General features: G+C 30.2%; 1 protein-coding gene and 2 long non-coding RNA genes across 8 annotated transcripts; 2 read left to right on the top strand and 1 right to left on the bottom strand.

Annotated features, from left to right (window-relative positions):
* The first annotated feature begins 24691 nt into the window (after positions 1-24691).
* Positions 24692-27429, top strand: LOC111705449 (uncharacterized). The gene is made up of 3 exons (XR_002766016.1): positions 24692-24734; positions 25412-25467; positions 27181-27429. It is a non-coding gene; the product is annotated as an uncharacterized LOC111705449 (long non-coding RNA).
* Positions 27430-27764: 335 nt separating this feature from the next.
* Positions 27765-29144, top strand: LOC111705435 (uncharacterized). 3 transcript variants are annotated; one of them, XR_002766015.1, is made up of 4 exons: positions 27878-27975; positions 28072-28104; positions 28361-28492; positions 29052-29144. It is a non-coding gene; the product is annotated as an uncharacterized LOC111705435 (long non-coding RNA). The 3 variants fall into 3 exon arrangements; XR_002766013.1 differs by having other exon boundaries at positions 27765-27975; positions 28072-28492; XR_002766010.1 differs by lacking the exon at positions 27878-27975 and having other exon boundaries at positions 27982-28492.
* A 15561-nt stretch (positions 29145-44705) lies between these two features.
* On the bottom strand, positions 44706-70967 carry LOC111705595 (neuronal acetylcholine receptor subunit alpha-7). 4 transcript variants are annotated; one of them, XM_023478198.1, is made up of 17 exons: positions 70848-70967; positions 69953-70092; positions 69180-69224; positions 65560-65669; positions 63869-64049; positions 61322-61394; positions 57598-57792; positions 57215-57298; positions 55767-55850; positions 52314-52392; positions 51830-51860; positions 49811-49927; positions 49293-49467; positions 47500-47561; positions 46757-46818; positions 46134-46218; positions 44706-45780 (listed from the first exon to the last, which is right to left on the bottom strand). In XM_023478198.1, exons 1-16 carry the CDS (start codon positions 70897-70899, stop codon positions 46134-46136), a joined length of 1575 nt encoding a protein of 524 aa, XP_023333966.1. In that variant the 5' UTR covers positions 70900-70967; the 3' UTR covers positions 44706-45780. The 4 variants fall into 4 exon arrangements, with proteins under 4 accessions (XP_023333966.1, XP_023333957.1, XP_023333973.1 ...); XM_023478189.1 differs by lacking the exon at positions 61322-61394 and adding an exon at positions 60322-60394; XM_023478205.1 differs by lacking the exons at positions 55767-55850; positions 61322-61394 and adding an exon at positions 60322-60394.
* Between the last annotated feature and the right edge of the window lie 1122 nt (positions 70968-72089).

Below are 72089 nucleotides of genomic sequence, written 5' to 3'. Positions count from 1 at the left end.
CTCTTTTTCTTAACATTTAATGAACAAGACACGAGGGGCTTAATATCAATGAAAAATGAAAAATGAAAAATTGGAAAAGAAAAGTGAAATAAAGAATGAAACAAAGTGGAACGAAGACATAAAGAGACATAAGAAATATAATTTGTTTAACCTATATCATATTTCAAAATAAAATTTGCTTTTATGAAACTAATAAACTTCTGGAATAGTTTCAAGTTTTAATTTTAAATACTTAATAGTCAAATGATCACGAAACACAGCAATTGTGCAGTGTAAAAAGACCCATTTATTTTCAAGCCACTATTCCACAGTTTTATGGCTCGTATTTTATAGCATAAAGTAGAAATAAAGAGTCAAATTGAAATTAAAAATACAATGCAATATAAATAAATGTTAAGTTAAGCAAAGTTGTTCGTACTCATCCTCCAGCTTAATTGCAGAGTAAGTTTTTATACATATTTATGATGTAAAATTTAAAACGAATCTTCCCAAAATGTCTACATATTCTAACAGAATTGAGTCTTTGCCAAAAACTTTTTATAAAGTAGACTTTAGATATTCCAAACTATGAATTCTGTAAGATCAAATAATCACAGATTTACACCATCAAATTGCAAAGATATATGGATTAGAAAATTTTAGTTAGTGGCAATTTTAGTTTGCCTGCAACCAATAGGTTTAATTTGGTTTTGTGCCCTAAAACATTTTGTTGTTAATGGATAAACTGAACTAGAAAATATTACAGCTGCAGGGAATTATGAGAATATGAAAAAGATTGAATAGATTCCGTACAGTCGTCTCATGAAGCCTTTTCTTTTGGGGGGAACCCTGGATTATGTTCATTGTACAATAAGCATAAAATAAATTAGTACACTGAATTCAACCAAAATCGATCCAAAAAATTGAGTCTTTTTCATAATCTCCATATCTTTGAAACCTTAGATATTAAAAAGAATGAATTCTGTTGGATCAAATATTTTAAGTTTTAAATATCAAACGTTTACACCATCATGTTGAAAAGATATAGAAATTAGAAAATAGAGTTTGCGGCAAAGATATATATTGTTTCTTTATTCAAATACAAACATTCGTGAATTTGACTCTATAAAAGTCCCCTGTGAGTATTGACCCAATCTTAAATATTTAAACTAAATATTTTCTGCTTGAAATAGAAGGCTTTCATCTTCTTTGCACATTCAATACACTTTAGTGATGCATTAAGGGACCGGGTTTATTTAAAACTTAAATTCTACAGGGTTATTCACAAGGAATAAATCACCAAACAACAAAGGATATTACTTCTTGAATTAATGTTAAAAAGTTGAGGATTTAGCATTTATCCCACGATATTGGAAGTTTTCCTTCATTTTGTTAACAATACTTTACAAAGCCTTAGTTATGAAATATCGATGAATTCTCTGCTTGGATTTTTCGGCAAGAAGATTTAGGGCCGGGAGCGTAGACGTAATTTCCATGTTTACCATTCATTTAAAGAGGGACTGACCCGATTAAAAAATTATTCATTTTAATCTATCTCATCATTAATTTTATTTCTCTCAATTTTCTCCTCGAGTTACTTTTTTAGAGAAACCACATGAGAAAATATCTATAAAAGATAAATCATGGATATTATGTAGTTGATTAAAATCCCCGAAAGGGTATTATAAAATCCGCAACTAAGTAGTTTCGGATACGAGAAATCAATTCGAATCCGTCTCCTCATTTATGTTCTGAAATATATATAATGAAATGTTATTGACTATTTTAGATATATTTTAAATACTGACCAGCCGTTATGCGACGCTATGCATAAACAAATTTTGTTTCTTAAAGGATTTTAGTCTTTGCTACTAACTCTTCCAGGCTGTGAAATTTCTATTCTCTATGAGTTTTACCTGTTTTGTATGGAAGCTGCTTTAGAATTCAGTCTTTGCCACAACTCTTATTTTCTAATCCCTATATCTTTGCAACACAATGTCTTAGATCTTAGATTTATATATATATATATATGATTTATTGAGATTAAATAATAAAGATTTACACCATCTTTACGCATAGGGGCTAGAAGGTTTTAGTTTTGGCAATGAATACATTTCTTAGTTCAAAACTATGAAGTTAAAAAAGGGAAGTTAAGTTTGAGCGTTCTATTGTAAGCCCCCTGTATGCCGAGTCCATTAGCGCCTGATCCAATCAGGGTTCAGTCATGTGTTTGTTGTCTATTCTGAACCAATAGAAATAGTATGGCGGTAACATCTATCCTTCTTTCTATCTCATTATCCAATCAGAGTTATGAATCCTTCAATCGGCGCTATCAGTAAATGGAAATATTTACTTCTACTAAAACTATGGTGGGGGGATGGGGGAAGACAACGCTCTTCAATTCTGATAGTGTTAAGTACTATACTTGAATGATAATGATTAGTGTAAGTTAAATCTATTGGTAACTTTAGCAATTATGCAATTATCTAAACCATTATATCGTTAATTCAATTAATTTATCCTCTAATCTTCATTATTCTATAAACTACGTAGAAAACAGTTATAAAAATAATATAGAATAACAATTACTGTTTTTTTACACCCTTTATAAGGAAGAGAAGGGTAAAAATTACAATCAAACATAACAATAGTTTATAATAGTCAGGAATTCATTTTTATCAATCTGAATTATTTACGCATTTCAAGTCAGTTTAGCACGCGCAGAATTTGACACCCCTGATCTCCCTGATCCAACTGTTATTAAATATTAAGAAGAACTAGACCGCTGATTTAAGATTCTATGGACTTGTGTTTCTAACAATCCTGGTTCTATAAACTGTAAATGCTACAGATAAGTCAAAAAAAAATTGGCAGAACTGTTTTCAAAATATATTTTGCTATTTTACCAACATGTGAAAATGGAACATTAAATAGCAAAACTAGGGTCACCCTGTAAAATATGTAAATTATATGTATTATGTATATTATGCATATATAACATTTGTATTTCATATATTCCGACAACCATCTCTCCCATAGAATACTAAATTATATCCTTCTCAAATATTGGTTATTTTTTGGCTAAAAGTAAAAAAATAACACTTTGAATGCCAATATGTATTGTTCCAAACCGTAATTGCAAAATTTAAACTCATAATTGTTGGCACAGAACCATTGAGCGGAGCAAAACTTTTTTTTTATTTTCACTCTAAAATATCAACAAAATTTTGCACAAAAAGTGCAATTTTGTTCTGTTCTAACTCAACTAGAAATTTGGTCTATATCGGTCAACTTGATAGATAAACAACGTTCAAAGGTGACATATCAATTTTGGCTAATCTGTATTCGGGTAAAGTAAAGGTTTCAAAGTTAAAATCATTATCACGGTATACGAAGATACAAAATTACATAGATATTTATTACGTTTGTGTTACATGCAGTACAATTTTTTATTATAAATACATTATCCTTTCTTTCCGATGAAAAAAAGAACATCTACAAATTGATGTGGATATAAATTTCTATCATATTTATTTTTTACATTTTAAAGAGATGATGCGGACTGGTGTTCTTGGGGAAACCTAATTTAAACTTATGAAAGAAGAAATGGTGTCCAACACGAATTCAATTTAACTTTTCAACACGAAAATTCTGTTTTGGTTTTACAATATTGTAAGAAGGTATGGCTAGACCTACTACTTTTTAGTTAGAAGTAGTTGAACTATCCATGCCTAGTTTAGCTATACAACACCATTAATTAATTCCGACCTCAGGATAGATTATAAGGACACAGAATTATGATATCAAATATAGGAAAATTGTAAAGGAATGGAGCAACCTATTTGTGTAAGGATTTGATGATTGAAACTTAGATTATTTGATTTATTGCAGTATTTATGGTTTGAAATAGCTAATGTCTCAGCCATTGAGTTTAAGGATTAAAAATTCATAGTAATGTCAAGGTTTAAGGATTAAAAAATAATAGTTGTGGCAAAAATTGCTTTTCAATTCAAATACTACACAAAATTTAGACTCTATACAATTTAATGTACATGAATATATGTACATGGAATAATATGAGAGTATTATATAAAAAGTTTTCCTGACTTTTCCATTTTTGATAAATTATTATGTTATGTTTGATTGTAATTTAATTATCCATTCTACCAATATTACAATATCTATATTATGTTTAATATCAATCTTATAAAAACAAAAATACAAGTTTCACAAAATGGTTTTATCATGAAGACTCAGTTGAATGAAAAGACCAAAGTACAGGCGATATAGATTTATTTTGACTTAGCTAAATTAGACCCAAATCAGTTTTATCAGTCAAACACTTTGTCATATTTTTAAGTATTTATACGGACATGGGTAAATTAGTCCTACTTTACCCAATATATTGGTGAACTAGCTGCCAGATATTTATACGGACATGGGTAAATTAGTCCTACTTTACCCGTTCTATTGGTGAACTAGCTGCCAGATATTTATACGGACATGGGTAAATTATTCCTACTTTACCCGTTCTATTGGTGAACTAGCTGCCAGATATTTATATGGACATGGGTAAATTAGTCCTACTTTACCCGTTCTATTGGTGAACTAGCTGCCAGATATTTATACGGACATGGGTAAATTAGTCCTACTTTACCCATTCTATTGGTGAACTAGCTGCCAGATATTTATACGGACATGGGTAAATTATTCCTACTTTACCCATTATATTGGTGAACTAGCTGCCAGATCCCAAATTCAAACAATCAAGAAAGTAAAATTCCCAAAATTTAATACTACCGTCATCAAATAAAACTGTTAGAGCAGCTAAAAGAAGTAATTTTATTAAAGGGACTGTAAAGGAAAAATTAAAGGGGGGTATAGGCTGAAACCTAAGCACTTCAGGAGTTGAGACCAAAACTTATATATAAGATTTTGTATAAGATTGTAAATTTTAAACAGATCATATTCAACAAATACACAACCAAAATACTGACGGAGACACATGACAATGATACTGCATCGCCATTGGTGGGAGTTCCGGTCACGTAAGACAGACATATCAATTATATTATCAATTATATGTATTAAAAATGAAAAATTCTTAAAATCAAATAAAAATAGGAGTAAACCTGAGTTTTTCACGATCTTCTGGGATATCGTTGTTTTCAGATTGGTTGAGTATTTGCTGAATATGATTTTTTCGTGGTTTTTGAACAACTTCTACTCTTTATATAGAAAACTCAGCAGCAACATGATCGCAGATATTAACGGGTCGAAGGAACACATTTATTCTCCTCTGTTTATTTATATGCTAAAATATGACATATTATAATGGTATATAAATAAAACATATAACAGTCAGAAAAAAAACAAAAATAATATAAATTTCATACCAATACGCTCAGTGAAGCTCTGATAGTTCCTATGGTGATGGCTGTACTGACTTAATTGTCAAACCAATTGTAAATAAAAAACGAATCTGAGCCAACACTTGTTTGTCAACAAAAAACTGGTTTGTGTCTAGCTAGTCTTAACATGAAGGGGGGAGGGGAGTATCAGAGCACTTGAACTGCAGTACAGTAATAGAGATCAAAATACATGAGATGACACTTCTAATCCTTCATCTGGTTCTGAAACATCTCTAACTCCGCGAAACAATGATCTGTTTAAAACTAATTATAGTAAAACTAATACAAAATCTTATATATATATATATAAGTTTTAGTATAATTTATAATATATAATTATCAATTCCTGAAGATCTTAGGTTTTAGTCTTTATCCCCTTTTATTTTTCCTTTACAGTTCCTTTAAGGAATTATCTTTCGTAGCGTACAGAAAAAAATCTACACTGGAACGGGAAAAATTGAAATATTTTTAACAATGCAACTAACTGTCTTCTGATATATCTAAATATACATATATGTAATAAAGAAAATAAAGAGTTTTCAATAAGTAAAATATATCTTGCCAAGGTTGGAGAAGAAAAAGGAAATGGATTATGGTAAGATTTATTAATATTTAACTTAAAGATACAAAACATGCAGAATGGTGGTATTTTCCCCGAATATATTGTTAATTCAAATTTTCCTTGAATATTTTCAAAAAAACTTATAAATAATTTTTTACTCCTTATCTTTTATATGCATAACTAGCTGAAGCGCCGGCGCGTGTTGCCTGTGGAAAATTCTTTTTTGAATTTTGAAAAAATTTGTTTTGATTTTTGAAAAAACGTCGAAATTTTTTTAACCTATGTTCCTTTCAGGGCACCCATGGGTTTCCTCGAAAACTTCAGCCCATCCAGTCCAGTCGTTTGAAGCTAACACATAAATAAACATGTGTGAGTTAATTTTTACCCAAAATTAGATGAGTAGCAAAAAAAGTGTGGAATTGTATTATTTTTATCCCACCCTAAAATCTTAAACCTTAAATCTTCTTAGTCTTCTCAAATGAGTATTCCTATTTCAAGAGAAATTTAGCTCTTACAATTTAAAGAATAAATTTGCGGATTTTCTTAGTTTTATTTACGTGCATTTTCTCTGAAACTACTCATCTGATATGTTAAGGTGACGATGTGATAGAAAAAATATATTCCTGCACTTTTGTTTTAAGTAAAAAATTGTTTCGCAAATTTTGTAAAGGATCAATTAGATTGCCAATCAATCAAGTAAAAAAATAAAAAAATTGTCAAAAATGAGATTACCAAAAAAATTCTTTATTATATCCAAGATCTCGTTAATAACCTTTTTTTGTACTCTGTTTTTACTCTTCCCACATCACCCTAGGGGCTCTGTTCTCTTATATTTTCTCAGTATTCCCTCCTATTCTCAATTTCTCATTCCGGCAACAAAATAACTAATCTAAAATTTATGAATTCTAAGAATTATTTTCTTCTTCTGTATCCCAAGTGTATTGTGTATCTCTAAATATACATATACTTGGTTTGTCTGTTTCTTGTATTGTTTATATTTGAACAACTTCTTTTTATGTGAAACCTCACAATAAAAGTTTCAAGATTTTTAGAATTTTAAAATTTCCTATATTTTAAATAACAATAAAAAAAGGAAAAACTTCAGTGTCCAATTGCAAATATAAACTAAGGTTTCTTTAATCCTATCCTGATTGAGCTATTTTTGTCTTATACAGGTTGGGGTGAGTGTGTGTTTTCCACTGCCCCCCCCCCCTCTATGGGTTTGCCCTTAGAGTTGAGATTGGGGAGTGTGATGTATTTCCTCAGTCCAACTTTATAAGTCCTGCTCATTAACAAAAATTAGACCTCTTACTTTAATGGTTAAAATGTTCAACAACAATTATCTTTAATTTTGACAAATATTAACACGTAACACTTGTTATTACATTCATTTTTAAGGTCTATTTAAATGTAAAAATTTTAGCTCTGTAGTAATAAGGCTTATAAAATTAATGAATTTATAAAGCATTTCTGATTTTTTAAAAACACCTACCACCCGCCGCATGAAAAAAAAAATTTCAAAAATTGGTTCACAACAATGATGTTGAAAAAGAAAGAAGTTAAAGCGATCTAATGTAAGCCATCTTTAAGTTATTTAGAAAAACCACAAGGGGGATTTTTTCTAAAATAAAATCCCCCTTGTGATAGCTCTTCCTTTCCAGCTTGGTATTACACACTTCCAATAAGATTTTTCTTTTATGGTATAATTCTTAGTACTGGAAAAAATCTCTATATTTTTTCCGCGTTTTCCGAAGTCAAAACAGCAAGGTTAAGTCACCGAAAAACCCTATCCCAACATAAAATATGTTAGTTTCAGCAAGTTATCAGAGCTGTAAAATTAAGCATTTACCACAAAGATAAGAAGTTGAAACGTCTGGTTATCTTAATTTTGCTGTAGGATCCAACAGAGAAAGTCCTAAAGTCTCTTTGGTACTTCTGAAAAGCTAGATAGTAGGCAGAGGAGAGTGGAGATGAGGATAAGGGTTTGTTTGAGTGGCAAATCAGAAATCTTTCATTAAAGAACACTTCACATGTTATACTGTTTCCCAGTCTAGCGGAATTCCTTAGACAGTACCACATTAAGTGTGCATGGCCCTACCAGAAAGGGCTCCGATCACCAAGTGGAGTGGGTATACAATAGACTAGTATTAGACATAATAGCTCTTGATTATTCCTTTTTCTAGACTAAAACCCAGCCATGGGTTCTGTAGTTAAGAATCCTGCTAGCTAATTGAGCATGGGGTTCAGGGTTGCTTGGCCTTTACTCTCCCACCTATGTGTATTGTGTAGACACCTTTCTCAGCATCATAGCAAATCATGAGTACTGGAATAGGGTAAGGTAGTCATACGATTTGCAGACGCACAAGTAGGGGGGGGGGGAAATGAGGGCAAGTCCCCCCAGCCTGATTAAGGGGGGTATGCCCCTCCCTTAAAAAGACTTGCCCCCCTTGTAGGGGGTGGGGGACAAGAAGTCCATCCTGCTTTGCAATTCAGCGATTCATGAATTTCTGGGAAAGGAAAGGGTGTTTATTAAGTATTTTAAGATATTTTCACTGCCACTATTATGATAAAGCTTTAATACTGTAGTACAACTATTAAATTAATCTTTCATGTTCACTGCAAATATTGTGTAATGTGTCATGATAAAAAAATATTTTACATTAAAAATTATGATTTTTCTTGTCATTGTCTAAGTAAAATGTACATATTTGATTTATGGATGAATAATGAATATGTATATATGTAAATTATATTTGTGATACTTAATATCCAGTTGTCAACATTAGATTTTTATTGTTTGAGTATAATACACATTTTTAGGGAGGGGGGGGGGGGAAAAAAAATTTAAAGCTTTGCAAACCCAAACCGTATCAACATTTCATTAGTTGCGAGCTCGTTGTGATACCTTGACAATCTTGCTGCAAAGTAGTGCAGAGAGCTTTCTGAGTAAAGCTGTGCTCTCCTAGCCTGCAGGAAAGCATCTACATTAAATAGTTTTTGAATTTACTGAAAATGTATGCAAAAAATCTAAAAATAGTTCAACATTTTTTGCAAAAGGTTTATCAAAAATTTGGTTGATTGAAATGATTTATCAGAAATTAGGGAACCCCAAGATTGTAATGCAAGGAAAGTTATTTCAGAAGTGTACACATCTTTTGTACTGCAGTGTACTGTCTCTGGGCAGTAATGTCAAAGTCTGACATGGGATCCATCTTTTACATAAAAAAATCAATGAAATATTCTGCTCATAGGAAACTCTTATGTGAATTATCAAAATTATCAAAATTTAATGCTTTTAACCTCCTCGGATACTAAATAAACACTGATGCACCCACATGCACATACACGAAAAAGAGTATATACAACCGCAATTAACTTTCCTTGCATTACACCCTTGGGAAACCCCATCTAAAGTTTAAATGTTCCATGTAAAACTGTACTGTTGTACATTCCAAACAGTATTAAGATGTACTGTAGACTAGTTTGTTAGAGTGTTAAACTAACATCTTTATGTGTGAAGGAGGAAGTGCATAACAACATTACTCCTTGAATACAAATGTTAAAATTAGGGGTATATTCAACTTCAAGCCACATTTCAACTTTTTAGAATATCTCAATGAGTAAGTTTGTTTCATTTCAAATGTAGATGAAGAATTATAAGTGATTACTTTAAAAAAAGTAATAACCCTATATATTTGGAATTTTGTAAAATGTGACTTATGTTTTTTGGAATTTGTTACATTGTGGTTTGGTTTTTGGCCGGTGTATGGTAACATATATACTCCTCATATAATTCTCTTCAGCCCATTAATTTTCTATTAGAAAAAGATGATTCTATTGGTGTACTGTCTGTTTCCATCTATAGTCTGTATATATAATGTACTATTTGCTCAAATTGCCTAAGTAATTTTTTTTATATGAATCCAAGTTTACAGTGTTTTTAACTATGTTTGAGTTCTATTTATTGACACAACTCTGTTTCTTAACTTTGATGTTTATAAGGTTTTCAAACTTTCAATAAATAACTTCTCATCCTAAGTTAGGATTTCAGTGCTTGTTGCATTGTGCTTTGCTCCACTTCAAAACAATTTTTAACAAATTGTGGCAACTAAAACATGTCGCCTTAAAACAAGAAACTTTGAATTGGCAAGACTGGAAAATTATACTTTCATACAGTTGGACAATAGATTTTCATTGTACAAACTTCCAATGTAATCAGGGTTAAAATGGAAAGGAAATTACATCGTTTACTTTCTGTCATGGGGAGAACCTAGAAACCATCAATAAACTGCTTAGTATATTTATTGGAAGATAACTAATTATGAATTTCTTATACCTATTATTTTTCAATCTGATATTGTAAAGACTAGAAAAAGACTTTAGAGTTGGGATAGGGTTGCAATATAATGTCAGGCAAATATGAAAAAAAAAAATTTTTGGTTTTTGACATTAGTACAAATTACAAATTATTACAAACTAGCTTAAAGGCCCTGCATTGCCTGTGGAAAAAAGAGAAATGTAAAAAAAAAATTAACACAAGTACACGGCGTTGCCCATGGATAAGAATTTTTTTTAATGACATACAATTCTAATAAAAGAATAATATTTCTGGAAAGCCTTTAGTATAAGGAAATGTATTGAACAAGGTTTGGAAAGGAATTTTTGCAAATTAATTGCATACAACCCGTTAAAAGAAATTTGCAAATTATCTGTTTTTCTTTACTGCACATCAGATTATTTAAAATTTTGCTAAACTTTTTGCATATTTGAAATTGCATGGTCAAGGGCTTTTCAAAAATGTATACTTTATTGGAGTTTTTTGTAAACATTTTTAATATATAATTAGCTAAATTTAACAAAAAAATTTACAATTTTTTCAAAGGAATTGAGTTTTTGTCACAAACTCTACTTTTCTAATCTCTTGCTACACAATGTTGTAGACCTTCGATATTTCAAACTATGAATTTTGTTAAATCTAACAATCTAAGTTTGAAATAACAAAGGAGTATATCATCAGATTGTAAAGATATAGGGATTAGATAATTTAAGTTTGTGTCAAAAACTCAGTTTCTTTTCAAGTTTATTTTCAGATTCTGAAAGTAGAACATAAGAAAGTTCCAATAATATATAATTTTTCATATTTGGACATCAAACATGGGACTTTTTAGAGTAGGTCTCCTTGATTTTAAAATGTCAATAGCTAGAATTTATGAAAAGAATCCTGTTTTGAGTAAATATCTTTTGATAACTTATTATTAGCTAACTTAATTGTTTACATTAAGTAACATTTGATATAACTTCTAATTGATCATAATAGAGTTGCACAATACACATAACTTTATTTGTGAGAGCAAGGAAGTCTTTTGTTTAACTCAATAAAGACTTGGAAATCTAAATCTAGAAAAAGGCCGAAGAGAAAAAAAGATAGGGCTGTAATGCATGTTCACAGTCAAATTTTTCAAGGCCAGTTCATTTTTAAAAAATCAGACTTTATAACTTTAATAGTTAGGTTGCCAGGGAGGTTTTAAAAAAATGTAAAAATAATGTTTAAAAATTAAAGAAATTATTTATGGTTTTTGACAAATATAATGATGTAACACATTTTATTGCATCCATCTATTTTAAAGGGCTTTTGAAAATACAGTTTTTAGATCAAAATGAAAATTTCAAGGTTAAAGTGAACAAAATTAGAGCTCCCCCCCCCCCACCTGTTTAGGATTAATAAAAACATGAATACCCAAAATCCCTCAAAATGTTCTTTATTTTATATGCATAATTTGTGTTCTAAGTTCTATCTTCTCAACAATTTGAATTATGTACTTAGGAACTATAACACTAGTTAGAACTTCAATAGTTTATGAATAATTTTACCTTAATCATATTCATTTAGTTTTCAGTCTATACAAATGCAAATTAAAGGCACATGGCAGTCTAACAACATGTGTCTTATCTTAGTTCTTATAAAATATGTTTTAATAAATCTACTGCACGTGGATTTAACGAGTTTGTCAATATTCCAGAAAGTTGTGACTTTCGATCACAATTTGACCCAGAAAACATAAATTTTTTGCCTTTTTTTATTACTTTTTGGCGGAATACAAATTTTGAATGAAAATGTATTGTAGCAGGAAAATGATGTTTTGATCTTTCCTGCGACTGTAAATAGCATTTTGTTTGTCATTATTTTTACCCTTCGTTCGCACTCAACCCCATTTTGCCTCCCCCCCCACCTTTTACTGATGTTTAACGGGTTTTCTTGTTTATGTTTGGTTTCTATATTTAACCCAAGCCACGCGGAGAAATCCGTTATCCCCGAACCCGGGAGCTGGTGAGCTGGCCGGCCAGCTCACAGGGCGTGGGGTAGAATGCGAACTAAGGGTGGAGCGAAATAGAGGGAAAAAAGGCAGTTGTGATTCAGCTCCCTTGAATTAAGGTTCCCTTGAAGAATTCCCCTATTTGATGAAACTGATTGATTCATAATATTTAGTTTGTATAAGTATCGTTCGATTTAAAGTTTGCATCTTTTGTATATAAATATATTGTAAGAAAAACCGACTCGTTGAATATTTGAGAAACTCAGTGCATTGCTTTATTGATTTTTATTCATATACAATAGTATAAAATAAACAAATTGTTAAGTAAAAAGATTACTGAAGCATAGACCAAAACATGTTTGATTTCAAATAGAAGAAACCGAATACTGCTCACTCTGGTTAGTCCACCCCGGACTATAGTACAATTCATTTCTTTCTTTCCTTGGGATTACAGATTTAGATTCATTTTATCTCAGGTTTATTTTAATTAGTGGAATCTATCTATTTCATATAGATTGCAAAAGTTATTAAATTGGTTTTGTATTTTTATGATTTATTTTTCTCCGGGTTCAGTTTGACAGTTATTGCACAGTCCCACTCCCAACTGATTCTTAGATAGATAGATAGATAACGTTTATTGCTAAAATACATATATCTGTGTACAGAACGAGTTTACAATTACAAATTGATGATTATATTACCAGTAAAAGTATAAAACAATTAGGTGGAAAATAGCTCTTGGCTGTTTGATTATTTTTTCCACCTAATTTCAATAATGATAACAACACATTTCAATTAAATAGATTTAAGGAGAACAATTCTTTAACCTTTTAAAATGTATAAAATACTTCTTTAGCTATTTCTTCACTTTTCGGTTATGAAAATTCAAATATGGGTGTAGGAAAAATTAAATTTTGTGTGAAATATGTATGAAAAAAGTAGATAATGTAGATTAAGTAGATTAAGATGTAATTCATAAAAAAAAAACCATTAAAAGTTTGACATGAGAAAGTTAGAACTTAGAAGAAATTAATAAAAGCTTACTCATGTCAAAACTTTGAGAAGACTAATATTCTCTTACAATTAGGGTTTCAAATCGGAATTACATTACGCGTGGAATTGCACGTAATGATTTTTCCGCTTGCGCCACTACTTTTCATGGAATTGCACTATAATTACGAACACTGAACCAATTAAATATTTGGGGAATTGCGTAGATTTCAAATTTAATATTTTGTTACAGTGAGAACCAGAAAACTATGGTATAGGAAGACAAAATTCCAGTGTATTAGATGTTGTTACAAAGCAAAAACTTTTAATTAGTAACTTATTAAATCCCTTCTTCAGTTATAAAAGATGTCCTCATGCCAGAGTTTTCTGGTTATCATGCTGTATGTGAACATTATGAAAGTTTGGATTATTGTATGCCACTACCAAAGTTTAAATTGATTTTTTAAAACTCAACCTTGTTGAACGAAATTGCGCAATAATTAATTGCATTTATTGCGTTCCATTAGGTTTTAATTAAAATTTCTCAAAAAATTAAAACACAAACGCAAGAAAGTTGGACGGATTGCACGTTATAGTGCGCTATTGAACAATTTCACAATTGCACACAATTCCGTTGCAATTTAATTCACTCAGCAAGGGCTCGTAATTGCGGGCAAGTGCTCCCAATTGCACGCAAGTAAAATCCACTTGCTTTGGAACACACTACTTACAATACATTTCACTCTACATTCTCCCTCAAATATCTAACTAAACTAATTAGCTGACAACTTTTAAATGAATTTACTGAACAATCAACTAATCTGATTGCAATGGTGGAAACTACCAAACAATCAGCTAATCTGATTTCAAAGGATGGAAACTACTGAACAATCAGCTAATCTGATTGCAAAGGTGGAAACTACTGTACAATCAGCTAATCTTATGGCAAAGGTGAAAAGTGTAAAATTTACTTGGACAATAATAAGATTCTCATTAAAATGTGAAAATTGATAATCTATTAAAATAGGTCATCAATCTGTATCCAATAAACGTCAAAACGGAGAAACAAATCAGACCCAAATTTGCGTGGCAACCCATGTAACTCGAGGGAAGGTTTGTGTATGGTTTAAATTGAAATTAACTGTTACAAATTTAGCAAATTCTGAAATCCTTAAAAAAAATCAAAGATATTTTTTATTTTATTTTAATGAACAATTAAAATTTTGAAAAGCTAAAATGTACAGAGAGTGCCATAGTAATATAAGGATGTAATAATTTTACTTTAAGAATTTATGATTTAGATGGTGTTTTTATTCTGATCAAAGTACTTAAGGATTGGCTTAAAAACACACTTATTTTTTTATGTTTTAAAATATACTATTTTGTTTATTGAAAAATATGATTTACCCCAAAATATATGCTATAAAGTATATACTGTGATCTGTTAGAATGGAACCTAAGTATATATATATCATGGGTCTGGCAAGATCACCATATTTTCAAAAACCGGAAGTTTGTGTCAGGATTATCTGGAAATATGAATAGCGGGGTTTCAATTTCCTGTCCTTATGCCTTATGCTTTAATATTTGCAAATTTAGATTCTGTCAATATTCTGCATAAATATTCTTATTTCAGCAAGGGTGCAGAAAATGGAGGGGGAGGGGGTTAATTGGTCACATTTATTTTTTTCAATTTAATCCTAAAAATGGTCTGTTTTTAGAGGTCTTTAAATTTGTCCTCCCTAAAGGGAGTGTAAGCATGATTTCAACTAACTGTCCTAAGATAGCAATATTCAATACACAACAAACGATATCCAAAGCTTTGTCTGATCAGAGCTGAAAACTTTAGAATGGGATATCCTTAATACCGATCTGTTAATTAATCTGGAGATTAATAACAAAAGGATAACAAGCACTATTAAATCTGGATATTAAGAAAAAGAGGAGATCAAGCATTGATCTTGATATCCACCATTCTAAATTTGTCAGCTCAAGTAAAGTTAATTAACTTATAAAGTATGAATAATAATTTCTACTGCAGGAAAGATTATAATAATTATTGGAGTTAAACATTTTGAAACTTGGAAGAAAACTGAGAATATCTTTCACATTATTGATCAGATAAAGGTTTCAAGGCATTGCAATCTTTTCATTCAGATTACGCTTACAGTCCCTATAAACACTTTATTTTGCATTCTTACTTGTTATGCTTTTTATTGTAGGTAACATAAAAGTAAAACTGAAAGAATCGATTTTGATAAAACAACATTTTTCTCGTTAATAATATTTTGGCAGAAAAGGGAAGTTTTTATATTTTTTTTAAACTGTTTAATTTGAGCTAAAGAACTGCAAATTCCCCATATTTTACTTCAAAGGAAGTTTTATAAATGTTGAGTGGTTTGAGGGATATCATACATAATTCAAGATGGAGGGGGGGGGGTATCTGAACAATTTTAAAACTATAAATTGATGTTTTAGACAACCTACTATAAAAGGTATTGAGTCTTTGATACAAACTCAAATGTTAGAATCCCCATATCTTTGTGACCTGATGGCGTAGACCTTTGAAATTTAAAACGTTGATTATTTTATCTAACAGAATTTAAAGTTTTAAATATGATGAGGAATGGTTGAGGGCGACGGTTGAAGATGCAGAAGACGGGAAAGACAACATAAAAAATTGGGGTCTTTGAGCGTTGGAATTTGTCTTAAGCTCAGTTTGTCTGCCAAAAGGTGGGAAACGACATTGGGTTGCAAATATATAGGGATCAGAAAATCAGAGTTTGAGGGAAAAACTCAATTCCTTTAAGAAGGAATGTATAATTAAAATGAAAAATAGCTTTTTTAACTCTTTGCTTCTGAATTGATATAAAAATTGAAAATATTACATTTTTAAGAAAAAAAAAACTCTTTAAAAGAAATGAAAATTGTGTTCTCGCTTTTGTTAAAAATTCAATATCAACTTTGTTTTGTAAGATATATAATTTAACTGAAAGAAACATCTTCAAAGCAAAGAAAATATTTTACTTATTCTGAAAGTAATCCAGATATTTGAAACAAAACAATTTCTTTTATACTTTGTTTGTGCATAAGGCGCCATTATACCTTAAGAAACAGAAGAATTAATTAAACTCTAGTTTCAAGTAGGTCTCCATTAAACTCTAGTTTCAAGTAGGTCTCCATTAAACTCTAGTTTCAAGTAGGTCTCCATTAAACTCTAGTTTCAAGTAGGTCTCCATTTGCACCCTAAACCTTTGTATGCATAAAGGTTAATTGAGTTGTTTTTTACTTTTTAAATTGATTATTTTGTCATTTCTCAACAACTTTTACATTTCACTTCAGAAAAAATGGAGAAATTTTTAGAAATATATATATTTATATACCAACTAGTTAAACAGGGTCGGTAAATAATAAATTTCGGTCAGGATTTTTCATTTTTCGAGACTTTTTGAGACTTTTTAAAGTTTTTTTTCAACCCAAGCAAAAATATTTTATTCGAAATAGTTTTTATTTGAAAATATCAACCTCTAAAACTGATCGATTATTTTATGATGAAATAAATAAACCTATTTTCATTACCTAATGACGTAAAAATTGGGTCTATATCTCAAAAAGCAAAACAGTTATGGTAATTTGAAAGTGCAATTCCTGTTTGCAGAAGTCAAAACTTCATGACCTCAGTGCTCCGCAACGGAGGTCAACAGAATCTTAAATTACTGATTATGTAATGTCTCACATAGGTCTTTTAATATTTAAAGTTTGAAAAAAATCGAAAATGGTTCCAACTGACTTTTGGAAAAAGTGGCTGATTACAAATGGACCCAAAAGCATTTTTGAAATTTTTTTTTGGTTTCTAGTTAGATAGATCATACTTCATTATAAAATTAATAATCTTCCTGCGAGATATTTTCTGTTTTTTTAATTAACTTATTTCTTTCTCTGCTAATCTTAGAACTAAATTATTAATCTAAATAAAACTTTTTTTAATATTTTTTTTTTAGTTAATTATCCTCATTCATATTAATTAACACAATTTTTTGTTGTTATTAATTAACTTATTAATTAACTCCACTGCTAATCCTATAAAGCTAAAATATTAATCTAAAAAAAACATTGTTCTTTTTTATCATTTTATTTTGTTTGTAGTTAGATTATCCTCATAATTCATAACAATTTAGATCGTTTTAAAAGAAATCCCAACCCATACTCTCTACCACTAAAATCTTATCATTTTCTTCTCTACTTTAGTACAAAATTAATAATCTTCCTGCGAGGTATTTTCTTCTCTACTTTAGTATAAAATTAATAATCTTCCTGCGAGGTATTTTCTGTTTTTATTAATTAACTTATTTCCCTCTCTGCTAATCCTAGAGCTAAAATATTAATCTAAAAACACATTTCATAATTCATTTTACCTAAAAATATTATGCTTTTAAACATTTCCGAAGTTCCGGCTGAATAGTTTCCAATACTCTTAGATCATTCCCCCCTCCTCATAAATCTGACTGGAGAGGGGTAAATTCATTTGGTGTACCACAATTTCTTCCACCTTATTGATCAACTAAAGGATTAAGAATGTCCTTACAAATTAGACCTGTCCTTTTAAAAATGTAAGTTCACTTGAAATATCAAACTTCCTTTAATACAGTTTTTTCTTCAGAAAACACAGTTTTTACTGCGAGAATAAATCTAAATTTCTCCACAGCAATCCAGGCAGCTTGTATACAATTATTCACAAAGGAATTGAGTTTTTGTCTCACACTCCGATGTCTAATTCCTATATCTTTGCAACCTGATGTTGATCAAATAAGATGTAGGGATAAAAAAATTTGAGGGTGTGGCAAAGACTACATTATTTTTAAGATTGGCTCGAACTTGAAGTGTTGAAATGTCTTATGCAGTGTATTCTTTGAACTATTATAACTATTAATTTCTACTTAAACCTTGCGGTTTTATCAATTAGGAACTACTTCAATAAATTATGCAGAAACTATTATATAATATTTAGAATCTAATTCAGAAATTTCAAAAGCATTCTATGGTTAAACAACTTTATATCAACATTTTATACTGATCCAGATCTGTTATTTGAACTATTTTGTTTTCTAATATCAAATGTAAATCTTAACCAAAATAATTAGCCATAGAAGCCAAATTAGAGACTAGAAAAGTACATAATGCTGGATTTGAACTTATAATTGGAATAAAACTGGCATCAAAATTTAAAAAAAAATTTCTTGACAAATTTTAGAATGGTTGACAGAAAAAAGGAAAAAGAATTTCAAAAACAATACAGTGCTACTTTTTAAAGAAGATCTTTAATTTCTATAATATAATTTTATCCTTTCTCTGTTTTTGAGATCTTTAATCAAGCAGAATTATTAATAAAAATAATACACCGAAACCCTTAAAACTGTAGAAGAGGACATTTTAGCAATTTTAGTTTTCAACAGTTTTAGGCAAGTAAATTTATTTTTAAGTAAAGATATTTGTGGGACCCAAAACACTGTAGAAAGGGGAACATTTAAGCAATTTAAATTTTTTACATATTTCGACAGTTAAAGTTATCAACATTTTTGAATTTAACTATTGAAATAAAACAGAAAAACTTCTGTGTATATATATTTATACTAGAAATTCAAGGCGCTTCGCGCCCTTCTTTTCGCGCCCATCTTCTAAATTAGTTGTGAACATGTTCTCTTTGTGTACATCGTAAAACAAAACAAAAATAATTCGCGGTTTTTATAAAAAAAATTCGATCGTCATTAAATTTTTAAAAATTTAATGACGATCGAATTTTGATGGAGACAAATATTTGAAATTTTGATTTTTCATAAACCTTCCCTGGGGTCCCTAGATGTCCCACAAAAAATTTGGGCCCGATCGGTTCAGCCGTTTTGACGTTTATTGGATACAAACAAACAAACAAACACCCAAACAAACAGACAGACAAGCCAAATTTATATATAGATATACATATGTATATTGATTGGGTTAATCGCAATACATGATTTATGTATTACTAATGGGCACATTTTTAGCTATATGAACAATGTACAACATAATTTATGGTGGGCCTCAATATTGATACATAACTCAATACTCAGGATAGGAGAAAATTCAGAAAATTATTTATTATAAATAACGATCCTTTTTGCACCTTGATGTCGTAAACCTATAATTTTTTACGAACTACAAATTCTGTTAGATCAAAAAACCTAAGTTTGAAATGTAAAAGGTTAAATCCATCAGGTTACCTTAGAAGAAAATATAAGGCAAACATCTTTTTTCTCTTTCTTCTCTTTCTTCTCTTTTCTCTCTTTCCTCTCTTTCCTCTCTTTCCTCTTTTTCCTTTCTTCATTCTCTTTCTTCTATTTCTTCTCTTTATTCTATTTCTTCTCTTTCTTATTTTTTTCCTATCGTTTTTGGGTTTTTAAAACGACAGTTTTTGGAAAGTTTTTGCCTTATATTTTCACCTTGGATAACAAATTTGCATGTTTGATAAAAGCAAACTACTTCTACAGAATACAATTTTAAATCTAGATAAAATAGACATATTAATTGAAATTATGATTATAGTTCATTTTAATTCAGAAAAGTCCAATTATAAAATATGAAAGAACATTTTCTGCGCTGAACAAATATATTAATATATGTATTTCTAGTCATTATAACAATGAAGATGAAAAAGATGAAATAAAAATCTTTATTATTTCTAGACCTCAGCAGTTTTTAATTTTAATCCTTGTAAGTGTATAACTCAGATTAGACATTTTCAGGCTTAACCCTTCAACGGCTGGGGGGGGGGTTTGNAGGGAGCTTAGGGGGGGGGGTTGAAATGTATTTAGGTTTTTTTTACTAATTCAAGAAATATTTAAATACTAGCTTTGGAACCCTGCGTTGCCCAGGGTGCTCAAAGTTACTCCCGCCGTTTAACCGTACTTGGTCGATTTTTACCGGGAACCAAATTTTCAAAAATTAAAGTCGACAAACTCAAGTTAGAATCTCAAGAATGCAAGCTAAGAACATTTTCGTGGCTCTTCCGAGTTCCCCATCAAAATATGAGGAAAGTCGGTTCAGGGGTTCCTGAGTTATGATCGGACAAATTACAACATTATATATATAGTTATATAGAAGACACTACAAATGTGAACGTACTGCAAACAATAATTCAAAAAGTGTTTACATTTTTAAACAAAAAAATGAATCACAATCTTTTAACCAGAAAAAAATATTATTTGTAAAGTTTAAAGAACTGTTCGACCACCACCTTAGCGATTAAAGTGGCTTTTAATTTCGACAAATTCAAACAATGTAATTTTATATTTTAATAAATACAGGCTAAACTAGAAGTTCTAAAGCCAACTTTTTAATTATATTTTCACTTTCAGTTCTCTACTTTAACTTTAGTAGTTTAGTAGTTTAGGCCTCGAGGTATGTTTTCATTTTAGATTAATATATCTTTCTGTTCTCATTGTACTATCAAGTTTTATTCAAGCATTTATTTTAAAAATCCTTGGAACTTATACATGCTGATCAATTGTGTACTGTGCAATGGTTTGTTTATTTGTACTCAATACTGAACTCAACTGTTCGGGCTAAAATTAGATGAAGTTGAAATTAAAAATATTTTCTTCGAAAAATTTTGTTTTTAAAATTCTAGAAGTTGAACAGAGTAATCCGCAAAAATTGTTTTTAATGGAGTAGATACAATAAAAAAATGTTTTTAATGGAGTAGATACAATAAAAAATGTTTTTATTGGAGTAGATACAATAAAAAAAATGTTTTCAATAGAGTAGATACAATAAAAAAATGTTTTTAACGGAGTAGATACAATAAAAAAATGTTTTTAACTGAGTAGATACAATAAAAAATGTTTTTAATGGAGTAGATACAATAAAAAAATGGCTGCTTAAAAATCAACAGTTATAAGATAAACAGAATTACATAAAATGAGGTAGAAAGCCCCCTGAAAGCTTTTTGTTATGTTCACTATTTTCTTAAATCCCTCGTTTTGGTGGAGAATTCTGTTTTCCAATATATATTTTATATATATATCAATAGTTCTGACCTAAGGATGAAAGAGTTCAGATTTTACTTTACCATAAATGGATCCATATTTTCTAGACAAAGATATCTCAACCAATAGTTCTAACCTGAGGATGAAAGGGTTCAGATTTTAGTTTAACAATAATGGATCCATATTTTCTAGACACTTTAAATCTCAGTTGATCAATTTAATCTTTTGCAACGACTTTATTACTCCTCTAGTTTTGTTGCACAAGTATGAAAAATCTATCTGTTACATGTTAAAAAATTCAAAACATTTCTGTTCTTCTGAATAGCTCTTTATTAAGAGAAGTTATGATTGAAAACATAAACGATTTAATTCTCGTACGTGTCATTTACTTTACGTTATATAACAGTCAGTATCTTATTTCGTTTGAAGATAACTCAAACATTTATATATTTAGATTTGTTTATATTTCAAATACGAAATCTGGTTGCAAAGATATGGGGATTCGAAAATCTCAATGGCAAAAACTCAATTCCTTTGTTTCTTAAAAAAGCAATGTACTCTTGTTCTAAACTTAAAATATGGATGTTGACAAAATTACTTGAATTAAGAGAGAAAGGTAAAAGTTTAAGTTTTATTAACGGAGGGAGCTTACACCTGTCAAAAGTTTGCTTCGTCCTATTCCCCTAAGTCAGGATATTTTAGTTGAAATATATCTAATACTAGCTAAAGTGCTCGGCCCAGGTTACTCATAGTTACTCACGCCGTTTACCCGCACAGTGCTCCGCCCAGGTTACTCATAGTTACTCACGCCGTTTACCCACACAATGCTTTGCCCAGTTTACTCATAGTTACTCACGCCGTTTACCCGCACAGTGCTCGGCCCAGTTTACTCTATAGTTACTCACGCCGTTTACCCACACAGTGCTCGGCCCAAGTTACTCTAGAGTTACTCACGCCGTTTACCCACGCAGTGCTCGGCCCAGTTTACTCATAGTTACTCACGCCGTTTACCCGCACTTGGTCTAAAATTACGATCTAAGCTGAATTGCAAACTTTATTCACAGTCTAAAAAATGTAAAATTTTATCTTACAAAATTTGCTGTTCTTAATCCTGTGCATAAAATCAGAACTAGTGGAGCAACGGAGTCACAAAGTTGCAATGGTAAAGTCAATTGAATTGACCTAATTCTACTGCAGTTAGTTTGCAGTGCCTGAACCAAATTCAACTTAGTAGCATTATTCTTCAATTTTGTTTGATGAAATTTATTATTCATCAACATTTAAAGACTCGAGTTACCAAGTTGAATTTTTGCATTAAAAACTAATATTTTTTTATTTTTTTTATTCCAACTAAATGGCACAACGGAATGGCCAAAATAAATTTTTTTATAGTAACTTTAATCTGACTGTTTTAATACTTATGAACAGTTGATGGTGTGAATTAAATACTTATGAACAGTTCATGGTGTGAATTAAATACTTATGAACAGTTGATGGTGTGAATTAAATACTTATGAACAGTTGATGGTGTGAATTAAATACTTATGAACAGTTGATGGTGTGAATTAAATACTTATGAACAGTTCATGGTGTGAATTAAATACTTATGAACAGTTCATGGTGTGAATTAAATACTTATGAACAGTTGATGGTGTGAATTAAATACTTATGAACAGTTGATGGTGTGAATTAAATACTTATGAACAGTTCATGGTGTTAATTAAATACTTATGAACAGTTCATGGTGTGAATTAAATACTTATGAACAGTTCATGGTGTGAATTAAATACTTATGAACAGTTCATGGTGTGAATTAAATACTTATGAACAGTTCATGGTGTGATTTAAAGGTAAGTTATTTAAACTTAATAAAAGAACTCTCAGCAAAAAGGAAAAGAAAAGTTTTTTGTTGTTGAAAATTCAATTTAAACTTTTTTACAATTAAATAATAGAAATTGCTCAAGAGAATATTTTCCAAGAAACTTTATGTGAATTGTGCATTGTCCATACTTTCTTTTATACATTGTGATCTTTTCTAATAAAAAAGGGTTCTGCTGCATTTTTGATTTTCAGATTTAATTATTATATAAATCTAAATTTACAACCAAGCGCGTGTAAACGGCAGGAGTAGCAATGAACATCCATGGCAACGCTGAGTTTTTAAGCTCACAGTCTCATAAATTTTTATGACAGAGTAGATTTGGAAGTGTCACAACACCTTTGGCTTAGATTTACCGCTCTAATTCACTTATGCTTGTCTGTAGCCCTTGTACAGTACATACATGTACATTTTAGCCAAAGAGAATAGAATATAAATTAGAGAGGAATTTACTAGAAAAAAGTGTAAAACGGCCATTTTGTTGTACTGTTTCCATACTGCAGGTGTACTTCACGTATTTATGCTATATAACCTGTTGGGCCCTGGAATATCATTTTATAGAAAATCTAAAATTAATATTAAAGGAAAACCAAATTATGAAATAGTCTGGTTTCATAATTGACCAATGATCATTTCACATAGACTCTATGCCTTTCACTTTACAAACGATGATTTTCCGTTATAACTATGAATCAAATACTGTTTTTTATTCATCTAATTCATTATAAAGTTTATTTAAAAGCTTTAAAAAATTAGAAATTTAAATGGATAGGCTAGGGAACATACTGTATTAATGTACTCTACTGCATATAATATTCTATTCTCTTTGATTTTAGCACTATAAAACAATTGTTTAAATTTAATTTTAAATCACAGTGATATATATATAATATATGCATACCTATATATATATTTAAATATAAAAAGAGAGTGAGAGAGAGAGAGAGAGAGACGTTTAAAACTTAAGGATTTAAGTTTAGCACTCAGTAATCTTGTCCCCTTCCTGATGGTTCATCCATTTAGACGTTGAATACCTTATTTCTTCCATGAACAATGTTTATTTAACATTTTAGTTGTTAAACCCTTAATTTAATAGTTTCTCTAGTGGAAATTGGGATCAAGCAGTACAGCTACAAAAGTTTTCACATCAGGGTTCGGACTATTTTCACCGTTACATTTCATAGTATTATTAGGAGCATTATTTCACAGTTAAAGATAACTCTCTTTTACTGATTTTAATTAAAATTTCAAATACTACTCAAGTCTAGAACACTCGTTTTAGATGTGCGTATATCTTTGGATTATCAAGAAGAGTTTTCTTTTTAGTGTTATACATTTTCAGGAGATAATAATTTTTATAACTACTTTACAGGGAATTTAACTTTGGCAAGGGTTGCCAAGAGAAATTTTGCCTACAAAACATCCAGCGCGCAGCGAGGGATGTTTTGTGGGCAAAATTGGTCGAGGGCACCCGTGGTTAAGTAAACATTTTAATTTCCCAAAAAAGTAGTTATGAACAATTTTATTGTCTTTTCAGATGAAAATGCGCGAATCTTTCACGAAAACATCGCAGAGCGGGTAATTATTTTACTTAATTGTGCCAAGGGACGTAAAATAACTTACGTCTCCCTCTTGGGGGAATTATTGGTATGTTAATTAGAAGGCAGTAAATTATTCAAAAATGACAAACTAGGTGAAAGGTTTATAAAGATTACATCAAAAATCTAAATTTTTCTAAAAAGACTTAAAATGTTGTAAAACGTAGGATTAACATTTTTCTTGGTTTTTTTTTAATCTAAATTCATGCAAACTATTTTCATTTAAAGCAAAATATGCTAGAATAAAACCTTTATACAGCATTCAGGATACAGGCTACATAATACAGGATACAGAAAGAATACAGGATACAGGATACAGGGTATATGATAAAGAATAAAGGATACATGATATATGATAATATATGATATGATAGGATAATGTATACATGATGCATGATAAGATACAGGATATACAATATATGATACAGGAGACAGGATACATAATACATGATACATGATATAGATTATAAATACATGATACAGAATATAGGATACAATCATAATTCATGGATTCAGACCCCCCCCCTCCCGGCCTTTTTTGATGAAAAATTATATTTTTAAATATATATTATGGTTATTGTTATAACTTCTTGTCCATTAATACTGAATATATTTGATATATTTCCGTACAAATATAATAAGTAGAACATATGCTAGTTCTCATGGATAAAGGGGGAACACAGATTTTTCTGTACAAGAATAAAACCAGGCAGGTAACAACTATTTATATGCCTGACTAAATTAAGACTTGTAGCATTTATCCTGAAATTGTAAAAAAAAGCTTTGATTCCAAGCTTGCACAGTCCTAAAGTTTTCGTTAATCATAACCTTCCGATGAAGTTTTGGAAAAAAGTAGTATTTCAAATAATTTTTAACAATCGTTTTTATATTAGATAAATTCATTAATGCAAACGAGTTGCACAAATTATTTCTAATATATTCGAATACCAGTAAATTTGAAAATATTCGTTGTAATAGTTCAATGATTTACCCTTTGAGTGGTATGATGCATCTTTTAGAATTTACATTTTGGGAAACCATTTTCTCATTGACGCTACAGATAGATAGAAAAATCCAATTTTGATTTTGATTCAGGTCATATCCGCTTATATTTTTTTCCGAACACCCATTTAAACATGTTTTACTGAAATTGATAAACATATCTTTCTTTTTGTGAATTTAGCTTCTTTTGTGTTGAGTAAAAATTTTAAAATGATTAACCCCTTACAAGCCTTTAATTTCAAATCTGAAACCAATCATGTGTCTATACAACTCTTCTATTTTTTTAACCCATTATAGTGTACTGCCTAAATTTGTTTCGTCAACAATTGACGAAGGAGAGAAAAAAATGAATAATCCCAGAAATCTAAAACTTCCTACCTCAACACTCAACGGCGACACAGGTCTCGTAAGTTCGTAACTCCCGGGGAACTGCAGTTCAGATGAAGTCGATCGTCATTTTCGCTGCAAAATATTCTAAACTACAAAACTACGAAAAGTACGTTATAGTACTAAAATTATAACAGTTACTACTTAAAAACATATATACAAAAATGCAATCCATGTCCATCAGGAGACCCCATTCATGTTCAACAAAGATCATGAAAACCCTGTTCTCAATCTACAGCTTCTTACTGTAGTGAACCTCTGTCCTTTGAACAACTGGCAGAACTCAAGCATATATCATTTAATTCTGAAATGAACCAAGACTTGAATAACACGATCTAACTAACTTTGCGCGAGAAAATATGGTTCAACTTTCTTGAAACCATGAATCAACAGAATGACATATAATGTCAAAATAAAATAATACCAAACTAGAAAACCGCGCCAATCAGCTGCGGAAAGTTCCAACTCCATTCCTCTGTCTGGAAACGGTTTGGTTTGGCTCAGATACCTCTTCCGGTCCCTGGATTCTCCTGTAATCCACAAAACAAAATTGCCTGGCGCTGCCCAGGTTACTCATAGTTACTCCCGCCAAGCGCCACGCCGTTTACCTGCAATTGGTCAATTTTATCGGGAAACTAAATTTTTGATATAAAAGTCTATTCAAACAAACATTTTACTATTTTACATAAAAAGATACTGTATAGTGTGAAGAGAAAAATATATACAATTTGTTCACCCTAAGTCAAGCTTTAAAACTTGCATATAAAAGTTTATGCTGCGGACATCAAATTTAGTCGATGTTGATATGGTGCTCTCTCAACCAAAAGCTAAATGCCTCTGTGTAAATATTATACATAATGTTGTGAGCTAGCTGTAAATTCATATTTAGCAGAAATGTTTTTTTTTTCTGAAATTAAAATGATTGTTTAAAAACAATATATCAGAGCCATTTATCATATTTTTAATAGCTATTTTACAAAAAACTGTTTTCTGCCCGTTCGTCTGTTGTTCATAACAAGTTTTTATTTTAATTTTAGGGGAGCGCTTCCGCCCATTCCGCTAGTTCCGCCTAGGTTGAGATTGTTTCAATTTTTGTAGAACAAGCTATAAAGTTTCTATTATTCAGGTAGCTATTAGTAAAGTTCAAATTCTCAACAAAACTTTTAATTAAATCTCAGAAATATTTAATAAGGGGATTGCTTAAACAAATAAAACTGACATAGTTCTTCACTATCTATGTAAAGAGATGAACAATTATATTTTCTAACAGCTTAGAAATTAAATAAATCTGGCAACAAAGTTTACTCTTAAACTTTGTTAATAATTTTTCCAGTAAGAGGAAAGAATTTCTGAAAATATATATAATTAAGATTTACCTTAAAAGTTCTTGCTAAAAGTGTGAATTTAGTTTTTCCAATACTCAATGTAAGTTTATATATAATCAAGATATAAATGTATTTGAAATGAGATCATTTATCCAGTGTCCGGAAAAATATTAAAGAAACAACCGACGCAATTGCAATGAAATTGAGAGAATAGTTTAAAATAAGAATCATTGTTTAAATCCTGAGATCCGTGGTGTTGTGTAATTTATTTAATGGTTCTCAATAATTTGTTAAATGTTGTTGTAACGCGGTTTTGAAAATTGAGAACAGTCCCTTAGCGAATTTTGTAAGGTTAGAGCAATCCCATAATTAGCTTGATTAAATTCGTGATTTGGTTCTGAATAATAATATTCTCAATATTTTTTACATATTCTGTTTGTTTACAACTTTAAACCAGTTTGCACTAAATTCTGTGCAGTACTCTTGGCCATCTGGTCTCACTACCAGGTTAGAAAGATTGAGCAAATTTTTCCACCTAAAGTCAAATTGGTTAAAATTGTTAATATATTTTAATTAATAATTTGGAATTCTTTCATTTTTTAGTTGGATTTAGTTTGTGAAATCGGCGGATCTGAGGTAGAATTTTATATTAAAGGCTCTATTTACGGCTTTATTTACAAGTGAAATCTTTTTAAACAGTGAAATAGTTATTAACCCATTGATGCCAAAAGCGTCGTTTTTTGATCCGGTCTAAAACTTTTAAATTTGGAAGATTTTCTTGTTTCTTTAAACTTTTTTCAATATTCTTATTAAACTAAATTCTTATTTGAGCAGTGCATATTGGGTTATATTTTATCTTTTTGTTCTTGCACTTTATATACTTTTAATTTAGCAAGCGTGCATTGTGGTTTATATCGGTTCAGCAGTATCCTTAAGCAAACTTATTGCTATCCTTAAGCAAACTTATTGCTCAAGACCCTGCTGGATCTACCCTAGCTCTGTTCAACCCCGATCAGCGAAACAAGTAAGGATAAACTTTTTATTCTCTGCCAAGTAATGCATTTAATGCAACTGATTGCTGTAATAGAAGCAAAATAGAGTTAAATTGCTCAGTTCGGACTAGTTCCTTTTAACCGTTTTATTGGCAAGATTATTGCTCCAATAAAGTAAAAGCAAACTTATTGCCATAAACTAAGTTTAATTGCTGATTTAGTGTGTAATTGGATAACACACAATTATTGCTATTTAATAGCAATTAAGTCCATGACTGATAATTCATGGGATAATAGGGTGATTGTCATGAATTAGAATTCCCTAACATTTATCTAGACTGAATACAAATAGTCTACAGAGTCCTAAAGAGATACTTTTCACTTAAATTGCTGAGAAGCTAAGCAAAAAGCACATTTAGTGCTTTTATTGATAAACAATAACAGAAGTCTAATCTTAGGTTAGCCATCATTGCTAATACATGAGTCTAACCCTGTGTTGGGTTAAGCATGTATTGCTTAACTGCCAACATTGCTAATATAGCAACGTTATTGCTCAAATTTGCTACATACACTAACATTATGTTTATTTAGTTTTTGAAACCGCTGTGCTGTTATCAATCTGTGAACTGATCGGAACCCTTTCTAAGAAGATTGTATTTATTAATAAAGATTTACGTTACTTAACCTTGTCATTTATTTATTATCGGGAATAGATGGCAATTCTCTAAAACTGCGCAACACGTGGCTGGTATTGATATGTCTATATTTAAAAAAAAAATCTCATTATAGAATATGCTAGGTTGTTTCAGAGATATTTAAGACTATTTTTTATCAGAATCCCAAAATGTGCGGATTATAGTTCTATCTAGACGATCTGGAGGGATTAAGAATACAAAAAAATCTCCAATTGTATTTGTATTTGGCAGCAAAAACATAAGGTGAGGGGCGGGGTGCTTTTCAATTGAATGACATCAAACTTAAAGGGTTCTAGGGAGGTTTAGAAAAGTTTGCAAGAAAAACTAATTTGGACAAATGTTAAGTAACACATTTGTTAAAAATCTTGTTAGATATGTGAATTGTAGATCTAAGTATTTTTTTGTAAAAAAAGTAAAAAAATATTTATTTATTTAATATAACAAAACATTCAAAATTAAGTGTTTCAGGAGAAAATATTTAAAAACCTCTAAAAGTAGAGGTTGTGGGAAAATTTCCCCCCAATCCTAAAAAAAATACAAAAATATAAATAAAAGGAAAAGGAAAGGATAACGAAAGTTACATATTCATTGTTTACACTATATTTAATATAAATTGGTGGTGGATTGTTAGTATTTTTCGACGATGAACTAACAACTTTTACAAATAAAAATGATAGATTTACTTGTAATGTTAAAAAAAAGTAAAGCTTTACAGAGTGTAAAAGAGATATAGGTTCTATGAAAAATGGGAATTTTTAAGCATCTTTTTAATTCGCGCTAATTTTTGACATCCTTTTTGTTTGATTATATCTTTTATTCTTTTTAATCTTTTTATTCTCTTCTTTGTAAAGTCTTTGCTTTCTTCGATTCTTTTGCAAACATAGCATGTGTTGGAATTAAAACATTTGTTCTGCTGATAAAATCTTCTATTAAATTCTGATAAAAATTCGAAATAAGATTGATAGTTGAAAGCTTAGAAAAGTGTCGTTTATTTTCATACCATATTTTACTGAAATTGTGAGGGGGGAGCAGTCCAATTTTAATAGATTTTATTCTAGGAATAAAAATCATTTCTGTTTCTAAGATTTGCGTTTTTGATCTTTTTTAAATGTTGGGGGTAATTGATCTCCTTTCAATTGAAATAAAAATTTTATAACATTAAAAATTCCTAATTTTCTGAAGGGGAGTATGCTTAAAGCCCAAAAAGCTTCTGCTGTGTGACTTATTCTAAGTAACCCCATCAAAAGACGGATAGCTTTCTTTTGCAATGATCTTATCAATATTTTTGTTTGAAGTTATCATTCGAGTGTTGAACTAAATTCTAAATAATAGTGGAATATGGAGTAATAGAGCAATTTCATGGTTAATATTTTTTTTTTTCATATCATGAAGTGAAAAATTTAACCGCATGTATATCTTTTTAAAATAGTCATAAAAGTTCAATTTTGTATCCAGCCATATTCCCAAGAATCTAACTGAATCTGTTTCTTTTATTTTTCAATTTTTCGTGTAGATTCTCCTTATTCAAAGAAAGCATCAGGACAGTCGTTTTGTGCATTTAGAGAATTTGAAAATAAAATTGCATCAGTTTTCTCAATGTTAATAGTAAGTTTATTAAACATGTACTAACAAGTTATTTTTTCTAATTCTATTTATTGTGTCTGCAAGAGTATTCAAGAGTCATTTACATAGATAATAAACAGTAAACAGCTTAGACTTGATCATTAAACAAGACCCTTCTCTAATATTTAAAATAGGTCTGAGAAAGTACCATTTATATCGACTTTTTGCCCCCTGCCACGTAAGTAAGATTCAAACCATTGTAATGTGTTTTCCCTAATTCCTGCGTTTTCAAGCTTTTGTAGAAGTATCTTGTAATCAATCAATACAGTCGTAAGCTTTAGAAATATCTAGCATGACAAGTAAAACAGATTCATTATTATTTAGTGCGCTGAAAACATACTTTAAAAGTTTAGTAATGCAGTTATTATTTTAACATTTTGCAATGTTCAAACTATTGCATGTGTTTAGCAGTATAAAATAATATTGCAAAAATATAAGAAATGATGGAATCTTCAAACTATTGCATGTGTTTAGCAGTATAAAATAATATTGCAAAAATATAAGAAATGCTGGATGGAAAATATTATGAGAATCCTACAAATGTTAAACATCAAAGTTTGTCAGATCTGAGTAGACATGTATTTAATAAATTGTTAGAAATATTAATTTTAAAGTGAGTGTTCATGAAAAATGAAAGGGGGAATAAGATTACGGCGAAAAAATATAGATGGTTATCGCTACTAAAATTGATTTTTTAACGATCTGAGTAGAATGTTGCTTCTTCCTGAATTTTTATGAGCTGTTTTTAATAATTTTCTCCTTATATAGACGCAACAGATAGAAGTAAGATATGTAGCGATCACCATTGATAATTTTTCACTGTCAGCCTTTACCCCCTTTCATTTTTCGCGACAGGTTTCCTCTATTTCTATTCTTTGTAGAGTCATAAAAACAATGATTAATTTCACATATCACCTTCTTATATTGGCGGAATTTTAACAGTTAAAACAATTTCTAGTTTTTAAAACATTTTCATGTAACTTTTACACGGCTATATAACCTTCTCTGGGACCTTGTAGAGTTTTCCTCCCCAAAGTTGATGTTTATTTGATACAAACAAACAAACAAACAAAGAAGATGTCAGACAAGCTAAATTTAGATAAGGAATATGATATCTACTCGGTTTTTATACTTTTCTTTAACATGGTGGATAGTTTCCCCCCACTCAGATGCTGATTTTATTCACGAGCATTTACATTCTTAAACCTATAAAAAGATCTATACCAAACATTACGTTTATTATAGTGAGGAAATTAAAAATTATTGATATAGAACTGAGATTAGTCTCCTTCCTTTCTGCCTGCACGGTAAATCAAATTTCAAGAATTGTGTTGCTTGGGATCAAGCATTGATTACAATTGATTTCAATTGAGGGATCAAGCATTGATTACAATTGATTTCTTTTTTTTCAGATCTAGATATTTATTATCTCCGTATCGAGATTATATTAATTGTACAAAATTGTTCACATGTATTTAATACAACTATTTTACGATACTATCGTGTACATATATTCTTAAATTAATTAATAAAAAATCAAACGGATACATTTTATCGTTTTTTCCTGTTACAATTGATGTTACGTTTATATTCAAGTATTGATAAGACTGCATTTCAGGATAAGAAGGAAAAAAAACTACATTATTTATAAAAGGATAGCATTCCATTAGCAGTAGGTTTGAAAATCAATGAAGTAGTGGAACATTTAATGCATAAAATAAGTTGATGTTGACGAGACAGGTTTATGTGGGTTGAATAAAATTATTACTATGTAAAATTGATTTCAATTGAGGGATCAAGCATTGATTACAATTGATTTCAATTGAGGGATCAAGCATTGATTAAAATTGATTTCAATTGAGGGATCAAGCATTGATTACAATTGATTTCAATTGAAGGATCAAGCATTGATTCCAATTGATTTCAATTGAGGGATCAAGCATTGATTACAATTGATTTTAATTGAGGGATCAAGCATTGATTACAATGGAGTTCAATTGAGGGATCAAGCATTAATTCTGATTGATTTCAATTGAGGGATCAAGCATTAATTCCAATTGATTTCAATTAAGGGATCAAACGTTGATTCCCATTAATTTCAATTGAGGGATCAAGCATTAATTCCAATTGATTTCAATTGAGGGATCAAACATTGATTCCAATTGATTTCAATTGAGGGATCAAACATTGATTACAATTGATTTCAATCGAGGGATCAAGCATTGATTACAATTGATTTCAATTGAGGCATCAAGCATGAATTCCAATTGATTTCAATTGAGGGATCAAGCATCAATTCCAATTGATTTCAATTGAGGGATCAAACATTGATTACAATTGATTTCAATCGAGGGATCAAGCATTGATTCCCATTCATTTTAATTGAGGGATCAAGTATTTTCTTTGAATTAAAAAGTGTCTATTTTATATTTTTGAGATCAAGTATTCAAGATTAACGATACTAAACACTAAAGTTCCAACCACTATAGCTCTTTAATCGAAGAGCCTTCACTTTCAACCTATATTCAATCATCAGATGCAGATTTATTGTAACTTCTGTTTTTTTAACAAAGGAATTTTTACAATGTCATCACCTCTTGTAAGAATAGAATTAGATCTCAAATCAAGTTAAGTTCTCTATTACTATTTTCTCTATTTGTATAATAGCAAGTATGTGTTTCCTCACGCAAAAAATCTTTATAATTCTGAATCAAAATATATATGAACATAAACAATAAGACTTATATTTTCTTTTACTGTAGTGACCTGAAGACATAATAATCTTTTCTTAAAGACTAAAGTAATTCACAGCACTGGAACCTAGAATACTACAGACTCCTAGGAGCAATAAATCAACAAGTTGTGGACATTGTAAACAATGGACAGTTCTAAATTGTATCCTAGGGGACACAGTGAAGAACCATACATCAGAATACCAAATATGAAGGAAACAGGAAAAGCGGGTGGAAACCTTCAACGAATTGGAAGCCCTGAGCACCACAGTATTAAGAAGGAGTGTCGGATGAGCCCACTTAAGAAAATTACATAAATAATTTATTAACACTTCTAATATGGAAGTGTCTATATGATCGAATAGTTTACAAAGTTAAAAAAGTTATCAATATTTTTTTTAATGCTTTCGTACGCCCCTGTTATCTATTATATTTGTACCAGGCTTTCAGGGTGTATAATCAATTTATCTGTTAACCATTGCTATTCAAATTGCCATTTTTCTTTGGAAATCAGATTTATAGGTCGTGACCTAAAAACTAAAGTTGTAACCAAAAGGGTCCAAAAAAGGACCCTATCGGTTACTCTTAGGCTTTCAGGGCGCTTTGCGTCTTCTTTCCTTTAAATTTATGCCTAAACAATGCCATAATGCTCTGTTTGCCTTTATGTTCAAAATTGTTCAAAATTCAAAATTTTTTTTTAAGTATAAAAGAAAGAAAGAAAATTGTAGAAAGTTTAAGAGCTTGGAGCTTACTCATGTCAAAACTTTGGACTGACTTATTCTACTTTAAATACATTTCCTTCAACATCAAATATTTATAAAATTACTCCAGTTTATTACAAAACAAACTTATATTATTATTTTTACAATTATTTTAATGAATGTTCTAGTCGTTTACGTTCCAAGGTCTATCAACATATTTAGAAAAACACCCTTTTTACTAACTTAAATTTCAATCCTTGTTTTCAAAAAATTTTAAAAATTTCTTTCAATCTTTTAGAATTGTGTTAAATGTAAAATTGGTAAAAGTTCTGACAAAATTATAGATATATTTTGATAATTCTGCAAAATTGTAGAAATATTCTAATAATTCTGTAAAATTGTAGAAATATTCTGATAATTCTGTAAAAGTGTAGAAATATTCTGATAATTCTGTGAAATTTTAGAAATTCAGTAAAATTGTAGAAATATTCTGATAAATCTGTAAAATTGTAGAAATATTCTGATAAATCTGTAAAATTGTAGAAATATTCTGATAATTCTGTGAAATTGTTAAAATATTTTGATAATTCTGTGAAATTGTAGAAATGTTCTGATAAATCTGTAAAATTGTAGAAATATTTTAATAATTCTGTAAAATTGTAGAAATATTCAGATAATTCTGTAAAATTGTAGAAATATTCTGATTGTTGTAATCTAGAATGGATTAGGAATACTTTAGTATATATATAGATATATATATATATAACTATAAAGCAATAATCAGAACAGCTTCTCAGTTTTCATATTTATTAATACAAATTGTTTCAGATCTCTTGATCCTCATCAGTCAATAAACATGGGTTAACTGATGTTTTACGACAAATATTATGGATTTTCTAAATTTTTTTAACGGATTTTCAAGAAATTAATTGACAATTTCAAAAACTTTACTTAATAAAAAATAACTAAGGAAATTGCAGTAACACATGAGAGTCTTCACATTATCCCTGGCCAGTTGGTATCTTCTGGTTTGGTTGTTTAATGGTTGCAGACAGAAGGTATTTTGCTCTATGTCTACATTTTCCCAACAGTTCACTTCTCTTGTTTAACGGGTTTTTTTTCTTCTCTAAACAGAATAATTGTTTTCTCCATTGTACATAATCTGCAGTTTTTAGAGGCTGGATTATATGCAGGTGCAGATGCTTCTATACTCCAATCTATGTTGAATGGTTTGTCCTCAGATTTCAGTTTCCATATGTATTTTGAAAGGCTAGTACTGGTTTCATATTTCTTGAGATTGAAAGATTTAGTGTGATTCAAGAACCTCTCCTTGAAGGTATTAGAGGTTAGTCCAATGTAGACTGAACTTTCATCATTTGTTGATATTTTTGCTTTGTATATAATTGACTGAGTTAAACATTTGCCTTTTAAAGGACATCTTGATTCACCAACTCGGCAATTACACTCTTTCTTGTTTTCTGATGTAGTAGATTTTTCTGTTTCTTGTCTGATTATCTTTCTATTGTGTCCCGCAATTATCGACTCCATATTGCCCATGCAGCTGTAGGACACTTTAACATTCGATCTATTGAAATATTTTCCTAAGTCGGTGTTTTTGAAATGCTTATCAATGATTGACAGGAACTTTGCTGCAACATTTGTCTGAACATTTGCACTGTAAGGTGGATTAAACCAGATAATTTTTCTATGCCTTTTTCTTTTTGATTCCTTTTCTTTTTCTTTATATATATAGAACATGTTGCCGCTCTCTATATAAACGAACCAAAGCAAAAGGGAACCTCAGTGCACACAAAACCTAAGTAGAAGAAAGATATAACATAATCTTATCTTCTTATAGGTGAGTGCAGCTCCCAACATTTACTCATTCATAAATAACATTAATCTTAATAAGATCGAACTCTGTATAGCTAGTTATAGAAATCTAGCTCAGTATACACAGACTAGAATATATAGTTCTGCAAAGCTTAATACAAAACATAGCTCTGCAAAGCTAAATGAGATAAATAGCTTGCAAAGCTAAATAAAGTAAATAGCTCTGCAAAGCTAAATAAGCTACCAAGCTGGCAAAGCTAAATAAGAAACATAGCTTACAACGCTAAATTAAGTAAATAGCTCCGCAAAGCTAAATAGGATATCTAGCTACACAAAGCTAAATAAAACAAATAGCTCCGTAAAGCTATATGAAGGATACTAACTCTTTATGACTAAAAGGATAAATAAGCATTGATTATCTAGGTATATTGAAAGCTAGAAATATCTCTAACAATACCACAGAGGTTACTTTAGCTGCAATGGAGGTTATAACCATCTCATCCTCCGAAGATGACCCTGATGATCCTGGTGTATGGATTCCTGCTCAGTCTGATGCTGAAGTATCTGAGAGCTCTGGAGATCTTGAAGGAGAGACGGAGAAAGGTGAACCCCAGAAGGGGGATAACAGAGTAGATCCGAATGATGTCCCTGGCCTCGAGGATGAATCTGAAGTAGAGAATGAGGCTCCACCAGGGTTGGAGGCAGATGAATCCTCATCAATTGGAAATGAAGGAACCTTAGAGCAGATACAGTATCAACTTAGGGATCTAATGAAGATCATGGAACAGTAAGGGAACCTAAGGAAGTACCAGGCCGCCTCTTCAGCATAGTTAGTGATCCGCTGGAGTACAGAAGGTGGAGCTTGGGACCGAATACTGATCTCCTGATTAAACAAGAATTAATAAGCTTAGATCAATAAATATTATTATGAGAGTTAATTATTGCAATTTATTACGTAAGAAAGGAAAGAGTTCTTTTAGTTAAATCAAATAAAACTCGGGATTTACTACATGATAATTCTGTATAATTATAGAAATATTCTGATAATTCTGTATAATTGTAGAAATATTCTAATAATTCTGTAAAATTGTAGAAATATTCAGATAATTCTGTAAAATTGAAGAAATATTCAGATAATTCTGTAATATTGAAGAAATATTCGGATATTTCTCTAAAATTGTAGAAAGGAGTTGAGTTTTTGCCACAAACTCTGATTTTCTAATCTCTACATCTTTGTAACCCAATGTGGTAGACCTTAGATATTTCAAACTATTAATACTTAAAGATAAAATAAGCTAAGTTTGAAATATCAAAGGTTTGCACCATCAGGTTGCAAAGATATTGGGATCAGAAGATTTGAGTCTGTGGCAAAAACTCAATTCCTTTTCTGATAATTCTGTATAATTGTAGAAATATTATGATAATTTTGTATATTCATAAATATTCAGTAAAGCTATTGCTAGATATTAAACTTCCGACATTTGATTATATACTAAGAGATAAAGTATACGACTGTTAACATCCAAGTAAGTTAAAATATATAAAATAGCTAGTTCTAAATAGATCTTTACATTTCTCGAATTTCTATAAACTTATACAAATATATAATTTAAAAACAATGTTTAACCGTGTTGCAACTATACCAATTTTTTTATACAAGGCCAAGGCTCTCTATTTAAAGATGGTTGCTTGAGCGTTCAACAATCAACATTAATGCCACAGTTATTTAACACACTGGTGAATGTTTTGTGCTAAGAGTGAATAAAAATATATAATATTAAATTGTATTTAGAAAGTCATTTAGTAATTTGTTAGATAAAAGGATCTTTTGTGAAATAAACCTGAATTTGTAAATAAATTACGAATCTCTTTTGAATGAAAATAGTCAATAATCGTTAATGAAAATTTTCAGATCTAGTCAAATATTTTATTTAAAGTGCTACGGAGTGACATTTTATGCAGTGAAAGGAACAGGATGCCAAATATATCCAATATAAAACGTTAAAAAATGTGAGCTAATGTCGTCTTTTGTTTCATCGTAAGCTAAGAAATAATTTTGCATAAATGTATGCATATCTAACCCATTAACTTGACAATTGATTTGTTGGGATTTGGGCTAAAAAGTAATAATTATTAAATAGAATGGAACGTAACGTCCAAGCAAACATGCCTTTATTCATTAGAGAAGAAGACCAAGCAAAATGCGTAGAATTTGCGTAGTTTTTTCGATGCCGCATATTTATAAAGAGAGTTTTTAATACAGGGTAACCCACAAAGGACAATACTGTAAAGACGGCCTTAAGCTTTTAAAAAATGTCGATTCTGTGGATTTGGGGAATCCAGGGACCGGAAGAAGTATTTAAGCCAAACCAAACCGAATTACAGACAGAAACGGATTTGAAAGTTTATACATCGTGAAACTGCAGTACCCATGCCGCTCAGAGGAGCGAGATTCTAGTTTGATATTCGTGTCTCAGTGTTTTCATTTTGTCAATTTTCTAGTATTGATAAATCTTTTTTTGAAAGTTTAAAGCATATAGTTACACGCAGAATTATGTAAACAGTGTTATTCAAGTCCCAGCTCTTTCAGAATTAAGCGAGTTCTTGAGTTCTACCAATTTGTTGAGAGGACGGAGGAGCACTATGGTAAGAGGATATGTTAAGTATATAAGGGGTTTTGAGGTACGGAGAAAGTATTTGTTTTATATATATGATTTTAACTGTGAACGATGATGTTTGTCGAAAGATGATTTTTAATATTACAATGTCTTTTTTATATTTTAAGTTTTAAACTTGGATTGCAGTTTGTTGCAGCACAATGACGGTGTAGTTCATCCAGTTGCAGTTCGAGCTGTAGCTATGACTTGACAGCTGAGCTGTAGCTAGTTAAAGCTGTCTGAGTTTTCTAGTCAATGGACACACCTAGATCAGACCTTAGGCGTGACTTCTAATCCTAGCAAAATTTCAGCTGATCCAAATCATACCTCAGCGAGGATTTAGCTCCGACTTCATAACTAAATCACAGCTAATGGGAATTAAACTGGAAGCCATTATTTACAGAATCCAAATGAAATTGGAACATTTACTCAGCCATTAAAATGAAAATATGAAAAATCGAATATAATTTTTTGTTACATTGTTGTACTTTTAGTATATCAAATAAGAATAGTTAATTTTGTTTACAAAATTAAAAGATAACTGATTAAATTTATATTGCAATTAAAATTTGATATTTAAAAAATTTTTTTTTTGGTGTTTTAGGAAATGAAAGGGGGGGCGTTAAGTCTAGGGGGGGGGGGGAATTTTTACGAATAAAAAATAGAAATTGCATATTCATCAGCAGAAAATCAAAAAACTTTACGCTTTGTTTAGACAAATTTTTCATCAAAAAATGTTGACATTTTCAGAATTTAGTATTTTAAAATTTTGTCCTACAATTATTTTTTGTAAAGATTTAGTCCAATGTAATGTTTCCTTCTTGGTGAAACTTGAAGTAAAATATCCAACTTTAAAATTCTCTTCTACCTTTTCTCTAGGTTATGAATATTAAGCGTATGTCTATGGTAATAGTGTTTAATCTCAAACTTCTCAGCTCAATTCAATTTCCATAATTTTCTAACTTTTTATCCCAGGCTTTCACAACCTTGAGCTGGAGAATAAACTATGTATGTTTTTTAAAGCATAATTTCAAGTGACTCTCCATGTAAAGATGGCAATGTCCGATTTACCTTTCGATCAGAAACCTTTATTTGATGATTAATGTGGAAGATATTGTTGTTATTTAAAGTTCTTTAGTTCTGATAATTCCTATACGTTTTTTTGCAGTAGAAATTATAGAGAAACCCAAACTAGAAATTATCAGATTTCAAAAATTATAAACATTATTAACAAAGGAATTGAGTCTTTGGAACATAATCAAATATCTTTAGAACTCGATGTTGTAAACCTTTGATATTTAAAACTCAGATTATTTGATCTAACAGAATTCATAGTTTAAAATATCTAAGGTCTGCAACATTTTGTTCCAAAGATATAGTGATTAGAAAATCAGAGTTTGTGGCAAAGACTCAATTCCTTTATAATTCAGACAGACAGAGACAGAGTTACCGAGCGCTGTGAATCAGGCATTGACATCTTTGCATGGAGGTTCACTTGAAATTACAAATATAGTTTATTTAACATTCGTTGTGCTTGTGATAACATTTTATGGATTATAAGGCAAAGGATCAAAGAAAGAAGTTCAAAAATTGTGCTCAACATGAGGTCTTTTGTATTTTGATTTGTTTGAGGTCTGTGTCCGAATTTAATGAATTTAAGTCGTGGCCTAAATCCGCCGAAAACCGGTTTCAATTCAGCGCCAGCTTAACTCTTTAAACAATGAATACGATTTTAAGTGGAACCAACCATATTTGAGCCTCGGATTAAATTTAAGCCGCGGCTCAAATTAAATTTGGCCTCTGGTGAATTGAAGATTAGTGCTTAACTTGGAACTACTAGCTCAAAATATCCAATCCCTTTATCTTTGCAACCTAATGGTAAAGACCTTTGATATTTCAAACTTAGAATATTTGGACCAACAGAATTCATAGCTTAAAATACCTTAGGTAGAAGACTTTTGGTTGCAAAGATATTGGGATTAGAAAATCAACATTTGTTGCAAAAGCTTTGTTCTTTTTCAGTTTATTAATTCACCAAGCTTTTGCACATTTTGTAAGCATAATTGTTTATTTGATATGGCTTGGCAGAAAGCAATTCTAAAAACAAATTATTAATAGTTCTTCCACAAATCTTCAAAATTATATATTTAATATTTTACGGAATTTTTTGGAGGGTAAAATAATCAACATTTGAGGACAATTCTTTAAATAATGTTTGTAAATTAGGATTCATTTTAGACCATCGTTTCCATCTTGAAGTTTAGATCAAATACTGTGGCTGGGATATAAAACTTTATGTTTGTCTTATAGATCTAAATAAAATAAATTTTATACACCACACATATCGTACAACTTTACACTGCAGTATTTTAGTATTGTCTTTTTCTGAAAATATTACAAAAATGTGGGATATCTATTCCTAGATATCGACTCATACACAAGGTTACCAACATTCGGTGAGACTTTAACCATTTCTAGATGTGTATTAAGTTTAAGCTGGGAGAAATGTTTATCAGCCCCCCCCTCCCTCTCAACCATGTATAAAAACTTACCAAAGTACCAAGATGTTAAATTTGGCACAAGTAAAATAGATTTTGCAAAGAATTTTAAGTAATCAGGACTGAAGAGATTTTTATTCAAAATTTGCAGGGGTCAATATAATTCCCTTTTCAATCCCATTTGGGATTGACGAATTTGAAAGAAATGGGGGCAAATTCTTTAATTGGGGGCAAATTTTTAATGTGCTAGTGGAATTTGAAAAAAAAAATTTTAAATGGGGGCATTTTTTTTTAAATTGCGGGCAATGGGGCAAATGTGTTAGTGGAATTTGAAAAAAAAATTTAACTGGGGGCATTTTTTTTCAAAATTGGGAGCAAAAAATTATTTTGGGATCGAGAAAATCAGCTTTTTTGGGAATTATATTGACCCCTGAAAATTTGTATTTATTCAATTTTCTCATTTTGAAAAAAGCAGAAAGGAAATGAGTCTTTGCCACGAGCTCTGATTTTCTAATCCATTTATCTTTGCAACCCAATATCGGAAACCTTAGATATTTAAAACTGTAAATTCTGTCAGATCAAATAATCTAAGTATTTTAACCAAAGGATTACAATATCAGTTACAAAGATTTGGGAATTAGAAAACTTGAGTTTGTGGCAAAGACTCAATTCCTTTTTAATGAAGATATTTTTGATAAAACATTGATTTAAAAAAACTCCAGTTTGAAAATCGCTTTTAATTCTTTTATTTTATGATAAGATTTGTATGAAAAGGATAACTACTGGCCGAGTACCAGGTTAGGACAAGGAAGGTGGTCGTTGTATGCAACAATTGTTCAAAATAACTTCTGATTATACATTTCATAATAAACATTGCATCTAGTTTTCGTTAATACGACATTTTTCAAGCGACTGTAATTTCTCTTGAACGATGGCGCCCGCATTCTCCAGAAAAATGTACAAACAATTAACAAACAAATTGGATTTTTCCAAGAAACAAAACATTTATGCAAAAAAAACTAACCATTTTAAAACGTTAACATTGTTTTATCTTATTTTACTCGGGCTGTGAACAACAATTTCTCAATTTCTTAATTGTTTGTACACAAAATTGATGGTTCACAAGATTGATCGTTCTTAAGAGTGATCCTTCACAAAATTGATCCTTCACAAAATTAATCGTTCACGAACAATTTACAAATTGTTTGTGAACATTTCTGGAAAACTAACCTTAGCTAATCAAACCTTTTATTGAACTACGCGATTAAACTGAACAAATAATTTAGCTGAATAAATGATTTTACTTCACAAACTGTTTTCTGAACAAATGAATTCACTGAACAAATAATGAGTTAAAAACACGAACCAAAGAAAATGAACGATGGTTCACTGTTCAGCTAAGGAACAAATTTAATGGTAGACCGAGAAAAAACCGAAGAAAATGGTTGTTAACACACAATTCATGAGGGAATTTTAAAAATCAGAATGCACCCATTTCTATGCATCACCTAATTCGTTGGACCAAGTGAAAATGAGAACTCTTGGTTAAATCAGGATGGTTTAAAACTTTTAACAATACTTTTGATCAAACATAAAATCAACGCAAAACGTACTTGACCTTTTAACATTGCCATGAAAAAAGTATTGATTGCTAGAAACTAATCAGCTCACTATATACTGCAAACAGTGTTAGACATAAGAAACGGTTCAACTAAAGGAGTCAGGCCCAATGAAAGTAAAACCGACCTTGGTTGGTTTTAGTGGGGAATATGACTCAATGCTGAGTCTTGTTCTCATAAAAACCCGGAATGGGCTGCAATTTCTACCATGAAAATCTGCCAAATTAAATATAAAACCGGTTTTTTTAAACTCAACTATATGGAAAATAGGATGCAGATTGAATTCAAAAGTTCAAGCCGTAAATAACGAACGACAGCTTAGATCGGAGCCATATTTTCCCAAATTTTTTTAATCACGGGCTCTTGCATACCAACCCGCGTAGAATTACATCGACAATATCCCGGCCTCAGACAAATCAACTGACACAAAAATACAAGATTTCACAAGATTAACTAAAGTAAAGATGAAGTGTGTCAGATGTATATTTTACATAATTTAAACTATTACATATAGATATGATTTACAGATTAGGTGGGGGAGGTTGGTTGGCTATTTTTAACAAGAAATACTCACTTAAACAATACTCAGAGTACATATAATATTTAAGCAGTCAAATAAAAAACTACTTTTTTTGTTAGTTAATAAAGCTTTGGGTTTTGATGTTAACAGTGTTAACGATTAGTCACTTTGGTTAAAGAGAGGCTTAAAGATTTAATGCAGAATTGATATACTATTCCTGTTTTTGGTACACTATTCTTGCCTGGGCTTACACCAAGTTTATTATCTGTTAAATGTAAAGAAACCTATGGTTAGTTATTGGTATCCATATAACTTATCAATGTTAAGCATAAAATTCATATAAAAGAAATTTTTTGATTAATGTTGATAATCATTTAAAATATTTCAAATAAAGTAATTTATTTTGGTCAATAATGTGCTGGAACTTTATTCTTTCTAAGATTTAGACCAGTTAGTGGTGCTGGTAACGGACTCTATGCATGACTAACAGTTGTTAAAAAATAATTCACGATTTGTTATGTATATTGCACAGCAAAACAACAAATAGTTAAAAAAGCAACATTTTTTGCTTTTATTTAATTCACTGAAAAATCACACTTTCATTAAAATGAAACAATAGCTGTTTTTTGAAATTAATAAGAAAAACAAAGCATCACATTCAAATTAGAAAATCATATTTATAAGCATTTTGATATCCCCTATTTTGTTTTACACTATCTGGTTTCTTTTTACACATCTCATTTTCTCATTTTTAAAAATAGAAGAAAGTGAATTACAAACAGATTAATAAAAACATTTTGTTTTCAAATATTCAATAATTTAGATTATTTTGCAAATACGAAATAATTTTTTTCGCTTTGCAGCCAAAAGCAAGGTAGAAAAAGGCAGACATTTGTCCTTTTCCAGGTTTTTTCAACCATTGGCTGAAAGGTGTTTAAGTTGCAACCAGATTTCTTGAGTTTTAGGGATAACTTAAAATAAACGACGATTTCAAGAATTTCTGGATTTTATAAAAAAAATTTATGATATATATCGATTATTCTGTTTTTCTTAATTAATGTAGATTTTTTAAAAAAAAATAGTTGCTTTTTTAAGTTTATAATAATAAAATACACAGAGTTTGAAAAAAAAAACAAATATCTAATTTGGATGCATTTAAAGATACAGTAAATATTGTACAAATACAGTGCACTGAACTCTGAGATATGTTATATACATCAGAACAGAATCAAATTTTAAAAACCAGCATGTGTAAACGTACTCGTCCAGAAAATAATTTTTTTGTGGCAAATCTCTGGATTATCATAATGAACTGGAGCTTTCGAAATCTCTAAAAAGCTTTAGAATTTGTTTTTATTCTAGTATTCTTATATTTATATTAATTAAATTGTTTTTCTATAAGTTGAATTTCCTTGAATTGTTTAATAATCTAAAATTCTGACATGGTATAATACAACAAATTCATTTAGACTAATGTCTTCTGTTTGACATATTTACCTTGACAATATACAATTGATAATCGTACAAGAGATAAAGCCAGGGGTAAATACAATGAAGGTCCCCCCCCCCCTTCTACGAAAAAGGGGTTATTGGCCTACTTTCCCCATTCATAGAAAGTTAACATGTTTACCCCCCCCCCCCCGGACCGATTTCTGTATTCGCCCCTGATGGTATGGCTCAAGGAGAAAGTAGAGAATTTTATTTGTTTCAATCAGTTAGGCATTTGGAAATCGTATATTAATGAGAACCTGTTCTTGAAATCACTTGGTTCTATTGGGATTAATTCGCCAATGATAAACTCACAAATCAGCAAAGATAATTATATTTTTATTTGGAAATTTCCACAAATTAAACTTTACATAAACATACGTTTTTGATACTTTTTTCACTGGATTGCATATTCACAATTTTGAAAAAAAATCATTTAAAAAACCGAGATTGTTTCGAGTTTAGCTAAGACTCCGTTCTTGAAATCAGGTATTATTAGAATTTATATTTTCAAGATCCCAGCTCTGATAAATTGAATTTCCTCTTTGGTTTCTGTGTTCTAGAGTTTACTAATTGCGTTTAACAACAGTATTCAACTTATAATTTGGAAACTTAGCAGGGTGTTGATAATACAGCTGGGTGTTTAGTTAAGACACCATGGAGCTGGAAACTTTAGAATGTATATCGGGATTAATGCTTGATCTCCTCTATTTCTTATTATCCAGATTAAATAATGCTTGGTATCTTCTCGTTATTAATCTCTAGATAGACTAACCAATTAGGATTAAGGATATCCCATTCTAAAGTTTTCAGCTCAGGAAGTTGAAAAATGTTGTTAAGTTCAAAATCCAGAATAGACTGAACGAGCTTTATTGCTAAATATTTACATTTAAAAGTTTGTATAAAAAGTTATTGTTGTGCGCTGTACAGGATATGCTGATATGTTGGTCCAGCCTAAAGTAGTGTATTATCCTGTTATATTTACATAAAGGAAATGGTTTTTAAAAACATTTCTAATCCTAATGCAGGAGCAAAGCATTATACCGTAAAGAAGGATTATTATTTTATTTCATAGAAATACGGTGATATTGGTATCAAAAGATATGCCAATATTGTCAATTTTGAAAACTTGCCGATTTTAGTCCGAAAAAAATCTAAATTTTAATTGTACAAAGAAAACTTTAGAACTACTGCGAGAAGCACAAAGTTCTAAATAGAAATAATTAAGTATTACTCCTATACTAAACTACAATAGAGATAGAAAGAGCTCAATAGTAAAATAAAATATAAAGTTTAACAATGATTACCTAGGTCACAATGACGTGAGGAGCAGCGGCTAAAACTGCAATTGTTGCAATCAGAGTAAACATGGTAAATGTGATTAAACATAACCTAAACATGCAGTTTTAAATTAAAATCGCACTTGAATGTTAATGAATAAAAAATGTAAATGTGTAACTATCGAATTTTACAATGTAATCCAATTTAATCTTATTAACGTTTCTTTCTTGTTCCAAGCAGGCTAAAAAACTCTTTTATAAACTTTGAGTGCTCCTCAGGCCTGGAGCTTTCCCTGTAATAGCCAAACCAGCCACTCAGCTCAGCTCATAATTGTTAAACCAGGCTCAGAAAATTTCTGTGGTTCTACCAAGTCCCCAAATAAAAATTTAAGGCAAATCGGTTGAGCAGTTTATGAGTTAATACCGGACGTCGAAACTAACGAACAGAGAATAATATTTTTTATACCGTGAGAACCAGATTAATCTGGAATAGCAAATATGCAAGGTAAACAGACCCATTTCACTTTTTAAGGGATTTAAGAAATTACTTGTAAAACTATTTGCTATGCAAGAACATTAACTACACTTAATTATTGGTAAATGTCGTCTTCCTATTACACTGTTTATGGTTTATCGATTCAATTATTTACCTATCCAGAACCATAGCTGCGAATTTCCAATCATTTTCTATTGCTGAAGATTCATCATGTTCCTGTATCGACACAATCCAACTCATTGCATTGTTTTTTTTTCGGTGATATTCATCAAATATAGTTTTTTATTTTATATATTCAATAACATTTTTTTTGCTAACTTTTTGCATTTTTATTTTAAATGAATTTAGCATTTTTCCTCTTCTGTTATCCATTTGACTGACTGAACCCATTAAAAATTTAAGAACCCTATTGTACAATTCAATACCCTTAAAAGCTGTGTCAAATGAAAATGAATAAAACAAAACACCGCTGGGTTCTCTTCAAGAGTTTAACTTCCACATCATTGATGAGATGAAGATTAAAGGAATACAATTGTAAATTGGGCAAACATCTCTTTAAATGAAGAGTCATAATTATTACATAGAATAGAAGGTAAGATAGATTTTTTTTCAAAAATACGCAATGTATGTAATTCCAGAGAATTAAGCACAAAATTCAGCAAATATTTAAATTGGTTTTTGTTTTGATGTACACAATTTAGAAATACGTAACTTTAACAAATATCTAAATTGGTTTTTGTTTTGATGCGCACAATTTAGAAGTACTTTACTTTAACAAATATCTAAAATTCAGCTAATATTTAAATTGGTTTTGTTTTGATGCACATAATTAAGAAGAACAGTCATTATCAAAAATCTAAAAATTAATAAAAACTTTTAGCTTGATTGTTTTGATTCCTTTATTTTATCTGTGATTATTCTAATTTCCTTGAGAATCAGGTTCAACTCTTTCTGTATACCTAAACAAACCATTCTTTTTCCACCAATTGTTAAAATGGATAAATCTTTGAATCTCAAACACACATTTTAAACAATAGATTGCAACCAAACTGCTCTGGGTCAGATACACTCATAATAGATAAATAATCAAAGAAAATTAATAATTTAAAAAAAACAGATATTTTTTCGTACTTGTAAACAGAGACAAAATTTAATGAATTTGAGCTACAAAGCTGAACTACCTGCTGCCGGTTCAAATTCATTAAGTTCGGTTGGTTAAAGAGGTTCTCCTGTAAACTCTTTCTTGAAGCTAGTTTTTATTCAGAAAATAGAACCTTGTACAACATTCCGGGGTGTTTTTCTTACTTTTTTATTTCTTTTAACTAAAGTATTTGGGGGCGTAAAAAAGCTCCACTTTGTGGATATTTTCACTAGTAAACAAGCAGACAAAATATTATACAGAAATAATAAAAACGTTGAGCATCCTATCAATAAAAATATTTAAAGCTCCATGGAAGTATTTAAACATGTTCTGTGGCAGAATTCTTATTTTCTAAATATTTTCAAAACATATTAACATTTCATTAGTATCAGAGAGCTTGTTAACACATTCTTAGTTCTGTTTATACGTTTAAATCATATTTTTTAAATTAAAAACGTTGAATTAAAGAAGATTTTGTTTTAAATTCATATACCGTAAAATATTGAAAAAATCGGTTTCAGATAATTTCTCCTTTGATTTTTATAAAATGAAAGATCGAAGAAGAGAAAATTGTAAAAATTGCATTTCTGAAAAATCAGATAAATTGGAAACCTCAGAGAACCTGAATCCAAGAGGTTAAATGTAAGGAATAATATTGAAAGACAGAATGAGAGGGGTGTAAAATTATATCATTTTTTAGTTCAATTTATTTAAAAATAACGCAGTTTTGCATGTGATGTCCTCACCCGTAACGTTTCTGTTCCTTACCCTTTTTTTGGTCTTTTATCCATTTTGTGACGTCATTTGCGGAAGGGATTAAAACTAGTCAAACGTAAAAATGCGTTTTTTGCTTTTTCTGGATAGATTGCTCTTCTCCTTATTTCAAAAGATATTTTTGAGAAGATTAAAATATTACAGCATGTAAGAACAAAAACCGGTCTGGGGGAAAAAAAAAATTTTCTTTCTTTTCAGTAAATATATATACCGTCTATTCATCATACCCCTCCCCCCCCCTTCCCATTAAATCTATATAGAGCTAATATTACTTTCACATGTTCATTGTTCATATATTTACTATAATGGTCCATTAGGACAAATATATGATGGTTTTGTGGTGACTAAATATATTTAATTATGTATTTAGAAATGGAAATGTATTGATGTAAAGAGAGATAACACCTTTATTCTTGTGTTTATTTATATTTATAATATTTAAAAGAACTGTACACGAAATTAAAAAATTGACCACAAAGTTGTAGAGTGGCATGTTAGATTCACAACAGTACTCATTTATCCCTTATCTGAACTATGCATGATGTATGAAATATAAAAAAATTTTAATTAGAACAAAAAGAAGGATCTGACAAACTTTTTCACAAAAGGGGTAGAAAACATGTTAAATAATACTTTTTGAAGGAATTTAATGTTATTTTTATGTGCTCTTATGGAGTACAGATGTTGTTTTTTTACCAAATCAGAAGAGATCAGATAAAGCCAAAGATTTAAAGGGTACCGTAGTGAATCGGGTATGTTGAGGATAAAAATGTACCTGTAGGAAAAGTATCCTCAAAGGGTTGAGTATTGTGTGTGACTCGAATGAATCCTCCATTCTTGTGAACCATATTATTATGGGTTGGGAAGAAAGTGCTGTGAGTTGACCCGCCCGGACGGAAATCGTCGTCCATGTCGAGAACATTGGCCAGCAAAGACTTAGATGAGTTTTCCTAGGAAAATATTTTTTCAAATGGTTTCTTTGATTTCTCTCATTTTCCTTTACTTAGCATTTACATATCTCGGTTTGTCTGTGTGTTTGTATGTTCCCAGGTCCGATCCTAACTCATGAACCCCTGGACCAATTTAGCTCAAATTATGGTTGGAGAATCAGTATAACCATGGAATTGTTCTTAGCCTTGTTTCACAATTCTTAGTTGAGTTGGTTGTATTTTATAAGGAAAATCCCAGGCAAAGCTAGGTGACCAAGCTACAGTATAATCGCTTGGGGTCGCTAACTCCATTTCTAACATTTAATTTTCGAGCATTGATATCTGCAGCGTCTGGTTTACCCACCTTGGTGTCTAGCTCCCTCATCTTGTTCTGCATGAGGATGGATTTAAGGGTAATCTTCTCTCCGGGTCTAGACATCCGTAGCATCCATGGAATCCATTGGAGAAACAGCATACGCACCTAAACACAGTGAGAGTCATAAAACTGTGGAATAGGAAGACAACATTTATACTTCTGAAGTAACAACAACAAATTCACATAGGATTGGGTAAATTCACATAGGATTGGGTAAATGTCAATTTTCATTTTACTATTTAATACTGTTATTGATGTGGATGTGCACTATTGCTTTTTCATCAACTAATTATTCGCACCAAACTCGAACTTGCTATATGCAAAGAGAATAGAATATATAGAGAGGAATTTACTAGAAAAAAGTGTAAAACAGCCATTTTGTTATACTGTTTCCATACTGCAGGTGTACTTCACATATTTATGCAATATAACCTGTTGGGCCCTGGAATATCATTTTATAGAAAATCTAAAATTATTGTTAAAAGAAAACCAAATTATGAAATAGGCTGGTTTCATAATTGACCAATGATCATTTCACATAGACTCTATGCCTTCCACTTTACAAACGATGATTTTCCGTTATAACTATAAATCAAATGATGTTTATTTAACAGTTTAAAAAATTCGAAATTGAAATGAATAGTCTAGGTAGCATACTGTATTAATGTACTCTACTGCATATAATTTGTGAACATTTACATGATTTGTACACTTTGAACTCCCTTTCAGGCTGAAAGGGACTGAAAAAATCCATACCGAGAGATTCTTTTAATTCCTCTCTATATATTCTATTCTCTATGGCTATATGTCCATCTATGCAATCTATCAGGAGTAAACTTTTGATATTTCGAACTTTGTCTAAAAAGACAAAAAGGGAGAAAATTAGTTCATTTTTTCATTAAAAAGTATAATTTGTGCCAATTAATTTACTTTATTGAATATTGATTGTATGTGCACAAACGGATACTGATTTTTGGATAGAAACGTTTAGAGAATTTTTCAAGATTTTGAATATTTCAATAAATTTCCTTTCCTCCGCTGCTAATATTTTGTCTTAAGCTCTGAGATTCTTTGCAAAGTTTTATCCTCTTGATTTAAAAGTTTTAATCGTTGGAGAGTAGATATTTAATAGTTGTATTCCATACAATATTTTAAACATATATAATTTTAATTTTTTTCATAAATATTTATAAAGATTAAACAATAAACTATTTTAATTATTTCCTTAATTATACCTTCTTACTTGTAAAATTGTTTTGGGGTCCAGCCCCCCCCCCCCCACACTCGATTGGATGAGTTATATACACCTTGTGGATACAAACTTACGATTATGTTTATCTTGAAATTAACAAATAGAAAAGATCAAGCATTAATTTCGATATCCACTGTTTTCAGCTCAGGATGATGCATTGTTGTTGTTTAAAAAATGTTATCTAATAAAGAAAATATAAACTATTAAAACCTGATATTTCTAAAAGGAATTGAGTATTTGCCACATAATCTGCTTTTCTAAACCCTATATCTTGGGATTCCAATGTCGTAGACCTTAGATATTTCAAACTATAAATTCTGTTAGATCAATTAATATAAGTTTGAAATATCAAAGATGTACGACATTGGGTTCTAAAGATATAGACATTATAAATTCAGAGTTTGTGGCAAAGACTCAATTCCTTTGTTTTGTTTTTATTCTCTAAAGAAAAACAAGTTGGAAAAACAAAATATCTAAAACTAATATTTCTTGTCATAAATTAAAATAAATTTCTTAAAAAATATTAAACCGTTTGTCAAATGATTTTTTGCATTTTACCAACATTGAAAACAAAATCTAATTTTATTTATTCTGAAATTTTTATTTTCTTTTTATCTTTAAAATCTGATGTCATAGACATTGCATATTTGAATTTTATTAGATTTATTAGTCTCTAAGTATGACATCATTAGGTTGCAAAGATGTAAGGGTTAGAAAACAAGTGTTTGTTGCGAGTGTTATATTGAAATGCTTACCCACTCAGGCATTTCATGAGTGTGTGACAATCTAGCAAATAAATATCGTCAAAAAAAGAATTGATCTATTTAGGTATAGATATAGGTATAGATTAACTTGAAATAGAAAATTTAACATTAAAATTGAGTTTTTGAGTTTTTACTTTTATTTTAAGATTTTAGAATTATATGTTTTTATATTTTATAATTTTTTTTAGATCCTCTGTCAGAAGCTAAAACCCATGCACTATATAATGAGTCAGTGGACTGCAAATCCCAGCAAAAAATCCTGTAAATTTATTTTTCTTCAAATTCAAAAAAATCAAGTTGATCTTGCAAAAAATTAGATTGCAAGGGAAAATAAACCAGACGGGGAAAGGCCTATTTTGACCCCCTCCCCCGTCTATCCTGGTTTGGTTTAAAGTTTACCTATGGAGGCATTAGCATAAACAATAGGGTATGTTATATTTGACTTTTTTATGAGAGAATAATAATGACAATATTCCTGTGATGATAGTTTAGGATCATGATGGTTGTCACCACACTACTTGCCACCATAAACATGATACAGTTGAAGTAGGTACCTGAACCAATAATCAATATTAAACAGGGCTTACAATTTTTCATTAAAATAAACTCAAATATTTCTATCATTGCAATATTTGAAGTTTTTGTAAAGCTTTAAAATTTAGTGTTCGCAGATTTAGAAAGAGGTAAAAAAGATGTCTGAGACCGAATTTTTTTAAATGTAGAGCTCGCTAAACTATTCACGGACGATTCAAATCTTCATGAAATTTTAATTTTGAATCGGTGATTTAGGCTTTGATCCAGCAGTAGGTCATTCAGCAATTTAGCTCAAATTTAAATTTTTCTTGGACTTAATTTAAAAACTTCAACTAATTTAAACCAGTTTTCATAATTGAAAATATCAAAACAGTTCGCAAAGATACAAGGATTTGAAAATCACAGTTTGAGGCGAGGATAAGTTTTAAAAAATAATTCAGTTTTTATGAATAATCTGATAAAGTAAGCCTACTACAGGCAGCTTAGATCGTATATTTCTGCTCCTGCCTGTTTTATAAATAAAATCATAAAGTAAACATACTACAAGCAGCTTAGCTCTGCTCCCTGCCTGTTTTAGAATAAAGTAAATGAAAGAAATTATTTGAGAATATTTTCCATGGTTAATAAGAAAGAATATGGATCACACTAACAATTTGTTAATTTGTGTATTTAGATGGTTTTTGTTACCTTCCAGAGGATAATTAGCAGTTTACAACCATTTGATTGCAGAGGGGAACTCACATTATTTTAGGTTTAATTTTAGTTAAGATTTAGTTAGAGAATTAAATACATCCACATGCAGGCATGCCATATATATTTATATATAAATGCAAACTTCATGCATTGTTTTATCTTATCATTATTTTGTTTGTAATATTAAACCTTCAGAAATAATTTCGAAAACAAGATATTTTTTTCAAAATTCCTAAGAAAATTTAAGGAATAAAAAATTGTGAGATATCTCTTATATTCTGATAATAATTTGGAACAAAATGTTCTAAGTTTCAAAAATATTTTTGTTGCTTCATTATTGTGAACAAGATGTAGGAGTTTCTTTGGACAATGTGTCCGACATAAACAGTGTTTAATGATATATAAGTTTAATATAAATGCATAAAAATAACCATTTTAACATCAAATTATGTAGAATAAAAATTCAAGATAAATTTTTCTAGTTTTGGTTTCAGTTTCATATTAGAAGTGTTTTTTTATTTACTTGTCCCTTTCCTTTAGAAAGAAGCTTAAAAAGGAATTTAGTATTTGCCAGAAACTCAAATATTTCAATCCCTATATTTATGCAAAGTGATAGTGTAAACTTGTGATATTTTAAACTTAATTTATTGGATCTAACAGAATTTCTAGTTTGAAATATTTAAGGTCTACGATATTAGATTGCAAAGATATGGGGAGAAGAAAATCAGAGCTTATGGCAAAGTCTCAATTCCTAAAGAATCTGTGATAATTTTGTTTTCAAAGAAAATGACCGAAAACCTGATTTGAGTTTTCAATATTTTAAACTTGACATGAGTTTTCAATATTTAAAACTTGATATGAGTTTTCAATATTTAAAACTTGATTTGAGTTTTCAATATTAAAAACTCTATGCCCAGCTTGTTCCAAAGTAAATTGCTTTAATTCACTTTATATTCAATTTAAAAAATTATTTTCCTACTTTTTGTTTTAAATTGCTGAAAACCCCAGATAATGAATTTAATTTACGGACTTTTGACTTGATTCATAGTTTACAGGTGATTTAGGTACACTTGCAACTCGTTGCAGTTTTCTGACCTATTAAAGGGGTCTTGTCGGATACAGGAAGCAAATCCCCAACAATGGTTGCAAATATAGTTATGGATAACATGATGGCTACACCTGTACACAGATAGAGATATTTATAGAAAGTTATAGATATCATCAGAAATATTTTCTCAGAAAACCAAATCAGCAGTTTTTTAGCTGATAATTCTAGAACCTTACCAGATGTGATCTATAGATACAGATAAAGAAGCGACACAAACAAATTTACAAAATCATATTTAAAAAATTGTCATGTCATATTATTATGAATACATATTTACTAAGTTTTTTTTGAAGTTTCGATTTCTTTAAGTGAAAAAAAATCTTGTAATAAATTTCTTAGCTTAAAAGAATTGAAGTTTCGATTTCTTTAAATGGAAGAAAAAGTCTTGAAATAAATTTCTTAATTTAAAAGAATTGGAAACCCATGGTACGAGATGGTTGAAATATTCATGATTAAAATGCAATTTTGTTTATCTTGATCAGTATTACCTATGTTTTCACATTAATAAATGAAATGAAAAATTCCACCTTAATTTTTCCAAAGAATAAGATACAAAAAACATCAAGTTTTGAAAAGTTTTTAACAATAAGAAAAACACATATTTATGAAGCATATATCTTGTAATTTATTAAAAGAATCAGTTAATGGAACTTCGTAATTTTTAGTGACCCTCTATGCAAAGATGGCAATGCCCCATTCACAACGACCACCTTTTAAAACTATATCTGATAAAAACATTGAAAAAATAAAATAAATAATTATGCTCATTTCTATATGTTTTCTTTTAGTATAGAAATGCGCAAGTCCCTTTTGTGAAGAAACCACACGTGAAAATAATCAGTTTTCAACAATTGTAAACATGGATATCCAATTTATACTTAATCAGTTAAAGCTTTAGAAAGATACTCTTTTGCATAAGGCAATGTCATCTTTCCATGGTGGGTTACTTAGAATTACGCTTACAGTCCCTTTAAAATGCAATTTATTTTATGATATATACACCATGACATGTGTGTTGATACAACAACCTTTTTTCACAACATATATGAGGTTGTGTTAGGTTGCTACCTATAACCGGTACAGTAGTACTGACTTGTGGGAGAGTATCATTTACTATATTGTGGAAAACAGTTAGAGATAGGAGGACAGTGATGTCTGAAATAAAACAAGTGGAAAATATGGAAGGAAAAAATAAGCAAACAGATATAGGACTAGTGTTTAACTTTGGGTTAACTCTGGTTTCAACACGCTATAAACCACTTATCATTTTGGAGTTCGTACCAGTATCAGGGTATACCATTGACATGGCATTCTTGCAACACATCAATCATGAGATTTTGATAACTAAAGAATATAGAAATAAAATTAAAAGATAGAAGAAATTATAGACAAAAAGAATATTAAAGTGTGAATTGATGTATACATCTATTGAAATATTAATTTACACTTTGCAAATATTCCAAGATGGTGTATATATATATATAAGGTGTCGTCTCACCTGTTTTCTAATCTAAAGAATTCCCATCTGCATTTGTTAAAGTGATCCAACTACAATAATGTTTATGTGCGCTCTAGGTTAGGTTTACACTTTACCTATTAAAGGACTATCTGATGTTATCGGTATGATAGAAGAAACAGTGTTTAGAAATATAGTTAAAGACAACAAAACTGTAACACCTGAAATTTTCCAATTAGTCTGCTAGTGTGTCAGAGCTATACCATACTTACACAACAATCAACACTGGGTTTAATCAGTTAATGGAGTTAATATATATAATAAAAATACTGAGATATAGTTGAACCAGGTAGACTAAGTTGAACCACTTCTCTTCAGCTTGACCATGCACAAGACAAATGGTTTAACTTTGTCTATACGGTGTAACTATGTTTCGTTATTTATTAAATATGGAAAATTTGAAAACGTGGATCAGGACACTGCTTTTTAAATGAATTTTTATTTTATTTTAACGCTTTACACACTAACATAGATGCATGAATTTTTGGACCAAAACATTTAAACATGTTTTTATGGAATTGAAAATGATTTTTTTTTGAAAATATAAATTTAATTTTATTTAAATATTCAATTTAAAGCACATTAACCACATTTTACAAAAGTTTTCATGCATCATAATGTTACTTAAACTAACAACATTTTATAATGCTACAATAAAACAATAAAATAAAATTTCATTTTTACCAGGTTGGGGCGAGATCAAATGATTCTAATCCTGTGCGTATTCGAACTATATTTCTGTTTATTTCTGCTTTTAACAATATTATAAAGAGAAGAATTTAATCGAAATTGTTGAATTGTGTGATTAAAAATTATATAATTCTTATAGAAAAAATTGTTTGAAATTTTAAGAATTTTGTTTAAAAATGTAATTATTTCTACAATCCTTGAACTGAATTTGCAGAAGATTTTTTTTATATATTTTGATCAAGATTAGAGCATTTTTCTTCCCTAAAATAATTGTCAACGTAATTTTTGAGTGACATGCAGTTTAGTTTGTTTGTGGAAAGTCAACATGACAATTTTACGAAGTATGATTTTCCTTGAGTTTGACAACTGCAAAGAATATCTTGTAAAAATGGGTTTATTTACTGTTTGAAGAACTGTAAATTGAACAAATATTAGTAAAATTTGTCGAATTATCAGATACAGGTTCAAAGCGTACTATATAGGTCTAATTAATAAGGCTCCCGGTTAATTTTCTATGTCTCTTAAAATTTTGTTGACAATTTCTTTTACCTGTGTACATACACGGACTCTATAACGATTATGTACAAAATGTCTAGAAGAAGAAAACAGTGTCCTGCCACCTCCTCACATATATTAATCCAGTTTAAAACCCTACAAGCGGTGTTATTTTATATCAAAGATCTTAAATTAGTATTTTCTAACTAATCCAGATTTTTAGTTTCATCATTCCGTTTAATAAGAACTAGTTTCCTATTGAGTTTACCATTAAGAAACTAGTCTGTATATAAGAAACCAAATGGTTGTCTGCCTCCAGTCCTCTGAGCTCCTAATATACCTAGTAGAGGATTGTCTGATGTTACAGGCATGGTCTCCGAAACCATATTTAAAAATACAGTCAATGAAAGCAGAATAGTCACTCCTGAAAGAAAAGACAAAGCTGGATAGATGATACAATTTGAAAGCTTCCCCTTTACACCAAACACATCAGGCTTATACCACCGATAAAGATGCTTTAATTATAGTACTTTACTCAAATCGTATTTATTACCTTAATAAAATCTATTACATCCGGTACTCAACTCACTAAAATCTTACTGAACTTACAGACTCGACTCACTACTTGTTGTTTATAAGCTGTTCAAGCTGTTGCCTATCTTTAAAACTGGGATTATGGCAAAAATAAAAAATGGCATATTTGTTATAAAATTCAAATCTTACCTAATGATAGTTTTTCTCCCGAGTCAGGGGGTAGTGTAAACCCTAGCACAGCCATAGAGGCAATTAGCACACAGGGAACTATCAGATTAAAGAAATAGTAGAGAGTTCGACGTCGGATTTGAATAAAGAATGTAATATCCAAGTATGGGTCAGGACAACACTCATAGAACACTTCATGACGGGAAGCCGGCACATCTAGAAAATATAATTATTCTAAGGGATTATTCACAAATTTTGATAATACGAATAATATTCCATATTTTTAAATTAGAATAATATTTTTATGTTTCAATAATCGCTACATTTTAACCAAAATCTTTCTTTATAAACTATGAATTTTATGAACATTTTTCTTTTGTATTGCATTGATTTAAAATATTATTATTTTTATTGCTAATTTTGTCAAACAGCGACATTTTTATCGTTAAGATTGGCTTATTTGTGTTTTTAATTCTAAAACTTGGTATTTCATGTACATTTTAGAAAGGGATAACAGTTTCTTTAAAGTGCTGAAGAAATGTGTCTGTATTTTATATTCGTATTCAATTTTATTTCTGCAAAAATAGAACATTTATCCTTTTTATTTTGACAGAAAATACAATTTAGAAAACCCTTTTAGAAATGTTATAAATAAAATATTATTAAGATAAGATTACATCTATAAGCTTACCTTTCCCTGGTGTCCTTTACAGGACTGGGTAAACCTTTTCCAACTCTGTATGTTGAGAAACCAAGTGAATAGATTCAATTTAAATATTTGAACCACAAGGTCTTAGAGAGTAGCTAGCTCGGGTTTAATATTCAAATATTAAAATATGCTCAAAGCAAGAAATATGCTTATTTGTAAGTAAACTTTTTATATGTACATGTAGAATATACTCCTTCAAGTTTGAGAATATAATAATATAATACCCCCAACATTTTGGAAGTATGAATTTATAAGTCAATCTTTTTCCCCAGAGAGGACAAAATAATCATGTTTTTTTAAATTAGTGGAAAGGAATTGAGTCTTTGTCACAAACTCTGATTTTTAAATCCCTATATCTTAACAACCCAATGCTGTAGACCTTAGATATTTTAAACTATAACTTCTGTTATATTCAAACAATTAAAGTTTGAAATATCAAAGGTATACATAATTTGGTTGTAGATATATAGGTATTAGAAAATTAGGATTTGTTGCAAAGAGTCAATTCCTTTGGGGAACTTTTTGATTACTTTTCTTATTTTGAATGGCCATCCAAAAAATTAGGGGTTTATCAAATATGTCAACAATATCTTCATTAAAATATTAAAACACTTATACATATTATAATTTACTAAAAAGCATGCATGATTGTTCACTGAAAACCTTGGTTTATTTGAAATACCGGCCACTAAGGCAAGTTGTACAGTAATAATACCGTATTTTTGTAAGTGTACTTTGTATTTTATGAATTTAGAGACGAGATCACTGGCGAAACTAAAAAAAAACTTTTTTTTTTTTTTCATATTTCTATCTTTACCCCTAATTTTATTTGGAAGCAGAAATATAAATTTTTGTGTTTTCATTTATATCTATAACTCATGCAACCCCTCTCCCTTACTGCACTTTCAAACTCGAATGAATTTTCCCCTACATATCTATTTCGTTTTAAAACTTGCAAATTGGATTTGTCCAAATTATTTTTTTATGTTACATTTAAAATGCATTTGTTGAAATAATCGGAAAGAAAACAGTGGTCGGCGTTTATATCAATACAATGAAGACGAGTTTTCTATTAAGTTTTAATTTCTAGCAAACTGTTTTCAAATTACAAGTTTTCAAGCAAGCAAGTAGAAGCTGTTAATTGACAGCTTCTCTTTGTTTCCATGTTAAATGTGTATTCATGCTGTGAGAAAGCTTGAAAGAAATCAAAAATTGAAATTGAAAGTCGTCTTTATTGTATTGATATATACGACGACGTCTGTAGCATAGCAAACTTAATGTTAAACACAAATTATTCATATACAATGTAAAATTTCTAAAATGGGAAAAATTATTCAGAAAATTAGCATTTACAATCTCATTTAGTTCATAGAAAAAGGATTTGAGTCTTTGCCATGAAAATCATAGTTTGTGGCAAACACTCAATTCCTTTAAAGTTTAAACTAGCATTCGAACATGCGTACACTACATCATTTGTAATTAATATTAGAGGGACTGTATTTGTTGACGTAATTTCAAGTAATCTAAGTAACAATTAGGAAGATATCTTTATACTTGTTGAATTTAGACAATTTTCTTCATTGTCTCTGCAAGAAGTATTTTTTATAGAGAAACTCCAACTCCAATTGCTACTCCGTAAATGGATAGAATCATTTGAAATTACATCAACAGTCCCTTTAAATTCACAGCAACTAATTTTTAAAGAAAATAAAAAAAAACATGCAAAAGCAATTATATCAAAACTCAAGAAAATAGTGATCAAAGAAATTGAGTTTTTGACACAAACTTAAGATTTCGTTTCCCTATATCTAAGCAACCTGATAATAATCAAATCTAACAGAATCTATAATTTGAAATAGCTAAGGTCCACTTTGTTGGGATGCAAAGATATAGAGATTAGAGTTTGTGGCAAAGATTTTTATGGTTTATGGTTTAAAGTCATTTTAGAGTTTTTAGTTATAAAAGTTCAAAAATTATTGTTTCTTGAAAAAAACTAAATTTTCTATTACATAAGAAAACAGTTATTATTTATATACCTAACAAATGCCACTCTCCATTCAGAATGTAAGTGCTTGTATCTCCACGTTCAGATTTTAATTTTAAATCCAGCTGAAAATGATTTATTTATATTTTTAGTGATTTAAAACTGTTGTAAAGGGGAAAATTTTGCAGGTTTACATGAGAAATAAACCTGACAAATCTGTTTATTTGGCAGGTTTACATGAGAAATAAACCTAACAAATCTGTTTCTTAAATTAGGCAGAAAAAGGACGGACATGCGCACTCAGCCGGGGTCAAAAGAGCCATTTCCTGACATTAAGTTGATTTGTTGAATGAACTGAGGGCAAAACTTTTGAATCTTATACGATGTATTTATAAACAGTTCATTTTAATGGGAGTGACCTCGTAGACATGGTAGGTGAGCTGAGAGTGCAGTCTTGTAGAGATTATTTTTAGGAAACATTTGAAACCGTTTTTACTGTGTAGAAATGATCAGCAAGAACGAAATTTCGATCTTTAGAATCCTTTTTGGCGACTGCCCTGAACGTCTGCTACACCACCACCTGAAGAGCAGACGACCCACGTCACCACATACAGGGGAGATTTTAAAGATCGAGCTTTCCCTATTGTTGAACAATTTTACACCGTAAAAACGTCTAAAATGTCTCAAATAAATACTAACAAATTTCTCTACAATACTGCACTCTCAGTTCAACTACCACGTCTGCGCAGTTACTTCCTTTAACCTCTGCGGTTACATCTCAATTCAAAAGTTTGAGCTGTGGACTTGGAGTTCAGTCGCTAAAGCTAAGCGCTATTATCTACAAAAGTATTGCCCAGCCTTAGGAATAATTTTGGTTTGAACTCTGTTGAGAAATAGCTCCTTGTACAATGTTATTGTTATAATAAAGGGAGAATAAACAGCAAAGCAGATAAACTGTAATGTACGGCAAATGGTTGGTGCATGGGTTGATACCCTGTAATAGTACGTTATGTACCGTATGTACCAGGTTCAGGTTAAAGCCCATACACTACCTAATAAGTGCCACTCCCCATTAAGCACATATGTTCCCAAGTCGGCTTTTTCTTCCTTTAGAGTCAGGTTTAACTGAAAATTAACTTTCAATTTGTTGCCTTTTTGGGTCGTCTTCTTTGGGATTTAGTTTGAAATAAAAACCTTTTATTTTATTTTATGTGAGACGAGAGTATATAATGTGAAAAATGTTGTGAAACTTTCAGAAAACAACTTAACAACCAATAAATAAAACTTTGATTGGAAAGTGTCGAAACTTTGAAACAAATGATTATGATTAAGCCAAGATTAGATTAAAAGCCTTTGGAGAAATTCTTAGAAAATAACAAATAACTTGAAACCCGATTTTTTGTAGGTGGGGGGGGGGGGGTCGGGGTAGAGATTTTAATTGCATAAATCGTGCCAATAGAATAAAAGTGAAATTTTTCTTTAGCTATGCCACGGCACAGATTTTTGTGAAGCCACCTCAAAGCTGAAAATTTTCGAATAATTTAAAGACTGATTAAGTATGATGCTTAGAACTTCCAACTGTGAAGCTTTGGAAGTGTTATTGAAAGGAATATATTCAAATTGTGGGTTTAGGACCAGATTAAGAAGATTATAGATTTTAAGACGATTAAATGATATAATAATAAACTTAATCTTCTTAAAAATCAATTCTCAATATTCTATCAGTTCAGTTAACCAACAACTCTCAAATGTAAGTTTCCGAAAAATAAGAAAATTCATTTTTCATATTAAATTTATAAATTAGTCTGAATGGAAAAAATTATTTTTTTGCGTCAGATTTTAATTAGATCTAAATAGTTTTACTGTAGGATTTTTTAAAACATTTTTTGTCTTCGTTATCTAATAATTGAAAACAATGATTTTCAAAATGTATAACCACCCAAATGGATAATTTTGAACGTCGATTTTGCGCACAAACTTAGAAATTATACATCATTTAAACGTGTTAAATGTCTAAAATGAATCTTAAAAATTTTTCCACAAAACTTTATTCTCAGTTAAAGTACAATACATTGACGGCAAGTCCCTTTAACTCGGGATTTTCAAACAGTTGGTTGATGATTAAATGAATGTTTACGTATTAAGTAAATAATAAAAATATTGGAAACTTGAAAATATTAAACTTTAAAAGTTTTTAATCTGGCAGCATAAAATAGGGTTAAATAGAGATGATAAAATGTTATTCTATGTCCACTCAGCTTAATTAACCTAGATTTTACTTACTTCGACAAGTTGATTATACAGAATTTAGCAGAGTTTAATATCAATTCCAAAGAATTTATACACAGTTTAATCTCAATTCTACAGAATTTATACACAGTTTAATCTCAATTCTACAGAATTTATACACAGTTTAATCTCAATTGTACAGAATTTATCATAGTTTATTCTCAATTCTACAGAATTTAGCAGAGTTTAATCTCAATTCTACAGAATTTATACGCAGTTTAATCTCAATTCTAGCTCAATCATAGTTTAATATCAATTCTAAAGAAATAAGCATAGTTTATCTCAATTCCACATAACTTAGCAAAGTTCAATCTCAATTCTACAGAACTTGGCATAGTTTAATCTCAATTCTATATAACTTATATACAGCTTAATCTCAATTCTACAGAACTTAGCAAAGTTTAATCTCAATTCTACAGAATTTAGCAGAGTTTAATCTAATTCTATAGAACTTATATACAACTTAATCTCAATTCTACAGAACTTATTATAGTTTAATCTCAATTCTGCATAACTTAGCATAGTTCAATCTAATTCTATAGAACTTAGCATAGTTTAATCTCAATTTTGCAGAACTTAGCATTGTTTAATCTCAGTTCTACAGAAACTAGCATAGTTTAATATCAATTCTGCATAACTTACCATAGTTTAATTTTAATGATACAGAACTTAGCATTTTTTAATCTCAATTCCACAGAACTTAGCATAGTTTAATCTCAATTCTACAAAACTTAGCATAGTTTAATCTCAGTTCTACAGAACCTAGCATAGTGTAATCTCAATTCTATAGAAACTTAATTTAATCTCAATATCACAAAACTTCAAACAGCTTAAACTCTATTCTACATAAATTAACACAGTTAAATGTTAATTCTACAAATTTTAACTCATTTAATTTTAGTTCTACTGAACTTATCCACAGTTTAATCTCAATTCTACAGAAATTAGCATGTTTTATCTCAATTCCACAGAGTTTAGCTAAGTTTAATCTCAATTCTACATAACTTTACATTGATTAATCTTAATTCCACAGAACTTAACACATGGTTTAAGCTCAATTTTACCGAACTTAACAAAATAAATCTCAATTCTACAGAACTACATGCTAAAACTAAAAAAAATAATTCTTTAGATGAAAACTTTGAAAGGATACAATTTGTTTAGAATAGTGTGAGTGTGATTATTTTTGTGCGCATCAAGATAGATTGAAATCACGAAATAGTTGAGTGTATGAGAAGTGTACAAAAAAGAATGAATTGATGATTTTTTTGTTAATTGGTTGATTGATTGATTTGTTTCATGAAACTGACCTTTCCCCCGTCGTAAGTCCAACTACCGAACTTCATCTCACATTCCTGGTCATCGAATGGAAACCACGTGATATCTATCTTGCAGGTGGATTTGAATATCCCGGGGGGGATATAGGTACACGCACCCTCATTGGTCAGCACTATATTGGTCGAGTAGGTGCTGTCAAAGGCTTCATCAGCACTAAACACAAGGAAAGCAATGAAATGGATTGTAAGCGTTAAATATGATATATTGTAGCTAAATTATGATAATTCCTCCAGTAAATGTGCAAGTCACTTTTGTAGAGAATCACAATTGAACATTTTCAAAATCATCAACATTGATGTCTAATTCATGCTTTTTGAGAAATAGCTTTTAAAGGGAGTGACCGGAAATGTATGGATGTTGAACTGAATAAGTAGTATTGTGGGAAAAAAATTTAGAATTCATTTGAGACATATAAAACGTTTCTACGGCGTATATTTACTGAGTTGGCGTCATAATCATGAATTGGGGGGGGGGGGTACGTTTTCAATATCGGTTTTTTTTTATTTTTATATAACGACGACAAAAATGTAACACAAATTCTACAGTAAACTAATTAGCTGTTTAGGAACAGGTTAAGAAAATTAAGATTAACGTTATCATCGAAAATAAGTAATTTTATTCAATTATTAGTTTCTATAATCTCTCATTATTCTCTAAAATTTTCTGCGGATTTTTTGGAATTTTTATTGAAAATTATTGAAGAATTTTGTAGAAAACTGCGAAGAAGTTCATAGAAAATAAGAAATTTAATGTAATGATGAAAACGAAATAATTGATTCTAACATTGATGTATAGAAAAATTTCTTATGAGAAATATATTCCTAAACATCTAATTAGTTTACTAAAGAATTTTTACTTTATTTTCCGTCGTCGTTATTTGAAATTTTTTTTAAAGTTTTTGAAAATTCATGATTTTGAACACGTCGACTCAGAAATTATACATCGTGGAAATGTTTTATATATCTCAAATGAATCCTTCTGAATGAGTTTAACCACCATATATTGCCGGTCACTGCCAAGAGTACTATTTTGCATTTCATTGCCATATTTGCATTGAGGGTCACTTGAAATTACGCTTACAGTCCTTTTAAGATAATTTCTAGATATATATAACATTGTGTGATTACAGTGTATATGTAATCAATTTACTAACTTTATACTTGTTTGAGAAAATAATGAAATCAGGATATAATTGAGATTTATTGGTTTTCAGACTATACAGTATACAGCTATTACATGGATTCATCCTCAACCAAACAATAGATTTATTTGAACCAAAACCTGGTTTCTATTTTCGTAAATATCTCTTTTTTTCTGGGGATAACAAGAACAAAATCAGCATATGTTAAGAGATAACTTCAAGCTATCTTTCATTAAAGAGTGTGATGTCCAGTTCATAACGGTATCCTACTATTAATATAATGAAGACTACTTTCGATTTTTATTTTTATTTATATCAAGCTTTTAAACAGCATGGATACACAAAAACATGGGAACAAAGAGAAGCTGTCAAGTAAAAAAGCTTCTCTTTACTTGTTTTTAAACTTAATTCGAAAAAAAACGTGTAACCCCCCATAATTATGTTATTTCTAATTAGGTTTCCAGGTAAACAGGACATTTATAGTACATGACCGCAGTTCATTTGCACATAACTGCTACTAACCTGTTGTACATGAGCAAATCAGGTTTCCAGATGTACTTTGGAGGAATTCGTACATCCGCTACATTTCCATACTCAGACGCATTCCACTTTAGGTTCGCATCATTCCATTCCTAGAAGATTATTGATAAATTGAAACTGAGGTTGAAACTTTTGTATTGTTAATCTGAAACTTTTGTATTGTTAATCTCAAACTTTTGTATTGTTAATCTGAAACTTTTGTATTGTTAATCTGAAACTTTTGTATTGTTAATCTGAAACTTTTGTATTGTTAATCTGAAACTTTTAAATTGTTAATCTGAAAGGATTAATCCGTATCTTCTCTCATCCGACGGATTAATGAATGCCATAGAATATCTCTAATAAAAAGACTAGTTGGCGCGATCTAAAATAGCCAAACTTTTTTGTAGCTAAAGCTACAGATCTCAAAACTATATTTTTGAAAAGCCCTTGAAAAATGCATGTAGAAACATGTGTCACACGTACTTTGATATTTGTTTAAAACAAAACATTTTATATGTGTTTACCTTTTTTGGCATATTTTTCAACCTTCCCTAGAACCCAAACTATAAAAGTTATCGGTCTATTTTTTTCAATGTGCTGGCCTTGAACAATTGGGCTATGATCATGCATTTCAACCCTATACCTATTCTCTAAGGCCTTTTCTGGGGGGGGGAGGCCCCCCCCAGACTGCACATAGATTCAGACATTTCCTTAACCTTTACTTAATGGTAAAAGAAACTGTTATTTTAGTAGTCTTAGTTACAGTAGAGCTTTTAGCTATAGATGGGGGGGGGGGATTCTTGTTATAAGATTACAGAGGGGTAAAAATAATATATGGTGTGAGGGGGGGGGGGTAACAAAAAATATTTTTTACGCAATCCCCCCCCCCATACTAAAATCCTAAAACCACCCTTGCAAGTTAATCTAAACCTTTTGATTTTACTTTGATTTCTCCTCTGTAATTAAGTTTCAAGTGGAAAAGAATTAACGTAATTTATCCTTGATTATAAAAGTATTCAAATAGTGAAACTAAGCCATTAAAACAATTTTATATATCCATAGTAAGTTTAGTTACGCATCTTGTATCCTACAGGGGAAGCTGGAAGCATAGATTAAGCCATGCACAACGATACCGGTTTTTACTCGACCAGATGTGAGGACTGGACTGCTATGGAAGATACCTCTCCAGAGAGCTTTCAGGGATCACAACTTCTCATTTTGCATATGGGGTGCAGTTATGGGTAAATTCTTTAATTCCCCTAACTGGGAAACAGTATAAAATGAAGGAACACAGGGAGAAATCCCCTGTACCCTTCTTCCTACAAACCTTCTTATCTCTCTCCTACCTGCTCCACAACTCTATGTCAAAAGAACTATTTGGAAAGGCCTTAAAGTGTAAAAACAAGAAACAAGAAGCAAGAAGAAAAAAGAAATTGAACAGAAAAAAACTGGAAGGGAAATCTCTTGACAGTAGAGATCTTAAAGCAAGATAAACAAGAAAGAAGAAGAAAACTTTCAACAGGAAAAATTAGAAGGGGAATTGAGCGTTACACTGTCAATTTTTTTCACTAATAGCCAATAAAGACAAATACACAGGATGGCAGACGTCCCATCCCCCCCCCTTGTTGTCCTACTTAAGATAAAAAAAAACTGGAAAATGTGTAAAACACAGTAACATGACTCAGGCAAAATTTAAAAACAAACAAGGGGAGCGAGTAACCTTGCCACTCTCAGAATATAGATAAAGGGCTTGAAAAAATAGTTCTGCCTCTGCAATTTGGCTAGCTGCAAAAACATCCAAAAAATTCATTTATTTTTATTTTCAAAATTAGCCGAAGTATGATCGAAGGATGGACGAGGAACGGACGATTAAGAAGAAAGAATGAAAAACAAAAAATATAGAAGTCTCAAAATGTTTCCATTTGATATGATATGGAAATTTAAACATTTTGCAAAATTTAATTAAAATAAATTATTAAAGTCAAAAAAACATATCCATAATAAAAAAGTCTTATAAAAAGTAATTTTCATTTTCGAACAAAACCAGATTCTTAAACTGACAGAAGAAAATGTAAAATCTTTGAAGTTATATTAAAGCAGAATTCATCTATCCAAGGACATTAAATATATGCCATGTAACGCAGATTTTGTACATTTATTAAATGTATTATCTAAATAACACATTCAACATGCTATATCTAAATGAAGTATCAACTTGGAAAAAACAAATGCGTTAGAAATTGGTAAACAAACAAACTTAACTAAGAAAACAATCAAACCCCATGTGTTACAAAGTAAAAAAAATTACAAGATCCGAACCAAGGTACAAGGATATCAGTTTATTCTTTGCAGTACCAGCCCGTCTAGTGTAATCACTACCCAGTATGTACATTGACCGAACGTGTTTTATGCAACAGAATAACTATATTGCGTATGGATAATTCTTAAAACCCAAAACTTTAAAAAATAATTTAGTTGTTTATAGAATAATTACTACATATTTTATGTTAGACTATGTGAATTTTGAGAATAAAAAGATGAAATCTCGTATAAAAATTATAATGGGAATGTTGCTAAATGTTTCTTAAAAATTAAGGCTATAAACAACACATAGTTACAAATTAAGTATAAATGAGTATACTGAGTTAAAATGAAAGGCCGAAACGTTACTATTCATTAATGTCGGCCCAGTCTAGAAATGTACACTTCATCCAAAATAAATGCATTGATATTTTGATATTTTGAAATATCAAAGGTCTATGACATCGGTTGGCAAAAATATAAGAAAACACAGTATACTCACTACTCACTACATAATGAACAGTCATCAGAAATTATTAAATCATTTTTCCCCGTATATGCATTAATTTAATCAACTATTTTATTAAGTTTTAACCCTATTAAACCTGGAGACCTTGGATCATTGGGAGTTATATAATGTTATAGTCTTTTCAAGTGTGTTTCAGTATTCATGGTGCAATTTGGTTTTTATTACAAGCAATATTTTATAAAAAGAACAAGATATGTTTATAAATAAAAATATATAATATGTAATTATTTATAAATATTATATGGGTTGTCTGTTAGTTTGTTTGTTTGTGTTCAGAAAACGTCAGAATAGCAGAACTGATCAGCCCAAGTTTTTCAAGTGCATTAAATGATCCAAGGTATGATTTGAACTTTTTTGCCACAAACTCTAATTTTCTAAATCCCTATATCGTAGACCTTCGATATTTCAAACTATGTATTTTGTTAGATCAAATAATCTAAGCTTGAAATATCAAGCTTTTCCCCATCAGGTTGCAAAGATAACGGTATAAACAAATTTGAGTTTGTGACAAAGACTCAATTTTTTTGTAAATCCATCCAGAAAACAGAATAGTCAAATATTTCACATGAACAGTGTTGCGGGACAGGATATTAGTGTTTATTTTAGGACGTGGCTACGCCGTATAAAATATATCGAAAAAAAAATTAAACTGTTGTGTCCATTTACATTTACAGTAAGTTGCAGACATTAGATACATTAAAAAAGAATTTATCAGTTGTTTACTAGTCTGAAATATTTTACGAAAATTACAAAAAAAATTTGAACGATATATAAAGATAAAATGTCTCACCAGGTTTAGCCAGATGTTTGTGGTCAGAATCTGGTTTTTCTCATCCTGTAATATTCTTGCTAATTTCAATTCAATAGTCATTTTTTCATCCTGTAAACATTCTTGCTAATTTCAATTCAATAGTCATTTTTTCATCCTGTAAACATTTTTGCTAATTTTTATTCAATAGTCATTTTCTCATCCTGTAAACATTTTTGCTAATTTTTATTCAATAGTCATTTTTTTTCAGAATGAGTTTATTAAAAGAAAACTGCTTTTAATTAAGCTTTTAAACCATTTTCTAATTGAAAATAAGTACATTTTTGAAAATAAATAATATTTTGAAAAAGTTCTATCAATATTCGATATTCTTTCTGCTGCACATCTTTAGTAAAGCAAAGGAATTGAGTCTTTTTCACAAACTCAGATTTTCTAATACCTATATCTCTGCAACCCAAAGTCGTAGACCTTAGATATTTCAAACTATGAATTCTGTTAGATCAAATAGCCTAAGTATGAAATATCAATGGTGTCCGCCATCAGGTTGCCAAGATAAAGAGATTAGAAAATTTGAGTTTTTGACAAAAACTCATTTCCTTTTATTGAGTTTTCAGATAAAAATGATTCCTTTAATCTCCATCATATAAAGAATTAAAGGATACCTTCGCGATCCTACATCGGGGTCATTTAAAATTATTGCCTCAAACTCTTATTTTCTAATATCCCATTAGAATAATGTTGTACATTGTCTTTTTGAGAAACAATCTTAAAAAATGTAATTTGATGAAACTGACCACATCAATGATCTGCTGTAGAGTGAGACCAAAGGAAAGCACAACAGCCTCGGTCTCGTTGATGACCGGCCTCTCTAGCTTGTTGTAGTTTTCCAAGAGGTCATCCAAAAGTCGACGCTCGTTTAATCCACTCTTAGCTCCTAAATAGTGATTACATAACAAATTATTTTTTGAAAAGTTCTTTTTTTGCTCTGTAAATAAATAAAAAAAAATGAAAATTATAAAACCCTTTACGGGTGGAAACAAGTGTAACCACCGTAACCACTTTTACAATCAACTTTTTTATAAGATTTAAAAAAATCCAACCACTAGAATTGGATCTATACACTATACAGATGTATGTTAGAGTATAAAAAAGTAGGCTTTCAGGCAGTATACCAAGCAAACCCTTGTTTTAACTTTCCAGTAACGTCTAATCCAAGCAGGATCACGTGCTTTGTGAGTATTCAGAACCAATAGAGATTGCAACGGCGGCAGGATCTCTCTATTTATCTATCTATATATTCAAACTGGAATTATTTACTTACATTGTAAGAAGGTTGCAAGCAGACTCAGGAAGTTAAGATAAAAAACATAAAGCCAAGGGGTACGTTTGAAGATACATTATTTGCCATAAACTCAGATTTTTTAATTCCGATATCTTTTCAACCCAATGTCGTAGATCTTAGATATTTCAAACTTTGAATTATGTTATGTCAAATAATCTAAGTTTGAAATATTTAAGGTGTACACCTCCAGGTTTTAAAAATATAGGGATTGGCAAATTTTAGTTTGCGGCAAATACTCAATTCCTTTAAAAAATAGTATTTTCAAAGCTACCCACCGCCCCCCCTCCCCCAACCACCAGAAATAGGGTTAACTCCGGTTCCCTATATTTCTGATGTTGTAAACCTACCCCAAGGAAGACTGAAGAGAAGAAGGATGGAAAGACTGTAGAAACTAATCATAGTGTTTTAATATCACAGGTTTAGGTTCCCCAATATATCCATATTCTCACATTCTAACTCTCTGAAATAAGAAAACTTCTAGAATTTCAATATTACGCTAGCAGCATCAAAAGAGTCTGATCTTTCTTCATAGGATCAGGAACAAGATTTAAAAAGAGGTGTATATACGAATCATAAGAAAATCACAAGCCATTTCATTTAATACTATATGTGGAATCCAGCTGTGACTGGAGTTTCACTTAAAAAATCAACTTTTTAATCTTAAACCTCAACATTTTCTTATTTCACTAAGGATGGAGGAAGTATATCATCGTAGTAAATGCCGTACTTTTAAAACTTGGTCCAGAACTGTATCAGTCCAGGCACAGCTCAATCTAACTTTGCTATCAATGTCAAACCGGACACGATCTCGTCAGCTATCAATGTCAAACCGGACACGATCTCGTCAACTATCAATGTCAACACGGACACAAGCTTGTAATCTATCAATACCAACCCAAGGGGCACGATCTCGTCAGCTATCAATGTCAACAAGGACACAAGCTTGTAATCTATCAATACCAAACCAATGGGCACGATCTCGTCAACTATCAATGTCAACACGGACACAAGCTTGTAATCTATCAATACCAAACCAATGGGCACGATCTCGTCAGTTATCAATGTCAACACGAAAACAAGCTTGTAATCTATCAATGCCAAATCAATATGCACAATCTTGTCCGCTATCAATGGCAAAATGGACACAAGCTTGTAATCTATCAATGCCAAACTAATGGGCACAATCTCAGCTTGTATGATTCAACAAGGACTAAATTATTCTCAATACTGTAATCAAAGCGGAGTCTCTATATCAACTAATCTGTATTTACAAAAGTTATGTTACATGTTAATTGTTAAGTATTTACAATAATACCCAGATATATATCATCATTGTTAAGCTAATCACAATAAAGGCTGCAGGTACAAGTTTTGCGTATTTGAAGATTAGCACAGTTAGATTTACAGACAATGTACAAAGGCTCATGTTTCATTTGCAATAATACTTTTGCCATAAATACTTTTGACATAATACATTTGCCATAAGTAAAACTTGCCATAAATTACACTTGCTATAATTACACTTTTTTAATTACAAATCTAATTCAGAGACAGTTCGAATTAAGGTTCGAATTCAGCTGAGCACATTT

Source organism: Eurytemora carolleeae, unplaced genomic scaffold (assembly GCF_000591075.1).
Source record: "Eurytemora carolleeae unplaced genomic scaffold, Eaff_2.0 scaffold157, whole genome shotgun sequence".
NCBI classification, from domain to species: Eukaryota; Metazoa; Arthropoda; class Copepoda; order Calanoida; family Temoridae; genus Eurytemora; species Eurytemora carolleeae.
This window is presented reverse-complemented; position numbering and strand designations above follow the sequence as displayed.

Excerpts from the sequence above, each read along its gene's own strand:
- LOC111705595 (XM_023478198.1), bottom strand. The coding sequence starts at position 70,899 with ATGATTAGTTTCTACAGTCTTTCCATCCTTCTTCTCTTCAGTCTTCCT. Across the intron at positions 64,050-65,559 it reads GATTTGCTCATGTACAACAG|TGCTGATGAAGCCTTTGACA; the intron begins GTTAGTAGCAGT and ends CCTTGTGTTTAG. Across the intron at positions 47,562-49,292 it reads TGAGGATACTTTTCCTACAG|GTATACAGAAAGAGTTGAAC; the intron begins GTACATTTTTAT and ends TGGTTTGTTTAG.